We start from the raw sequence: 67,049 nt of genomic DNA, 5'->3' as shown, positions 1-67,049 counted from the left end.
GCCGCGGGCTGCGGCCATCCCGGCCCGGCGGAGGCTGGGGCTGAGGGGGTGCCCTGGACGGCCTGCGGCTCGGAGGGCGCGGGGCGCAGGGGCGCACGGACGGCGCGGGCGGCCTCGGTGCGCGGCGCTGGGCTCCGAGGCGGCGGCGCGAGGGGCCCAGGCGCTCCGAGCGGCTCCACGGCGCGCTCTCCCGCCGCCTCCGCCGCTCCCGCCGCGGACGGCTCGGCCGGCTCGGGGCCGGGGGCGGGGCCAGGGGCGGGGCCAGGGGCGGTGGCTCGGATTTCCCGGGACTGGGAGACGCCCCCGCCCAGTTCCGCCACGCCAGAGGGGGACCTGAACAACGCAGGTGGCAAGGGCGCAAGGACAGTAGCACCTCCTAGACGGCGATATCCCCTGGCCCCAGAGGCCCAGGCGGCGCAGCTTTGTAAAGCCCCTCCAAGGGCCTCCTGCTGAGATAAGAGCCACAGTGCCCCCATGCCAGTCCCTCGACCTTCAGCGTTCCCCACTCCACAGAGAACCGGTCTTACTACCAGACCCCTCCCCCCAGTCCTGCTCGGTCCCCTTCCGTAACGCCAAGCCCCAAGAAGTCTTCTCGCCAAGGGAGCCCCTCGGGGGATTTCCCCCGGGACAGCGTCCCTCCAGGTTAGCTATATCCCACTCCCACTTCAAGAACCCCGACGGCGCATCTTCCATAAATCCGAGACTTCTCCACACCCCACTAAGATCGGCCTCCGTGGAATTAAGAGCCACAGCACTCCCCCGAGGCGGTAATCATGGCCCACAACTTACCCCCTCACCTCACTGGGTATTGCGGGGCCCCCAGCCCCTTCCCAGGTCCTCATTCCAGAAAGCTAAAGAAGGTCCCCTCTGGGACCTAGTTTCCCCCTAAGATAGCAAATGAGACCCTAAGACCGACGACGGGCGATATCTGCTGTCCACAGAGCTCTCATCAAGTGGCAGTTCTCCCTAGTCTGGCCTCCGAGCCAGATCCCGCAGGGGGATATCTTCCCACCCCTGGCTCCCTGCGGCGCTCTCCTGGGCACCAAGGCCCAGCGTGGCCCAGCGAGCCCAAACCCACCCGGCACCCTCCCCGACGGCTCTGCGTTCCCAATGCGCCCCCTAGCGGTTCCAAAGGGCCCAGGGGGCGGGCTGGGGGCGGGGCTGATCCGCCACGGCCCCGCCCCACCCCGTCCTAGTTACGGTGAAACACCCGCCCCAGAGTCCCGCCCTCTGCCCCAGAGTCCCCGCCCCCTGCCCCAGCGCTCTGCTCCAGCTCTCTTGAGTCCCGGCGGCCGCCTGAGTTCTTGCAGCCGGGTGCTCTGGTTCTCACTCCCGCGGCCTGATTTCTTGGTGCCTCCTCGCTCTGACTCAGGCCGTCTGCATTCCCCTGATCACAGCTGCCTGGGATTTGTATGGCTATTAGGTCTTCCTAAGACCCCCACCCACATCCCAAGCCCCACCACACAGGCACCCCAGCCATGGGGGTGTGGGGCGCACTGGACGCGCGAGCGGGGTGCAGCCTGGATTCTGAATTTGTCCGGGAAGGAAAAAGGGTGAGTGTGCGTCAGAGCCGGAGCCCCGCACCTGCCCGATTCCAGTCCAGGATGCAAAGAACAGGGGTCTGTGCTTGCCTCTCCGTGCCTCGGTTTCCCCGTCTGTAACACTGGGTGTTAGCAGTAGATCCTGCAAGGGTTGCAGTAAGGATCGAATTGGTAAGTATGAGTAATCATGCCACTTGCTGAGCAATGTCCACGCGTCTGCCACTATTGGTGTCGTTAAGGACTCACTCTCAGCGACACACACACACACCCTGGCTGGGAGGGAAGGGTGAGGCACTGACCCCCAAACCTTATTCCAGGCAGGGTCACACCCAGCGCCATGCTCATTCTCATGCATACTCTCACACCCTTCTAGAACAGCGCCATCCCTACACATACACACACACACACAGTTCCCTGTAGAGAAACAGACACACGTGCTATTCACGCGCTTAGCAGCCCACTGGCCCTCAGAGCAACCCCAGCGGGACTCCACGTACGGAGTAGGATTGCTCCTGCACACACGTGTCCACTGGCTGATTGTTACACATACACACGCGCCTTCACACAAAACCCTCTGACAGTCACACGCAAGGCCGAGCATCGTGTGCCCACTCCACAGCCATGAATGCACAGGACTCGAGGAGACCCTGTTGTCATGCGTACTCAGGCGCACACGCACACACCGTGCCGGTCCGGGAAGCACAGCCCCTCTGCACACCCGTATCCAGACCAGGAGCCCACCCCCTCCCCGCCAGCCATCATTAAACTGTTACCAGCGGCCCCTTGGCCGCCTCCGCTCACTGCACACCGCCTGGACCCCCCTCCCTCCCCGCCTGGGCTGGAAGCCATGGGGGCAGGGGCCTACAGACACATGGGTTGCAGGACATACACATGTGCCCACCATGTGGACGCTCGTAAAATGGTTGCCCTGGTAACAGCAACTTGAAAGACCAGGTTCTTCCTCTGGGGTGGGCAGGGGGACAGGGGCAGGGTGGAGGGGCGTGACTGAGGGCGGGGGCCCCGGGGTGTAGGACTCATGCCCACCTTCCACCACCGCGGGGAGACTCGGTCACGCTCCCCACTTGGAAGGAGACCCCTGCACACTCATAGACACACACATTGACCCAAACACACGGAGGAGGCAGCCCCGGTCACACTCAGGCCCCCAGACCCCCTACCCTCCTCAAGGCCAGCCCCACGTGATCACACCAGACACAGGTGTGACCCCCTCTGACATCAATGCATGTCACCTCATACAACCCAGCACGCTGGCCACTCTCTGTCGCCAACCAGAGGCTTTGGCACCCCCTGGACAGGTGGTGACAGACAGACACTCTGTCACACTGGCTGACTCACACAGCAGCAGAAACTGGTGCACAGGTGACACGCCCCCCAACCTCCGTCAAGGGAGCTGCCTGCGCCGGGCTGCCTGGGAGGCCGAGGGGATTCAGGGGTTGGTTCTATTTGCAGGAAACACGGATATTTACAATGCTTTATTTTTAAACCTTGCTTGTTCCATACTGGGCTACTGTGAGGCGGGGTGGGTGGAACCCAGCCTTGAACCTCCCACGCTAAAAGTCAGCCCGTGGCTAGGGACTGTGGTCTCTCAGTGCACGGATTGGGGGTGGTGGTGAAGCTCAGTGAAGAGCAAGGGGCACTCAAAGGCATGTGACCTCTGGGACTGATTTGAGCTGGCTGGCCCCAAGGTCAAGGCTGAGGCAGGGGCAGCCACCTGCCCATCGCTACCTCCTCTCCCATGTTTACTGGGAAATTAGTTCTGCTCCTTTACTGACTCCTCCACAGCATATCTCCGCCAGGTAGCTCCAGGTGAGGCCTCCCCTTCCCCAGCGTCCTGTAAGCCCATGGGGCAGTTGTGAAACCTGAGGATCAGAGAGGTCAAGACATCAGCCCCAGGTCACACAGTAAGACAGTAGCTCAACTCTGGGGCTAGATGACTACCAAACATGTAATCACTGCTCCTCCAACCCTGTCCCTTCTGGTCAGAGGGCCCTCTGCACCCCCCACCCCTGCCCGATGGTCACTGCTTCCCAGGGGAGTGTTCTGTTCGTGGGTAGAGGCTGAGGCAGAGGGTTAGGGAGGCTGGTGGCCGTTGGCCAAGACGCAGAGACTTGGCTGGTGGAGAAGTTTCCATCTTAACTCCAGGAGCTGGTCCAGGCCCTGCAGGCCCATGGCTGCATTTCGGGGACCCCTCCAGGGACCAGCCCATGGCGGGTGAGGTGGACTGGTGCCTTCTGTGTTCTCTGTCCCTCCAGCCACCCCTCCAGTCAGAGCATCCTCACACACTGAGTGTTACTCCATCCCCCCCCAATATGCTGGTGGCTGAGCTCGCTGTGCCTCAGTTTTCCCATTTGTGAAATGGTTCCCGTGTTTCTTCAGCACAGGGTTGCTGACGCCCAGCCAAGAAGCTCCCTGAAACCAGGCTCTGCGGCTCTAGATTCATCAAAGTTATCCTCACTCTGAGCTGGACAATGCTGAGGGCAGAGAGAGGCCTTGGCTCCTACCGAGAACACAGCTGGACACCCACTCCTGGCCGGGGGTCAGAGCAAGGGCCCCAGGGACAAGGGAAGGAGCCAGCCGGACTGGCCAGGATGGGGACCCATGAGGCCTGTGGGCGGCAGGAAGGAGCAGGCTGATTCCAGGAGAGGATGATGGAAAAAGCAGGGCCGCCAGCTGTCCCTGCAGGGCCATTTGCAGCCCCAGGTCACAGGTCGAAGGCCCTGTCCCTGGGGGTCCCAGGTCGGCAACGCAGGAAAGCCATCAGGCCGGGGGGCGGGGCAGAGGGCTGGGGAGGCAAAGGGGGCTGGGTCTGGGGTTGGGAGACACCTGAGAGGTGGAGCCAAGGCTGAGATCACAGACAACCCCCTACACACACACACACACACACACACGAAAGCCACAAATGTGTGGACATTGAGTGTGTATACACACACACACAGGTACAATAGATACACATGCTCACAGATTCATAAATATGCACACCAAAACAAAGACACCCCCCCAAAGTCAGTCACACTCTGCAGATGTATGTACACACTCACTAATGCGCACACACACACTCAGATGTGCACGGCAGCCCCAGATGCTAAGGCTCACAGGTGCCCCACAGCACACACCTCCCAGCACCCTGGCCCTCGCCACCCGCCAGCCTGGCCCTGCCTCCTTGCGTCCTTGGCCCAGGCTGTCCTAATCCTGGTCTCGTGTCCTGAAGCCAGAAGATAAGGGGCAGCTGCAGCCCCAGATAAAGGAGGCGAAAGCCGCAAATCCGGGGCGGCCCAGCGGCAGCGGGCAAAGAGCCCGGGCCACACCTGCCCTGCGCTTCCTCCCCCATCCGACCAGCCAAGAGGGACAGAGAGAGGGCAGGGGAGACGGTGGAGGGAGAGAGAGACAGAGTGGAGGCAGGGCAACCATGGGGGCTGGCAACAACAGCAGAGAAATGGAGACAGATGCAGCGAAAGATGAAGAGAGAGAGAGAGATGGAGAGCCAATATGTGGGAAAAAGAGTGAGGCAGAGAAAGGTATGAGATAGACACACAGAGAGAAGGAAATACAGAAAGGGAAGCAAGAAAGGCTAAGCCAGAAACAGGAAGAATAAAAGGAAGGGACGGAAGCAGGGAGAGCCCCAGTGTCTGGGCAGAGTGCCAGCAGCACCTTCCCAGGCCCAGCTCCACCCCCTCCTGAGTGCCTCAGTCTCCCCACCTGCTCGGGGGCCCCAGGGCAACCTGCCTCCCTCCTGCTTCCTCAGATCAGCCAAGGTCAGGCATTTGTATGACTCAGGCCCAGTTCAGTGTTGCAGGGACATTTCTCGGTGTCCCCACACTCTCCAGGCTGGCACCTGGGAAGTCCTCAGCTCCTTGCCACAGCTTCAGTGAGGGTGGAACACCCCACGGGGCCCAGAGGAGGTATGCCCCCAGTGCCTCAGTTTCCCTAGCTATGAGATATACAATCACTCAGCAAGTGTTCAGGGAGCCCCTACTGTGTGCCAGGCCTGGTACATGCATGCTGAAGACACAGAGGAGCCGAGGCCGACCCGATGCCCACCAGTTCTGGACTTAGTTTAATGAGGGGAAGATCCTCAATGTCTCCTTTTTCTAGAGAAGATGACGCTGAGAACAGAAGAGTGAGTGGGGTGCCCAAGGTGACTGGGTGCAGGAATCTGTGTTACTGGGAGAGGGAACCACATATTTGAAGCCTGGGAGGTAAGACCAGCTCACGGGAGTTCTGGCATTAACTTGGTACTTGAGTTCAGGGAGTGAGGAAGTGAAGAGGCATGAAGCTGGGGAAGGCAGCAGGGGCTGGACTATGCAGAAACTTTGGGGCTCTAGTCTAGGACTAGGGAAGTAGGGAGCCAAGGCAGCATTGGGAGCAGGGGAGGGTCATGGTCAGAGCTTCGTTTTAGAAAGAGCTGTGGGAGGCTGGGCTATTGGGGGTAGGTTGGGAGATTGAGGCCTGGAAGGGGAGTTGCCGGGAAAGGGGACAGGCTAGAAAGAGACTCTGGAGAGAAAGCAGATTGGACATGGGGACTGACAGGCTGTGGCGGGAGGAGAGGCTGATGCCCAGGTCTCTGGCTAGGCAATGGGGCAGCCCCTGGACCCGGGACCTCTGCAAGCCATTGATTCAGGTAGAGTTGGGATGAATGTCTGTTTCCTCCACACAAGGTCAGAGACAGGAATAAAGGAGCTAATACATGAAAAGAGCTTAGAACAGAGCCCAATATACAGTAAGTGCTCAATAATTGTGCAGCTACTGGTAAATGATTAGTACTATGCCATTAAAATAATGCAATATTATAACAAAATAATAAGCAATTAATAATGTGTCACTTATATTAATACCCATATTATGGTTATTACAGATTCCCTGGCAGCTCAGCTGGTAAAGAATCCATCTTCGATGCAGGCGACCGTGGTTCAATTCCTGGGTCAAGAAGATATCCACCCCAGTATTCTTGGGCTTCCCTAATGGATCAGATAGTAAAGAATTCACCCGCAATGCGGGAGACACAGGTTTGATCCCTGGGTCAGGAAGATCCGCTGGAGAAGGAAACGGCAACCCACTCCAGTATTCTTGCCTGGAGAATCCCCATGAACAGGGGTGCCTGGCAGGCTACAGTCCATGGGGTTGCAAAGAGTTGGACATGACCGAGTGACTACTCAGAGCACAGCACATTGTTATTAATTGCCAGTCCACAATCTCCCTTTCTCTCCCTACAGGAAGGCTTTCTGGATCACCTTACACAGAGAAGGCTCGTTGTCACAGGGCAAAGCCAGGAAGCCCTAAGAAGGGTCTTCTTGAAGGCTGAGCCCCAGAGAGGGGAGTCGCATTCCTGAAGTCATTCTCTGTGGGCCTCAGTTCTCCACCTGAACAACTGTCTCCCCAGAGGGATCTGGATGCCTGTGGGTTGATCTCCGGGGAGTCGATGGTAGAACCTCAGAGGGCAATGGGGTGGGGACCTCAAGAAGAAGTGAGTTCCTGTCCCTGGAGGTTGGTAAGTGGGACAGAGTCTCCCAAGGACTGCAGTGGTTTCTTCCAGAGTCCCTGATTCCAAGTTTTATTTCCAGTTTGTCCTATAGAGGGCGGCAGAGGCCAGAGATGGAAGACAAGCTGCTCCCCCGCCCCCATCCCATTTTCCCCCAGGTCTTAGAAAAGCTGGTGTTGAGCCTGTTGCGGCCTCAGGCAAATCCTTTCCCTCCTCTGGCCTCAGTTAGTCCCTCTGTCACTCAAGGAATACAGTCTCTGTCTCATTTCCCTGTTCAAGGAAAGCTTTGTCAAGGTTAGCGGTAAAATGCACGGGCGGCCAAGAAATTGGTTATTGACATCCTGCACTGTGTTCACATAATTCAAGACAAATAATAGTGATAAAGAAATAGCAACGTTGGATCCCTGAGTCAGGAAGATCCCCTGGAGGAGGGCATGGCCACCTACTCCAGTATTCTTGCCTGGAGAATCCCATGGACAGAGGAGCCTGGCAGGCTACGGTCCATAGGGTTGCAAAGCATTGGACACGACTGAAGTAGCACACAGTAGCAACAATAGTGAAAGTGAAAGTGAAGTTGCTCAGTCATGTCCAACTCTTTGCGACCCCGTGGACTGTAGCCCACCAGGCTCCTCCGTCCATGGGATTCTCCAGGCAAGAATACTGGAGTGGGTTGCCATTGCCTTCTCCAGGGGATCTTCCCTGACCCAGGGATCGAACCCAGGGATTAAACCCAGGTCTCCTGCATTGCAGGCAGACGCTTTAACCTCTGAGCCACCAGGGAAGCCCAGGTATTCTTTAATGTTTATTGACTGTTATTTATTGAATCTATAATTTCTAAAACAGCTATTTTTATCAGCCCCATTTTTCTGATGAGGAGACTGAGGCACAAATGTTCCCAGTTGGTCAGTAGAAGTGCTGGGATTCCAAAGTGGCAGGCTGAGTCCACAGCCCAGAGGTGCCTGTGCTGCACCAAGGCTCTTCCAGGAACAGGGAGCTTTAGGAGAGTGCAACAGGGAATGGTGAGGACTGTGGAAAATGGGGACTAGATTCTGCTCTCCTTGGGCTGTTTGTTCTCCCACTTCCCTGGGATAAAATCTCCAAGTCCTCCCCAAAGCCTAGAGGGCCCTGCATGGCCTTCACCTCCTCCCTCTCTCTCCCTTGCTCACGCAACTCCAACCAGAGGGCTCAGTTTGTCCAACATACCAGGCAGGGTCCTGCCTCAGGGCCTTTGTACTGGCTTTTCCCTCAACCTGGAGCACTTTTCCTTCTGATATTCCTGTCTCTCACTCATGTCTTGCAAAAACACTAAAATGTCCCCTCAGTGAAAAAGCTTTCCTTGACCATTCTATTAAGAACTGCAACCATCAGAAATGTCTTTCCCACTTCCTCTTCCCTGCTTCATTACCGTCCAATATGCAATATACCTTACTTATGTATTATGTTGATTGTCTTCACCACTGCTATCTAAGCTCCTAAGCATAAGGATTTTTTGGTCTGTTATTCACTGCTGTTTCGCTGGCGTCCAGGATAGCATGTAACACATAGGCATTCAACGAGTTACTCGTTTAATGAACGCCCCAAAAAAAGTAGCAGTGTTTTAAAATTCCATCAGCAAAACAAAATAGTTCTGTAAGCCGATTGGGGCCCGTGGGAAGCCAGTTTGAGAGCCCCAAGAGACTCATTGAACACTTCCGTTTCCCGAAAAAGTATCAAAGGTAGAAAAGGGACCCGAGGCCGCAGCCCCTCCTAGGTTCCGCCCCATTACGTCGACGCGCGTACAATTGCGTCACTTGGAGCGACCTGAGCATGCGCGCTTCACCAGCAAGACCGGGAAAGACACACAGGCGACCCGGAAGGCCTTTCCGCGGCACTCCAAAGCGGGCGTGAGGGGGGCCGATGGCGGAGAGAGCGGCAGAAGTCTCAGCAGCGAGTGATGGTGGTGGCGACCTAGGAACCGTCGAGCCGGAACGGGGAGTGGCGCCCATCAAACCTCAGTGAGTCGCTGGGTCAGACGCGGCCTGAGCAGTGCTTGCCGGGAGCTGGGGCAGCGGCCCAGCATTGGAAGCTCGCCGGCTCTCCTGTTTCGGCCTTCCGTCCGCTCGCAGGGTCACGAGCACCTGAGATCACGCACGTTGGGAACTGTCACATGCGCGAAGGGACACCACGGTGCATGCTGGGGTGGGCGGGGTCTGGGGCGGAGACCGCAGTGCATGCTGGGGACTGTAGGCCTAGTGTATGGCGGGAATGGCGCAAGTGCACTGTTGGCCAGTCGCCGCACTTACAGGTAGGAACTTGACTTGTGTCTGAAGCGAGTGCCGCGGGGCATGCTGAGTCTTGGGGTCGGGGAGGGGGTGGTGGTGGCTGAAAGGCATGCTGGGAAATGTGGCGGCAGCGGACCCGTTGCAGAGCACGCTGGGACGTGTAGTTTCTTCTAGCCTAAGGTAGCCAGGGATGTTCACATCGGATGTTTGTACTTCATTCAGTTCTCCAGTCTGGGCACTGGGGACCCAGAAACAAAACAGATCCTCCCTGCGGCCTTGAAGTGTTTCTCGGCTGCCAGCTGGCTAGTTCTAAGTAGGGAGTATCCCATCAACAGAAGCATGTAAACAGGGGCAAGTGTTCTCAGCCCCTTTCCGTAGCGTACATGAATCTGAGCTCAAGGCAAGATACTTCTTTCACAAGCCCTCCTTTCTCCTGCCTCTCTGCTGGCAGATACCTCACCACCAAGGAGCAGTTCCACGAATTCCTGGAAGCCAAAGGGCGGGAGAAGCCCAGCCAGGATTCCGAGGCTGTAGACCCTGCTGGCAATGACCTGGCTGAACCTGAGGCCAAGCGGATCCGACTGGAGGACGGGCAGACAGAGGACGGGCAGGCAGAGGAGGCAGCTGAAACTGGGGAGCAGTTTCAGGCTCAGAAGAGGGCCCGGGGCCAGAATAAGTGCCGGCCTCACGTGAAGCCCACTCACTATGATAAGAACAAGCTCTGCCCTTCTCTGGTCCAGGTGTGCGTCCCAGATGCCTTGAGTGTGAGCCTGTCTGCCCCCCGTTCAGTCTTCATGACGTTATGATGTACCGTTATTGTTCCCGTCTTCCAGGTGAAGAAACTGAGGCTTGGTGAGGTTTCTGCCTTGTCTGAGGACACACAGCCAGGAGGGGAGGGATCTGAGTTTCAGACCTAGGCTGCCCGACTGCCTTCATCAGCGTCTCTCCGTCCTCCCTCATTGCCTCTGTTTCCTTGCAGGAATCAGCTGCTAAGTGTTTCTATGGCGACCGCTGCCGCTTCCTGCATGATGTGGGCCACTACCTGGAGACCAAGCCTGCTGACCTTGGCCCCAGCTGTGTGCTCTTCGAAACCTTCGGCAGGTGCCCCTATGGCGTGACCTGCCGCTTTGCCGGGGCGCATCTGGGGCCTGAGGGCCAGAATCTGGTGAGGGAGGGGTTGGTCCAGGCCCCGCCCGTCCGCAATGGCCTGGACAAGGCCCTGCAGCAGCAGTTGCGAAAAAGGAAGATCCACTTCAAGCGTGCAGAGCAGGCTCTGCGCCAGCTGAGCAGGGGCCCGCTGCCAGGCCCCACCCCTGAAGCCACTGTCCCCGAGGGCAGGGAGGCCGAGGGTGCCCCAGGGCAGGATAACTGTGACGGCCAGCTGGCCCCCCAGGAACCGGACACCGTTGGCCCTCCCAGTGACCCTTTAAGGACCTGCGGACCCCTGACAGATGAAGATGTAGTCAGGTTGAGGCCCCGTGAGAAGCGGCGGGTATGTGTCATGGGCCCCCTGTGAGGACACTAGCAGTGTCCGGGGCAGACAGAGCTGGACACTCACTCCCAGCTCCAGAGGGTCTGGGCTCTAACAGAGGGGGCAATGGAAAAGGCTTCCTAGAAGGGAGGGCATTGGGACTGGGGCTTTGACGGTTGAGTAGAAGCTCTCTAGCAGAGAAAAGCATGGAGGAAAGAACTTTCCTCATGGAGGGATTCGGTGACCTGTGTAGAGGCGTGGAGGTAAAAAGGAGCCAGACTCACTGGGGCAGGATAAAGCCTATGGGAAGGCTTGAGGCTTGAGAAGCCTCGAAAGTCAGATTCGTGGGTAGAGATGTGCTTTTTTTCCCTTTCAGCTGGACATCAGTGGCAAACTGTACCTGGCCCCACTCACCACGGTAGGACCCACAGCAGGGTGGGCAGGTGCTGGCAATGTGCTCATCACAGCAGCACCCACTGCTCCCCCTGCCCTGGGGGCTTGGGTCCATGTCTGGGGTCCTAGCCTGCCATGCCCTTACGTGTGCCTTCCACTGTCTCCAGTGTGGCAACCTGCCCTTCCGCCGGATCTGTAAGCACTTCGGGGCGGATGTGACCTGCGGGGAGATGGCTGTGTGCACCAACCTGCTGCAGGGCCAGACGTCTGAGTGGGCCCTGCTCAAACGCCACCCTTGCGAGGATATCTTTGGCATCCAGGTTGGTGGCGCCCCGAGGAAGGGAAGGAGGAGAGGCTCTTGGCTGTCACATGTCAGAGCCAGGTTCAGGGTCAGGCTCTCCTGGATCACCTCCCAGACCCCCTGCCTCAGCTACTGGCCACGTGCCAGTCTGACGCACCTGGAGGAGCTGATAGCCTTGGCACGGGGCCAGGCAGGATGGCCCCTCACTCCCTGCCCACCCACCCGGCCACAGCTTGAGGGTGCCTTTCCTGACACCATGACCAAATGTGCCGAGCTGCTGAACCGCACCATCGAAGTGGATTTCGTGGACATCAATGTCGGCTGCCCCATTGACCTCGTGTTCAAGAAGGTACCCAACATTCAGCTGAGTGGGTGAGGGTGGAGTCCCTGGGAATCTGGGGGGGCCTCTGGGCCTTGCTTTCTGCATCCGGACAAGGAAGGCAGTGGTAGGGTGGGAGCTGGCATCAGGCCCAGCCTGGGTCCAGCCTTCCTGAACTCTACCCACCTGTCTCTCCCAGGGCGGGGGCTGTGCCCTCATGAACCGCTTGGCCAAGTTCCAGCAGATTGTCCGTGGCATGAACCAGGTACTGCCCAAGATGACCACCCACAGCCCTCACCGCCTGACCCCAGGCCCTGCTGCCGACCACTCCTGTTCCCACAGGTGCTGGACGTGCCGCTGACCGTGAAGCTGCGCACGGGCGTCCAGGAACGTGTGAATCTGGCCCACCGGCTGTTGCCCGATCTGCGGGACTGGGGGGCGGCTCTGGTCACGGTGGGTCTCGGGGCAGAGCGGGCATCGGGGCCCCAAGGCACTTCCCTTTCTAACTACCCCTCCCTCCTGTCTCCTCTCTCCTGGTCTCTGGCTCGCCCTCTGTCTCTTGTCTCCATCTGTCCATCTTTCTGTCTCTCTCTCTCTCAGTCCGTCTCTCCTGGGATCTCTGGGTCTCTTTCTCTCTCTCTCTCTGGTCCTCCGCTTCCCTGGCCCCTCCTTCCCTCCCCACACGGCCGCCTCCCCTCCAGCTCCATGGCCGCTCGAGGGAGCAGCGCTACACCAAGCTGGCCGACTGGCAGTACATCGAGCAGTGTGTGGCAGCAGCCAGCCCCATGCCCCTTTTCGGTGGGTCCCCACAGGTCACACACCCAGGCCCGCCCCTCACCTGGGCCCCTCCCTGTCCAGATGGGGGGCTCCCGGGCTGGCGAGAACTCCTCATGCCCTGGCACCCCTGCCCAGCGTGGCTCCCTGAGACTCCGGCTTCTGTCCCTCAGGGAATGGAGACATCTTGTCCTACGAGGATGCCAACCGAGCCCTGCAGACTGGTGTTGCAGGGGTCATGATCGCGCGGTGCGTGTGCCTTGGGGCGCAGCTGTGGCCTTACTGTTATAGCTTGGAACTCTCAAGATTTTTTTTTTTGTAATTTGGCTGGGTCGGGTCTTAGCTGCAGCATGTGGGACCTTTGATCTTTATTATGGGATGTGGGATTTTTAGTTAGTGCATGTGGGGTGTAGTTCCCTGACTAGGGATGAAACCCAGACCCCCTGCATTGGGAGCGTGGAGTCTTAGCCACTGGACCACCAGCGAAGTCCCAGAATTCTCTGGCTTTGAGTATCATGTGAGCGTGTGGCTGGGAGGCCGGGGACTGTGGTTTTGGGAGCCGGGGTTTCCCCAGCGGCCCACTGACCGCCGCCCGCTGCCTGCCCCCAGTGGCGCCCTGCTCAAGCCGTGGCTGTTCACGGAGATCAAGGAGCAGAGGCACTGGGACATCTCATCGTCTGAGCGCCTGGACATCCTGCGGGACTTCACGCACTATGGCCTGGAGCACTGGGGCTCAGACACACAGGGCGTGGAGAAGACGCGCCGCTTCCTCCTCGAGTGGCTCTCCTTCCTGTGCAGGTGGGATGGGGCGGTGGGGCGGGCCAGGCGCAGTGCTGTGGGGAGCCCCCGCCCAACCCCTTTCCCCCCGCCCCCACAGGTACGTGCCCGTGGGCCTGCTGGAGCGGCTCCCGCAGCGGATCAACGAGCGGCCACCCTACTACCTGGGGCGCGACTACCTGGAAACGCTCATGGCCAGCCAGAAGGCAGCTGACTGGATTCGCATCAGGTGCCCGGGAACTGAGGCCCTGAGGGGCAGGGGGATAGATGACCTGGTGGGTCTGGGGTGAGCTGGATTGAGGGCTGCCCCGTGCCAGGCCTGACTCCGGCCGCCTGCCTCCCTCCCCACAGTGAGATGCTGCTGGGACCCGTCCCGCCCAACTTCGTCTTCCTGCCCAAGCACAAGGCCAATGCCTACAAGTAGCCATAGGGACAGGAGGGGCATCTGAGTACCCAGAGGGCCCCCTAAAGCGTGAGAAGTCAATAAATTTTATTCTTCTAAAACCCAGGCCTTTCTGTGACCCTGATGCTGCCCTTGGCCCCCTGCCATCCCCACCCCCACATCCCCCTCACCCCTTCACTCATTCACCAGTCCTGTGCTGGCCACTGTTGGTGCCCAAAAGGCCTTGACAACAAAGAAGCCATCAGAGCCCATGAGATGGGGCCTCAGCCTACCTGAGTGTGGATCAGGGTGGGCTGCCTGGAGGAAGGGGCCTCAGAGCTGACTGGCAAGCCATGCTGGCAGAGGTGGAAGGCAGCAGACCGCACCCAAGATCCACCATACCCTCTGTGACGCCCGTCTCTGGCTCTCTTGGTTTCCTGGTCCACCCCTGCCCACTCCCCACCCCGCCATTACCCGGAACCCTGACCAGTGGGCGGGCCGCAGCCTGGAACCCGCTGCCCGGAGTAACCAGACAAACAGAACCCCACAGGACTCTGAGCCTGTTCTCTGGGCGGGCCACCTGTGCTCCCCACCTGCTGCCCTCCTGGCCCGCCTGGGTCAGGCCCCCGCCTCCCTATGCAGAACCCGAAACCCTTCTACGCACCCACAGCTCCCCAAGAAGGCTTCAGCCCCCAGGGCCTGGATGCCACTGATGGGCTGGGCAACCAGCCCACTCCCGCCTGCACAGAGCCCCCGTCCGCTGTGGGTAAGAGTCGGTGGGGGGCGGGCGCGGCCATGGGGGCAGGGACTGGGGCTCTGTCCGCCAGCCTCAGGACCCCACCCGCCTGCCTGCTTTCGTCCACAGGTTCCTCCAACCTGTACCACCCCCCAACCCCGGAGAAGGAGGTGTTCCCAACCCCTCCAGCAGGTACTGGCCTCCCGCCAACCCTTGAGGACTGGGGAGTGGGCAGGGCCATCCCGTCCCCACCCCTAACCCTAGATGGCTTCCCACTCCAAAGCAAGGCCAGTGTCCCTCATCCCCTCGAGGGGGCCCTGACAGTAGGGCAGCCCTATGACTCTTGTCCCCCAGTCAGGTTCCCCAAAGCCAGGTCTATGTCTCCTGTCCCCCACCCCCTCGATGAGCCCCCAAAGTACGTCCTGGGTCCCCAGACTGGCAAATAAACCCCCAGAGGCAAAACCTATGTCCTCGTCCCCCAAATGGACCCCAGGGTTGGTCCGTGTCCTGTGTCCCCTTGACGTGTCCCCCAGGCAGGTCCCAGGACTGCCCCTCTGAGGGCCACCCTCCTGGCCACAGGTTTCCAGATGGCACCCTGCGGGTGCTTCTTTGACCCCCGCATCTACCGAATCGAGTGGGCTGCCACTGACTTCGGCCAGTCGTCCCTGTACAAGCTGGTGGCCGTGGGCGATGGGGGGCCAGCCGGGGCCTCCACCTCGCCAGGCACTTACCTCCTGGAGCCCCAGCATTACCTCAAGGCCCCAGTGCCACCCCTACCGCCCCCACCATACCCCCACTACCAGCCACCGCCCCCTGGGGGCCCCCAGTACCTCCTGCCATATTTCCCGCCTGAGGGGCCGGGGCCCGAGACCGTGGGCTTCATGGGGGACAGGGGGCCACCCGCCTTTGTGGAGCTGCCCCTGCCCTTGATCAAGGAGGGCCTGGCGCCCCCACCGCCCCCCAAGGAGAGCAAGCTGCCCCCGCTGCTCATCACGCTGCCCGCCGAGACCACACTGCCCCCGGGCACCTACAGCCACCTCAAGGGCCACCTGAGCCAACTGCACGGGCCCGGGGAGCCCTTGACCTTCCCAGTCAAGGAGCCGCCCCCCAGCCCACTGTACCCACCGGTCCCCACCGAACCCAAGGCGGCCGATGCTGAGGTGGCCCCACTGGGCACGGGTGAGGCCAGGACCCCCGAGGTGGCCCGGGCCTTTACGCTGCCCGAGAAGGTGCTGCTGGAGGATGCGATGAAGCTCTTCGACTGTCTGCCGGGCGGCGCCGAGCCCGAAGGGGCCCCATGCAAGCCCCTGGGGCCTGGGCCAGCCCTGCCCGACAGTGGGGGCGGCGGCGACGACTCCTCTGGTGACATCCGCTCGCTGCACCTGCCGGACGAGCTGCTGTCCTTCGACTACAGCGTGCCCGAGATCCTGGACACTGTCTCCAACGTGGACTACTTCTTCAACTTTAAGGCACTGGACGAGGAGCCGCTGCCCCGTCCAGGGCCCCCTGCCGCCAACACTGCAGCCTCTGCCCCCAGGGCCGAGCCCCCTGGCAAGAGGAAGGCAGGCAGTTCCACCACCAAGAAGGGGCGGCAGGGTAGCAGGGGCAAGCAGGCCACGGGTCCCACGACTGCTGCCTCGTCAGGGCCCCGGCAGGACCTGGGAGCTACCCCCCATTAAAGCGGATTTGACCTTTCAGAGCTGTGTCCGCCCAGTGTCATCAGGGCCGTCCCTACACCCTCCCTCTTGTACAGTGGGCCCCAGGCCACGGTGTGAGGCCCTGCAGGACCCGAGGGTGCTGCACTTACAGAGCAGAGTTGGGGAGCCCTAGATTCAGATTTGGGGTTCTAAATCTGGCCATAGAGAACCCAAGTCAGCCGGCACTCTGGAGAGGTGGGAACTGCCTGACTCCTACACTGCAAGAATTTCACTTCTGTGTTTGACTGGGAAAGTCGGGGCTGCCCAGAGATGAGCAGGAACTAGGCTGGAGACACACAGCAAATGCGGGAGTTAGGGAGCGGCCTGCATATCGCCGACCATCCCTCTGAAGCACTACTGGTGGGAGCGGGGGAAGGCCTTAGAGAGGCTTGCGGGCTGGACTCAGCCTCCACCGATCTGGCAGGGCAAGTGTTGTCGCCAGTGGTGAAGGGGCGGGCCCCCACCCATGTTCATGTAGACAGCTGGGGTGCGGAGGTAGGTGCTGGTTAGAGGTGAAGCACCTGAGGTCTGAGAGTGGGGGCTGGGCAGGGATGCGGGAGATGGTGCCCACCTGGGGCATGCAGAGTGCACCTGCAGCCCAGGTGAAGGCTGAGGCTCTGGTGGGCGTGCCTGTTCCAAGATGGGCAGGGGGCTGTGTCCCCTCATTGGACCCAGCTGTGCGTGGCAGGCACAGGGAGCCTGGAATTTCAGTTCTCACACCTGTTCCCTCCTGCCTGGGCTCCTCCCGCTGCATCCACATGGCTCCCAGCCCTGTGGGTCCCAGGTCAGGCTCTCTTCAGCCCTTCCCACAGGAGAGTCTGGAGCAGCTGCTGTCCATATCCTCCCCTGAAATACTCAAGGTGACCCTGAAGGGGGTGACGTGCAAGGAGGTAAGGAGAGTTGGGGGCTTCCCTGGTGGCTCAGTGGTAAATAATCTACCTGTCAACGCAGAAAACAAGCATTTGACCCTGGGTCGGCAAGATCCCCTAGAGACGGAAATGGCAACCCACTCCTGTATCCTTGTCTGGAGAATCCCATGAACAGAGGAGGGTGGCGGGCTACAGTCCACGGGGTTCCAAAAGAGTCAGACATGACTTAGCAAGAAAACAACAAGGAGAGATGGAGCACACCTCTGGAGTGGGCCAGCCCCGCCTGCTTCCCTCCCCTGCAAGTTCAGGGCTGGGTCTCAGGGGCTTTCACTCTTGGACTCTGCTGGGAAGCTGGGGGGCTTGACTGGGCTCCAGGAGATGTCCGGGGTGGGGGATCCCATGTGCTGGCACCACATCTCGAGCCTCCAGGGCTTGTCTCCCTGAAGCCTGTCCCAAGGCTCAGGGAGGCAGGGGCAGCCCTAAGTCTGCACCTGCACTTACCTGACTCTTCTCTGAATGGGACATGGGCCTCACTTCCCCTCACCTCCCTTGGAGCCCTCCTTCATGCAGCCGTGCTAACGGGTGTTTTTGAGACATATGAAGTGCCCACAATGACGGGGAGCCCCTGGCAAGCAAGGTGGATGTGAGAGGAGGAGCTTGGTTTTCTGTAAGATTAATGTGGACTGAGGATCCTGAAGCATGGCATCCCATCTCGTGACCCCCCCATCAGGCCTGAAGGGTGGATGTGGCAGAGCAACTCAGCCCCCGATGGTGGGACAAAATGACTGGCTTGAACCTGGGCCCATGTCAGTGAAAATGCTGAGTCCTAACCACTGGACTGCAAGGGAAATCCCCCTATTAGGCAATTTAAATGACCAGGGCATGGAGGGGGTGCTTCCCTGGGAGTCCAGTGGTTAAGACTCCAAGCTTCCACTGCAGGGGGCATGGATTTGATCCCTGGTCAGGTGACTATTAGGGCTTCCCTGTTAAGTCAGCTGGTAAAGAATCTGTAATGCAGGAGACCCCGGTTAGATTGCTTGGTCAGGAAAATGACCTGGAGAGAGAATAGGCTACCCACTCCAGTATTCATGGGCTTCCCTGGTGGTTCAGACAGTAAAGAATCTGCCTGCAATGCGGGAGACCTGGAGTTGATCCCTGGGTTGAGAAGATCCCCTGGAGGAGGGCATGGCAACCCACTCCAGTATTGTTGCCTGGAGAATCCCATGGACAGAGGAGCCTGGCGGGCTGCAGTCCGTGGGGTGGCAAAGAGTCAGACACGACTGAGCTACTAAGCACAGCACACACCACGGGGAACTGTGGATAAGATCCCACGTGCCTCCAGCCATGGCCCAAAACAAACAGAAAGCAAGTAAATGACCATGGGATGTGTTCTTTTAACCTAAGAGTGATCAGAAAAGTTACAGAGAAAATTTTCAGTAGAATGAGATGGTGTCCCACACCACCTGGAGCTGAAGGATGGGTGGGAGAGGGAAGCCCGCTGAATGGAGGGACAGATTAATCCCAACATACGTATACATCTACGTGTACATTGCATATACACGTGTACACATGCCCATATATGTATCCACATGGTTGTAGGTGTGTACTTGTAGACAGGCGTGTATTATTCACATGTATGCACACATGTATTCATAAATGTACATGTGTGCAGTTGTGTGTGCATTATACATATACACTTGTGTGACATATCACCCACATATATATGCACGTGTTTACACGAATGTGTGTCAGACATGTACACACGTATGTATTGCAGATATACACCACATACATGTATGCGATGTCCACACATATAATATCCACACAATATCCACACATATACAGTATGCACGCACACACATGCACACTATCTACATACATACATGTGTATGCCTTACCCATGCTATATACATGTGTGTACACCTGTCTGCATATATATATGCACACCATCTGTATCTATATGTATGCCTAACACATGTACTGGAGAAGGCAATAGTACTCCAGTGCTATTGCCTGGAAAATCCCAGGGACAGAGGAGCCTGGTAGGCTACAGTCCATGGGGTCGCAAAGAGTCGGACATGACTGAGCGACTTCACTTTCAATTTTCACTTTCATGCACTGGAGAAGGAAATGGCAACCCACTCCAGTGTTCTTGCCTGGAGAATCCCAGGGACGAGGGAGCCTGGTGGGCTGCCGTTTAGGGGGCTGCACAGAGTTGGACACGACTGAAGTGACTTAGCAGCAGCAGCAGGGTTTATCAACAGAGATGGACCCTCGGGTCTCATCCTTCTCTAACAGAACTTATCGTGTCTGATATATCTCAGGGGCTTGCAGATGAGCGTACCACATGCCTTGGTGAGCTCATTTCTCCAAGCTCCTGTTCACTAGTTTTTTGATTTTTTTTTTTTGCCATGCTGAATGGCTTGCGGGATCTTAGTTCCCAAACCAGCGATCAAACCCCTGCAGCGTGAAGTCACAACCACTGGACCAGCAGGGAAGTCCCCACCAAGCTCCTCTTCATTAGGACTTGGGCTGTCCTCCTTATCCTTATATCCTTACACATGTAGGTGCTATAGTTAAGAGGGACTCTGATGCCAGGATGTCCAGGGAGGCTGATGGATGTAGAAAAACCACAAAACGCGAGTGATACACGCTGCCACTGGCTATATTCACAAACCCTTTACAACAACTCTTCCCTCTCCCTAGCATTCCCACCCTCCACGGGTGCTCAGCACCTGCCCCAGAGACATGCACAAGACTTCCTGCATCTTCGGTACAGTCTGACCCAGAAGCCATTGACCTCGAGGCCCTGCTCGTTGTGCAGCAGCTGGGGGATCATGTAAGCCAGCCACACGAACAGCAGGGTGGCCACCGTGAGCAGGACAATGGTGACCTCTGGCGGGAAGATGGACAGTGGGAAGGCCCCGTAGACATAGACGCTGAAGGTGGTCTCCAGGTGACAGTAGCTGCGAGGGGTGGGCGGGCCGAGTCTGTGGGGCACTGTCTTCAGGGGCCCTGCCCTTCACTCCAGCAAGCTTTTTTGTTTTGGCAGCTCTGCTCAGCCTGTGGGACCTTAATTCTCCAACCAGGGATTGAACCCAGGCCCTCGGCTGTGAAAGCACGGAACCCTAACCACTGGACTGCCAGGGAATTCCCCCAGCAAACATTTTAAAACCCACAGGAATGACAGCTGGGACTGGAATGGTGACTCAGGACACTGAGTTCCATTCATATCCACTTCTCTTTCCTCTGATCTGTCATCCTCTTTGTATTTTGCAGAGGTCACATTTTTCCCCAGGGCCCCTGTGGTCCCCTGCTCTGGGAACAAGGAGTCTCCCCTCCATGCCCAGGTTATCTTGGGGGTGGGGCAGAAGAGGCCAAGAAACTGTTCATCACACAGTGGGGGTGTGACGGGGGCCACAGCATCCCTGAAGTGGGATGGAGGGAAGGGCACCCAGGAAAGGGGACCCAGGAGGTGAGTAGCCAGGGAGACTGCAGGAGGCAGGTGGGGGGAGGGGAGGGGCTGAGGCTCCCAGGCAGGCCCCTTCCCCCCACTGGGTGCCCCCAGGGTCTCCCCAGCCTTCCACCTTTGATGTCCCAGAGGTGGTCTGGTCTGGGGCCCCTAGGGAAGGCGGGGTTCCCCTAAGTTTTTGAGGGTGGCTTTTGTGTCCATCTGGAGGGGAAACGTGATGGGGGAAAGAATGCCGCCCACGTTCCCCCCTCCCAGTGGGAGATGCTGACGACTTGATCCAGCACAAGTGGGTGGCGAATATTAATAATATCCAGCTCTTAGGGCAGGGGTGGGGGGCTTGGGAGGCCAGGCGCATAACCTGTGTCAATTTCCGTGGCGTTAATACTCTGGCCAGTGCTGATTTCAAGTTACCAATGGGAAGTCCGCCCGCTTGCAGACTCCCTGAATATCTAAGGGTTAGTGCTTGGGAGCCTGTCTGTGCCCACCAGTGAGACATACCCATGGGGGTGACTCTGATTCCCCAGGGTAGGGATAGGGGTGCTGCTGGGCATTGTTATTCCCCTTAGGGCCTGGTGTGGTCTCTGAATAAAGATTTACTTAAGCGAGTGAACAAATGCCATCCACGACTTAAAGTGTCACTCTTCCCGGGGATGGTCTGAGCTGTTGCAGGATTCAGGTTTATCCAGGACCTGCCTAAGGGTGGCAGAAAGTGGGCCCCACACACGTGTGGGACCTGCCCTAGAAGCGCCAGCTGTCTCCCCAGAGGCCCCTGGTGCACGGAGGCTCCCCCCACCCACTCACCTGTAGGATGGATCCACGATAGAAAGGAAGAAGATGTAGATGCCGTTTCTTTGGTCAAAAACAACCTTGTTCTCTGTAGGGCCTCCCAAGATCTGATACGGGACGTCAGGCCATCTCAAGGGTTCATGGTAGTCAGGGTCGTGGCAGCTCATGTAATTCTGGGGAGGAGGACAAAGGCATGCTCGCTGGCCCTGGGGGTCGGGGAGGACTGTGGGAGTCCTCCGACACACCCCACAGCACACTGCCATCCGCCAGCGTCTGTGGCTGTGAGTCCAGGGCCAGGTGCCTGCTGGGCAGGCCAGCCAATTTGTAAGTGTGGCTCCTTCCTGCCCTCCTCCTTGCTGGCCTGCCCAAGCTTGAGGCGGACTGCAGGTATAATAATTCCTCTCCCCAGGGTCCCTTGCAGCTCTGAGTCTGGGTGTGAGTCTGATACATGTGCTTTTGGTGTTTGTTATGAGCTGGGTTGAATTCCTCCCCAAATCATATGGGGAAGTCCTAACCCTCAGGGCCTTGGGTAGTATCCTTATTTGGAGACGAGGTCTTTTTAAAAATTAATTTTACTTATATATTAATTTTTGGCTATGCTGGGTCTTCGTTGCTGCTCTGGCTTATCTCTAGTTGCGGAGAGCAGGGGCTACTCTTTAGTCGCGGTACAAGGGCTTCTCATTGCAGTGGCCTCTCTCGTTGTGAAGCTTGGGCTCTAGAGCACACAGGCTTCAGCAGTCCCAGCACGTGGGCTCAGCAGTTGCAGCTCCTGGGCTTTAGAGCACAGGCTTAGGAGCTGTGGAACACATGGGCAGAGCAGCTAAACCCTGACGTGGCAACCACTGGTTCCATGTGCCCTGGAACCCACGCCCTGTAACAAAAGACGCCATTTGTAGTGAGAAGCCCATGCACTGAATGTTTGAATCCCAACCCCATTCATTATGTTGATGCAACATCTCCCAGTGGAATAGTATTTGGAGGTGGGGCATTGGAAAGAGATTTGATGAGGTCCTGAGGGTAAGGCCCCTATAAAGGGATTATTTCTTTTGTAAGAATTGACACCAGAGAACTAGAGCAAGGTCTCAAAGAGATACTTGCACTCCTGAGTTCACAGCAGCACCATTCACAATAGCCAAAAGGTGGAAGCAAACCAAATGTCCACGGACAGATGATGGATAAACAAAGTGCGGTTCATACACACTGATGGAATATTACAGGAGTTTCTGACACCCTCTACAACATGGATGAACTGTGAGGACGTGATGCTCAGTGAAATAAGCCAGACACAAAAGGACAAATACCATCTGATCCCACCCATGTGAGACCCCCTAGAGGAGTCAGATCCTTAGAGACAGGAAGTAGATACGGGGGTCAGGTGCCAGGGGGAGGGGACGGGAGTCAGTGTTTCATGGGGACTGAGTTTCAGTTGGGGAAGAAAGAGAAAGTTCTGGAGATGATGGTGGGGATAGTTTCAGGACAATGTGAATGTGCTTAATGCCACTGAGCTGTGCACTTAAAAATATTTAAAATGGTCAATTTTATGTTATGTAGAAGTAAGTAAGTGTTAGTCGCTCAGTCATGGACTGCAGCCCACCTGGCTCCTCTGTCCATGGATGTTTGACCACAATTAAAAAAATTTTTTTTAATTATTTAAAAATTTTATTTGGCTGTGCCTGCTGTTGGGGCTTCCCTGGTGGTGCTAGTGGTAAAGAACCCAGCTGCCAACGCTAGAAACACGGGTTGATCCCTGGGTGGGGAAGATCCCCTGGAGGATGGCATGGCAACCCACTCTACTAAGGTATGAAGGATCTGGTGACATGACCAGGAATTGAACCCTAGCCCCCTGCATTGGGACCTTGTAATCTTAACCACTGGACTACCAGGGAAGTGCCCAACAATTAAGAAAAAAATTTAAAAATCTTTTGAGAGTAAAAGGGAAAAAGAAAAAAAGCTGGATCACATAAAAACTATGTGAAATCTAATAAGGGGGACAGCTGCTTAGCCTAAAGACTCATTATTATGATTATTATTATTATAGCTGGCTGCACCCCATGGTTTGGCTAAGTAGCTACATAACTGCCCATCTAATGATCATGCTGGAAATGCAGGCATTGTGGCTCTATCTTGATATAAAAACCCCTGGGGTTCTACAAAATCGCCCACCAGGGCTGATAGGAAAAAAGCAACAGGGCAGTCTCTTAAATGAATGTGTGCCACTTTGAATGAGAGGGCTAATAAAAAACAATGCAAACACCAGCACAGTCAGAAAATAATAAATAAAGCCGTGTGTGTGGCTTGTACTTTTTAAAGAAATGGTCAGAGAGGTGGTGCTTGGGTAACATCGTGAATGCACAAAACACTCAAGTTGTGAGTTGTACTTTTTACATTAAAAAAAAATTCATTATAGGTTATGTGAATTTTACCTTGATTAAAAAAAACACACACAATGTCACCAACCAAATAAATTCTCAAACTCACTGGACGGAATGGGGTGTGAAGAAGGGTGAAGCTGCTGGCTCTGAAAACAAATACAAATTTAAGGAGCCGGAGTTGGCGCTGGAACCGGCTTCGGACGCGGGTAGCGCGCGCGCCCTGCTGGTGGCGTGGCAGCATTGCGCTGTGTTCGCGCCCTTGGCGTTGAGAAGCGGGTGGATGGCGCTGGAAACTACTGCGCACCACAAGCTCCCCTTCCGCACCCAGGAGCAAATCGACGTGTTCCTATCACTGTCACCAGAACCCTATTTGTCAGTCGTGTACCAACGTGCGTAATAGAAACAATCTCTGAGCAGAACCGTAAATATTGGGCATTTGGATGGTTCCAGAGTTTTGTACATCAGCAGCAGTGTGCTCCATGAACGCCTTGGTCCTAGCATCTCTGATTGTCTGGTCATTCCCTTGGTAGAGATTTCCAAAGGGTTTGTGCATCTTACATTACCAGCATCCAACACCCCAGCTATTCAGGGACTAAATGTCTGTGTTAACCAACTAGAGGTCATCTGTTGAATCAGACCCCCAAAGGTGATGAATTAGGAGGCGGGGCCTTTGGGAGGCAGCAGGTCATAGTGGTGGAGTACTCCTGAAGGAGATTTTGTCATTCAGTTGCTAAGTCGTGTCCCATTCTTTGGGACCCCATGGACTGCAGCAAGTCAGGTTCCTCTGTCATTCATTATCTTCTGGACTTTGCTCAAATGCATGTCCATTGAGTGGTGATGCTGTCTAATCATCTCATCCTCTGTCACCTCCTCCTTTTGCCTTCAATCTTTCCCAACATCAGGGTCTTTTCCAATGAGTTGGCTCTTTGCATCAGGTGGCCAAAGGATCGGAGCTTCAGCAACAGTCCTTCCAATGTATATTCAGGGTTCATTTCCTTTGGGATTGACTGGTTTGATCTCCTTGCTGTCCAAGGGACTCTCAAGAGTCTTCTCCTACACTACAGTTTGAAAGCACCACTTCTTTGGCCCTCAGCCTTCCATATGGTCCAACTGTCACATTTGTACATGATTACTGGAAAGACCATAGCTTTGACTATACTGACCTTTGTCGGCAAAGTTATGTCTCTGCTTTTTAATACGCTAAGTTTGTCACAGCTTTACTTCCAGTGAGTAAGTACCTTTTTAATTTCACCACTGCAATCACTGTATTAGTGATTTTGGAGCCCAAGAAAATAAGATCTGTCACTGCTTTCACTTCTTCCCCTTCTATTTGCCATGAAGTGATGGGACCAGATGCCATGATCTTAGTGTTTTGAATGTTGCGTTTCAAGCCAGCTTTTTCACTCTCTGCTTTCACCCTCATCAAGAGGCTCTTTAGTTTCTCTCCACTTTCTGCCATCAGAGTGGTATCATCTGCTTATCTGGTGTTGTTGATATTTCTCCCAGCAATTTTGATTCCAGCTTACATGGAACAACAGACTGGTTCCAAATAGGAAAAGGAGTACGTCAAGGCTGTATATTGTCACCCTGCTTATTTAACTTCTATGCAGAGTACATCATGAGAAACGCTGGGCTGGAGGAAGCACAAGCTGGAATCAAGATTGCCGGGAGAAATCTCAATAACCTCAGATATGCAGATGACACCACCCTTATGGCAGAAAGTGAATAGGAACTAAAAAGCCCTCTTGAGGAAAGTGAAAGAGGAGAGTGAAAAAGTTGGCTTAAAGCTCAACATTCAGAAAACTAAGATCATGGCATCTGGTCCCATCACTTCATGGCAAATAGATGGGGAAACAGTGAAAACAGTGTCAGATTTTATTTTGGGGGGCTCCAAAATCACTGCAGATGGTGATTGCAGCCATGAAATTAAAAGACGCTTACTCCTTGGAAGGAAAGTTATGGCCAACCTAGACAGCATATTGAAAAGCAGAGACATTACTTTGCCAACAAAGGTCCATCTAGTCAAGGCTATGGTTTTTCCAGTAGTCATGTACAGATGTGAGAGTTGGACTGTGAAGAAACCTGAGTGCCAAAGAATTGATGCTTTTGAACTGTGGTGTTGAAGAAGACTCTTGAGAGACCCTTGGACTGCAAGGAGATCCAACCAGTCCATTCTAAAGGAGATCAGTCCTGGGTGTTCTTTGGAAGGAATGATGCTAAAGCTGAAACTCCAGTACTTTGGCCACCTCATGAGAAGAGTTGACTCATTGGAAAAGACTCTGATGTTGGGAGGGATTGGGGGCAGGAGGAAAAGGGGACGACAGAGGATGAGATGGCTGGATGGCATCACTGACTCGATGGACGTGAGTTTGAGTAAACTCCGGGAGTTGGTGATGGACAGGGAGGCCTGGAGTGCTGCAATTCATGGGGTCGCAAAGAGTCAGACACGACTGAGTGACTGAACTGTAATTCATCCAGCCTGACATTTCGTATGATGTACTCTGCATTTAAGTTAAATAGGTGGGGTGACAATATACAGCCTTGTGGTACTCCTTTCCCAACTTTGAACCAGTCAGTTGTTCTGTGTCCTTATAAAGGGACGTGGGCCTGGAGCAGGAAATGGCAACCCACTCCAGTATTCTTTCCTGGAGAATCCCAGGCCCAGAGGAGCCCTGGGGGAGGGTGGGGGGTGGGGGCGGCATCGGGGCCACAGTCCATGTGGTTGCAGAGTCAGACAGGACTGAACACGCACCTGGGCGCAAAGGCATCTGGAAGAGCTCCCCCACCCCTTCTGCTCTGTGAGGACACAGACCCCAAATCTTCTGGTGGCTTGATGCTGAATTTCAGCCTCCAAGACCCGTGAGAAACCCTTGCTGCTGTTAAAAGCCCCTGGGGTCTCTGGTGTTTGGTTAGCAGCTGCCTGAACAGGTCGAGCTGGCTCCCAGCACACACTGTGCATGACCGGACGTCGCCTTCCCAGGCCTGCCCTGGGACTGCTCAAGAGAGCAGGCCTTACCTCGCGGTCCCAGGAGAAGGATGCTGTATCGCTGGCCATCTCGGTGATGGTGGTCCAGTTCTGCGGCTGGGCACTGCAGCCTGCCATGCCGGCTGTCAGAGAGTACGTGTAGGTGAATAGCCCGTTCATCTCCAGCAGGACATACTCGGCCTCCACCACCTCCTGGAACTTGCCTTCGCGCCACCTGGGACAAGGCACGCACAGGCGAGGCTGCGGGAGGCCGGGGGCCCGGCTATGCCAGGCTGGTGAAACCATCTCGTCTGGGGGTGGATGCCTTCTCCCACCACCACCCCCAAGCTGACGCCTCTGGGACATTCAACCCTGATTCCCAGTGGCAGGTAGGGACAGCGGGTGCTGACCTGGTGAGGGTAGGGTTGGGGAGTGGGTGTCAGTTTAATTCTGGCACCTGCAGATGTTCTAGGGTGATGAATTAGAGTTGTTCTAAATCCTTAATTTTGAGGGAATTCCCTGATGGTCCAGTGGTCAGGGCTCTGAGCTCCCATGCTGGGGACCCAGGTTTGAGTCCTGGTTGGGGAACTAAGATCCTGCAAGCTGTGCAGCCAAGCCTCGTGCCCCACCCCCCACCCCCAATTCTTATTTTTGAATGCACATTTGTCTCCTGCCAGGCTGGGGCTTACACCCTCCTCTGATGAAAAAGTATGAGTGTTAATTGCCTCAATCATGTCCGACTTTTTTCAAACCTATGTACTGTAGCCCGCCAGGCTCCTCTATCCATGGAATTCTCCAGGCAAGAATCCTGGAGTGGGTTGCCATGCCCTCCTCCAGGAGATCTTCCCGACCCAGGGATCGAACCCGAGCCTATGCAGTGGAAGCACTGGAATATGGAGTCTCAACCCCTGGACCGCCAAAGAAGTCCCACCAGAGATGCTCTAAAGAACCTAAATGTCTCCACGTGTTTGAGGTTCCCACCAGCATTCAGTTCAGTTCAGTTCAGTCGCTCAGTCATGTCCGACCCTTTGCGACCCCCTGAACCGTAGCACGCCAGGCCTCCCTGTCCATCACCAACTCCCATCATTCAGTTGTCAACAATTTAGTCCAGTGATCCTGTGTGAGGGGGGAGTTGGGGGCAGGTTGGGGATGGGATCAGATGAAAGAAGACAGGATCCATGGAAGGGGCCAGAGTGAGTGCACCTGAAAGGTGCCCCCCCAAATTCCTATGGGAAGTCCTAACCCCCTCAATGTGACTATATTTGGAGTTGGAAGCTTTAATGAGGCGATTGAGATGGAGCAAGGTCCTAAGAGTGGGCCCTGGTGCCATGGGAAGAAGTTGAGACACTGCAAGACACCTTGATCTTGGACTTCCAGCCTCCAGGACTGTGAGAAAGTCAGTGCCCATGTGTGCCCCGACCCCCATGCCCATCACCCAGTCCAGTCCCTGGTGTGTTTTGTTAAAGCCACCGAGTTAAGACGGGGAAGGGGAAAGTTGTGCAAGCTGGGAGCTGCGGAGGAAAAAAGACAGGGTGAGGATGCAGCCTGGGCAGAGGGGTGGGGAGGATGGTGGGGGCCTGGGGGGCGGTCTCACAGCTCCACCACTGGCTTCCACGGGGTGTCATAGTAGGCGAGGAGGGGGCAGCCCAGCTTCTCATAGGGGTAATACACCTCCAGGTCTTCCTTGGCCTGCTGCCCCTGGAAGTTGGGGTCGTAGGCTTCCCTGTGGGCAACAGGACACAGACATGGGCGAGCTCCCCCAGGCGCCCAGATGTCCAGCCACCCACCGCCCCGCTTCCTCTCTGCAGGTGGGGCCGGTCACCACGGCCGTGGAGGGGTGTCTGAGCAGGGGACTCACAGCCACTGTCAGCATGACCCTTGGGATGCCCCTGTGGGTGGTGGTCGACCTTCTAGGTCCTCTGAGCTCTGCTGTGGCACTTGATTGTGGGCAGACACATTTCGGGATGTTTCTGTGAGCTTGTTCTCTGGGGCTGAGAAAGCAGTGCTTGCCCTAATGTGGTTGCAGCCGGAGGGCCTGAGTGGAACAAAGAAGGGCCTCCCCCAGCAAGGAGGAAGTCTGCCTGCAGATGGCCTTGGACTAGAACGACAACTTGTGGCAGAGTTGCCAGCCCCTCAGCCTCCCCCGAACCTCCAATCAGGGAACCAAGTCCTTAAAGTGAATCTCTGCCTGTCACTCTGTGTGTGTCTCTATCTTGCTCTGTGTGTCTACCTCACACACACATCCTGTGGCTTCTCTCTCTCCCTGGAGACCTTGATTCATACACTCTCGTGCCCCGAGGAGGTCTGGCTGCAGCCTCGTTGGTCAGTAAGCCCAGGAACATCAGTTTGTTAATAGCTTTTGTGTGTGCGTGTGTGGGGAGCGGTTTGATTATTATTATTATTTTTGACTCTGCTGGGTCTTTGTTGCTGCTTGGGCTCTTCTCTAGCTGCAGCGAGCGGGGGCTGCTCTAGCTGCGGGGCACGGGCCTCTCACTGCAGTGGCTTCTCTTATTGTGAAGCACAGGCTCTAGGGCACGGGCTTCAGGAATTGCGGCACGTGGGCTCAGTAGTTGTGGCTCCTGGACGCTAGAGCACAGGCTCAGTAGCTGTATCATGGGCTTAGTTGCTCTGAGGCATGTAGGCTCTTCCAGGATCAGGGATCGAATCTGTATGTCCTACGTTAGCAGGCAGTTTCTTTAGCAACAAGGGAAGCCCTGACAGCACCAGTTTTGACCTCAGCTTTGAGACTTTGGATGGGGGATGGACTCTTGGCTTGTATTGCTGTGGGGAGAGCCAGGTCATATAAGACACACCAGTATCTTCCTATGCCAGGGGGATTGGGCAGTGGGCACCAGTGTGGAATTGGCTCTCTGTGCCACCCTGCATAGAGGGTTCACCATGGCCAGCACCCCCATTCCCCGCCTTGGCTAACTGTCTGACCAACTCCGCTAGTTGGGGCGAGCAAGTGGCTGGGCTCCACGAGCTGGTGGCAGGCTGGGGAGGGGTCTGAGGCTGGCTCAGCAGGTGGCAGAGCCTGGGCAGACCTGGGCCAGGGACCCTGCCACATCACACTGGTTCCCCCGCAGGCCCAGCCCCCTCCCCTGCCTGTCTCCTCACCCCCTTGGATTCCTTGCTGGCCAGATATCAATTGGCATGGTATCAATTTTAAATGATTATTTTTCCCTTTTCTTTAAATTATTTTTTCTTTTCCATTATGATTTAAGAATGATTCTTGGGACCTCCCTGGTGGTCCAGAGATAAAGACTCTGAGCTTCCACTGCGGGGGCATGGATTTGATCCCTGATCAGGGAACTCAGATCCTGCATGCTGCTGCAAACGGCCCAAAATTTAATTAATTAAAAAAATTTATTCATTGGCCTTTGGCATATGCACACCAAATGGTCATGGGTGTGACTGTGTGTTGGGGGCGGCGCTCACCTCTCAATGATGTAGCTATAGTTGTCCTGAAGAGCCACAGGGTCGAGGACTCCGTGGTAACATGCTGAAAGTTCACTGTGGGCAACAAAAGATGGTGAGATGCCGCCTGACCCCGTGCAAGACCGAAAAATCGTTCCCTTTGGCACACAGATCGCCCCCGTTGGTTGGATGGGGCTCTCTAAGAAGCTCCAGGCTCATCTAGCATCTTCCCTGCCTGGTCTAGACTCAGCCATTTCGCCAAGGAGCCCTAATTCCTTGGGTTGGAGAACGATGTTAAACTCGAAAATCTGGGAGCTGGGTGTCCTGACTTTTGAGATGATCCTTTCCCTTTTTATCTTTGTTCTGTTACCATCTGCGCATATATCCTTAAGCAACATGGTATCAGCAGGGGGATTGGTTCTAGGATCTACCACAAATAACAAAATCCCAGGATGCCCAAGTCCCATAGTGGGGGCCTCTGTATGCGAGAGTTCTACACCCGCCAGTTCCACAGCCGAAGATTCAGTTAACCTAGAAGGTAAACACAATCCATCCACAGTTGGTTAAATCTGCGGATGAGGGACCCGCAGATACAGGGGTCGACTGTAGTTTATTTTTGCCTGATTTTATTTTCTTTTTTCCATGCTGCGTGCCTTGTGGGATCTTAGTTCTCCAACCAGGGATCGAACCCTCGTTCTCCACAGTGGTGCAGAGTCCTAACAGGACCTCCAGAGAATTCCCCTGATTCTGGATTTTTTTTTTTTTTTTTAAAGAATAGAATCATGCTCTGCGTTCTTTTCAGTCTTTTGATTCCATGCCCATGTCTGTATGATCCATCCAGGTAACCCTGTCTCGTGCCTTTTCACTGCTGTGACATTCCGTTGTATCAAAACCTCTGCACTTGATTTATCCATCCTCCTGTTAATGGCCATTTGAGTAGGCTTGCTTCCAGCTTGGAGCTATTAAGAATAATGCTGCTGAGAACATTCTGGAACCTGGGTCAGTGTAAATGTGCATGAGTGGGATTGCTGGTGGAAAGATATACATGCTAAAGCAGCTGAAAAAATACCACCAGCTGTGTCTGGAAGCTCCTGAAGCTGCCAGGGGGTCCCCCCACTTAAGTTCTACTGCTACCATCCAGGCTTTGTCAGTTTTGCCACTGTGCTGGTGAATAACCCTCTCTAATGTGTATCACTTTCGTTTTCATTTTCCTATTGAGGTTGACAACCTTTCTTGCGCTTTTTATGTATTGATCAGCCTTTCCCCCCACCCTTTATTTAGGAGTGCCTGCGCAAGCCTCTTGCCCATATTTTTCTCTTCGTTTGTCATTTCTTTTTTCTTTTTTTTTGATTCATAGGAATTCTTTATAAATCCTGGATACAAGTCTTTTGTTCATTACACATGTGGCAAATACTGTTCTGACACTCTTTAAGGGCAGAAGCTTTGAAAAGATTGTTTTAAAATGCTTTTGTGTACATATGTTCTAAATACATCATTGACTGATTCAATAAAGTGTTTCCATTTTGGGGGGAAAATGTGGTAAAATTATCCCTTGAGTTTATTCGTGCCCTTCTGCGGTGAAGTGCTGAGGCTGGCTCTTGCTAGCCATAAAATCCTCAGGAATTTTGTGGGGCAGTAGAGACATGTCGGTAGCAATCGGTGGGCTCACTGGGAGCATTTATACTGTAAAAACTGCAAAAGCTACCAAACCAGACTTCCCACCTACGCAGAACCCGCTGTTGCCCGTTCACCAGCACACCACCGCCCGAGGGAAAACTATGGTGATCTGACCAGTCTTCAGGGTTCTTTCTTTCTTTTTAAAATTTCACGCTGGTGATTTTTGTTTTTTAAAATATAAGCCAGTAATTTAAATTATTTGTGTATTTTTGGCTGCACCGGATTTCCCTATTGCTGGCTGCGAGTGGACTTTCTCTAGCTGTGGTGAGCAGGGACCACCCTCTAGTTGCAGTGCCTGGGCTTGTCACCACGGTGGCTTCTCTTGTTGCGGAGCAGGGCTTCTAGAACTCGCAGGCTTCAGCAGCTGTGGCTCCTGGGCTCTAGGTCACAGCCTCAGTAGCTGCGGTACACGGGGTTAGTTGCTCCTTGGCGTGTGGGATGCTCATGGATCAGGGATTGAACCTGTCTTTCCTGCACTGGCAGGAGGATTCTTTACCACTTAGCCACCACCGAAGCTCCCTTTTCTTCTTCTTCTTTTCTTTTTTTTTGGCAATTTCATGCTGGTGATTGTTCTTTTTTTAATGTAAATTATTAATTTTTAAGAGAAAACTTTAACCCCAAAGTTGCATATTAATACTACACACAAACTGAGACATATGTGACTTTTAGCACGGTGTGTACATCCTTACATAAACTCAAATATTTACACAGTTAAAACAATTTCCATTTAACATGTGAACTTTCTGAAATACATAAAAGCATTAATACTTTCCTTGTGTCTCATGGCTGCATTCCCTGCAGTAACCGGAGGCAAAGTTCCCCCAAATGTTCAGCAGGTTATTAAACACAAAAACTCAGCAATTGTAATCAAAATGAAGGACTCAGGGATTAAAAGGGAGAAAGAGAATGAGCAAAGGCTGAAGGAGCAGAAAGAACAGTTGAATATCACCCAAGTCCGTGGAGGGGAGGGGCAGCCACCTGCGGGAAACTCAAAGTTAACCTATTAGGATTCATATTGAGCTGTTCCTTATGGAAATGTTAAATATATACAAAAGTAGACAGCAGCGTCACCCACCTTTAGCAATTGTGAAGCAATGGTGACTGTCTCATACCGTCCCTAAGCCCCACTTTCCTCTCCCCGCCCCTCACTTCCACCCTCCCAACACACTCACTTCTGAATGACGATCTTCTTCTCCAGGTCACACCCCACTGAAATGAGCGCCGTCTGCAGGTGGGGAGACACGGGGCAGGGGAGAGGAAAGGGGTATATGGGGATGCTGACCCAAGTCAGTGAGGACGCCCGTAGCCTGACCCCAGTGAAAGCCCACGAGGGGTCGCACTCAACCCAACAGGGACTGGAGACCCTGAGCTTGGATGGAGATGCGGTGACCAGGTGCCTGGGACTCACGGAGTCAATCCCTAAGAACCTGCACCAGATATGGGGTGCCACTAAGATCCCCCATTTGATAACTCCCAGCTGGTACACCTGCTCTGAGGATGGTGAGTCCTAAGGCACAGCCCTGGGGAGGATGAAGGGGAGTGGCAGCCACCTTGGCATCCATTTACAGATCCTGAGTGTGAGCTCAGCCAGCCCCTTGGGGAAAGCTAGTGAAGGCCTGCTGCCATTAGTCTGAACCCTTAAGACAAAGAATATGAGATGGCAGAAGTTTGGGTCATACCAGTGGCTTAAGGTCCACACATGAAATTTCTTTGTTGGCGATGTCCAGCGTGATGGTAGATGTTGTGGGTCTCTTTATGCTACAAGGCAGTGGGAGTGTGTGCAACTGTAAAAAGCATCACTGACCCATCCATTCATTTTTCTATTCATCCATCTATCCATCTGTCCACCCATTTGTCTATCCATTTATTCACCCATCCACCCATCCATCCACCCATCCACCCATCCATCCATCCACCCACCCACCCACTCATCCATCCATTTCTCCATTCACTCACTTTTTTCATCCATTCAGTCCAGAATACTGACCAAGAACCATGGGCTCAGACATGGTGGCACCCACCTCTCTCTAGTTTCTACCTCTTCTTGAGTCAGTTTTTTAAAGTGATATATAATAGCTTACTGAAAAGAACACCTGAGCCCCAATTTTATTATCACCTTGCTGCATATAATTTTTTCACATCATTCTTTTAACAGCTTCTGTATCCACACTTTTTTCTAAAACCCCAAACTCCTAATCCATCCCTCCTTCCCGACCAGCCTCCCCCACTCAGCAGCAAGTCTGTTCTCTGTGTCTGAGTCTGTTTCTGTTTTGTAGATAGGGTCATCTGTGCCATATTTTAGATTCCACAGGTAAGTCATATCATATGCTATTTGTCTTTCTCTAAAGAGTTTTTATTCTTGCTTTACCGCCCTTGGACTAGAGGAGCTTGAATCTTGGTCCTGCTTTCCCCAGCTCCTGCTAAGGGAACTCTACAGAGACCCTGGGGCCACCTGCCACTACCATCCAGGTGATGACATACCTGGAGGTGAAGTTGGGGTCGGCTCTGCCCCAGTGGTGCTGTTGCTTCAGGGAAATGTTCTGTGGAACCAAGAGAGAAAATGCAAAATGCAGCTGCCACTGTGGGACAGCCCCAGGGTGGTCCTGGAATGGGGTTCAGGAGGAGGGCAGGACCAGGTGGGGGATGGAGGGGTGTAAAGGAGTTGGGAGGAGCAGCCTGGGAGCCATCCAGCCCATCTCTGGTTCTAATTTCCTGCTAGAAGCTCATGGAAATGGCCCCTCTTCCCAAGCTCCTTCATTCCCTTGCTGCCTCTGTCCTGGGGACCCACAGTGGGGTGTGAATCAGTTTCCCCTCCTATTTAACTGTGATGTGACAAGGTCTGGTGCAAAGAGTTTGTTGTGGTCTGGGTTCAAGTCAAGACTTCCTGGTGTGACCCTGGCTGTGGCCTGAAGGTCACCCAGACCCCTATTTAAGTCAAGCCCCTCCCTGCGGCCCATTTTGCCTCCTGATGCCTCCTCCCATCCCTCCTCTGGGGGACTGTCACCTGCCTAGGTGGGGAAAAGGCAGGGGCTTTATACTCTGCAGCACCTTATCTGAGTGTTTGTAAGGGAGGGATGACGGACGGAGGTCAGACCTTGAGGGACATCATCAGGTGACCCTTGGCATCTGCAGGTCAAGGCCGAGCCCCTCAGCCTGAAGATCCGGGTTTGGTGGGGGTGGGGGGAAGGGTACGCGGGGTGGGTGCGGGACAAAGAGCTCACCAGTCTGTGCTTGGTGTTGCTGTCGTAGGTGTAGCCGTCCTCATAGATGACCGCCTGCAGCCCCAGGGAGTGGGGGTTGCTCACTATTACCTGGGGTGGGGCGGGGCGGGGGTGGGGGGAGGGTTGGAACGGGAGGGGAGACGCCCACGCTGTACCGGCGCTGACAGGAGCGGATGGGCGCCGCTTGGGGGCGCAACCACCGGTGACCCCAGTGCCCCTTCGGACTGAAGACCCAGCTTGCTCCGCAAATACTACTGCAGGTTCCATCCCCAAATATGCCCCCCTTGTCATACACACCCCCTAACTGTGGCTCTGAGGCCCTCTGTGAGGACAGCCTGGGGCTGAAGTGCCGCAAGACCCAGACTGGTCCCTCGGGCGCGGAGAGGCTCGTCCTGTGCAGGGGCGGGGCTTGAGGGGTTCGGGGGAGAGAGCAGGGCGAGACCCGGCGGCCAGGACGGCTCCTCTCTCGGGCCCTGGTCCCAGCTGACTGGACGTCCCCTGGAGTCTTACGCTGGTCCACTCCCCTGTTTTCAGCTTGATTGCTTGCAGCCAAGGGTCCGGGTTTGGACACCTGGGTTTCAGGTCCAGGGATGCCCGCTTTTTCTCAGGCATGCCCTGTAGGCAGGAAAGCCAGTGCTGGCTGAGCTGGGCAGAAACGGCGTTTTTGGAAAGGGTCCGGGGCAGCTCCAAAGGGGGTTGGAGGACCGGCATAGCAGTACATAGAAAGGAGGCAGGGTGGACAGAGGGACAGCCACAGCCAGACACCTGGATGCTGGTGTCTGGAGGAAGAGGAGAAGTCTCTGGGGGCTTCATGAGCCACTGTCTCTCTGAGAGGATGCTAGGGAATTTCCAGAGCCTGGGAACTGTGGGCACGAGACATGAGGCCAAGGATGGCAGATGTTAAGAGACACTTGTCAAACAGATAAAGTGTCCTTACTAGTGGGACAGGTAACGTGCCTGGCCGGGGTATCATTAGGGCCGTCAACTCCAACTGGCTGTTCATGTCAATGGTGTACATTTTGTTTTCAAATTCTCCCTGCAGAAGTTCCACCTAGTTAGAAATAAATGTTTAAAAAGAAGGAAAGAAAAAAAAAAAAGAATCCATCAATCTTTGGATCAGTTAAATCAAGCCTCTGTTCCCCAAAATACAGAGCAGGTGGGGGGTCCCTAGGGATGGACCCTTTCAGCCTGGGCTGTCACTCAAGCCACTCCCCACTAGACCCTGCACCCCCAGAAGACCCTGGAGGTCTCCCTAGTCACAGCCCTTTTTCTCTCCAGAAGTAGCCTGCCCCGCTCCCCGCCTGACTTCTGCAGTAATCGCTTACTTGTGTTTCTTCCTAGAATGATTTTTATGTCTTTATTTATTTTAACTGGAGGATAATTACTTTACAATATTGTGATGGTTTTTGCCATACATCAGTATGTATCGGCCATAGGTATACATGTGTCCCCTCCATCCTGAACCTCCTTCCCACCTCCCTCCCCATTTCCTAGAATGATTGCCGAGTGCACATCCCCAGGGCTTCCCTAGGTGCTCAGTGGTAAAGAAGCCACCTGCTAATGCAGGAGACATGAGACTCGGGTTCGATCCCCAGGTTGGGAAGATCCCGTGGAGTACGTAGGGAATGGCAACCAGCTCCAGTATTCTTGCCTGGAGAATCCCAGGACCAGAAGAGCCTGGTGGGCTACAGTTTAGGTGGTCACAAAGAGCTGGACACCACAGCACAGCACAGTGCATTCCCAGATGATGTAACTTAGTTTTTCTGTTTGTAAACATTGTCCTTTTCAGTCTCTTTCAACCTAGTTTTCCCTCCCTTCCTTTCTTTTTCATTTCTTTCCTAGGCATCTTTAAAAAAGAAAAAAAAATGTATCTAGCAGCGCTGGGTGTTAGTTGTGGCACATGTGATCTTCGATCTCACTTGCTGCACAGGGGATCTTGAGTTGTAGCATGTGGGATCTAGTTCCCTGACCAGGGATTGAACCCAGAGCCCCTGCATTGGGAGGGTGGGGTCTTAGCCACAGGACCACCATGAAAGTCCCTCTATGCCACTGAACTGTAGACTTCCCATCGTCTGGATTTTCCCTGGTGAGGTTGAACACCCGTTCCTCCATGCTCTGCCTTTTCTGGCAGATTGGCAGCTGGAACCATCGGATGAGGGCAGAACTGAGATGGGAGAGCCAGTGGGTGATCCATCTTCTGTCGGTGGCACCTAACGGCCGACTGTCTCTCTTTTCCAACATTGAGCATCAGCGCAGGGCAATATTCTGTCATTTTGTTTTCATATATTCACCAAAATAATTTTATGAGGAGACCCACAGGGGAAAGCCCTGTGCTATTTGCTGACTCAGGAGAAGGTGTGGAGAAGGAGAGAAATTGCATCTTGTCTTTTTTTAACCTGGTTTTTGTGTTGGCTGCCTGGTGTCCTAGGAAGAGAACCAACAAGTCGCTTCTGGTTCCAGACCTGGGGTTGATAAGGGATGACACGGTTAACTGAAATGTTCTGTCCTGGCAACAGGACTCATCGCTGCCCATGTGCATCCTGGTCCCCTGGTGAGGGTAGTGGTGGTGAAGGTGGAGGTTCCTCCAACGCTCAGTGGCTGTCTCACCATCCAGACTCTGTTCTTTAAAAGTGAATCAATGACTTCCCTGGTGGTCCAGTGGTAAAGAATCCAGCTGCCAACTGCAGGGAACATGGGTTCTATCCCTGGTTCACGAAGATCCCACCTGCTGAGGGAGCAACTAAGACTGCGTGGCACAATTACCGAAGCCTGTGCTGCACAGCCCGGTGCTCAACAAGACAGGCAACTGCAGTGAGAAGAGAGCAACTAGAGAGTAGCCCCAGTAGCACCATCATAAAAGGATATTTTGGACAAAGTGTGCTTGACTAGGCTTCCCTGGTGGCTTCAGTGGTAAAGAATCTGCCTGCCCATGTAGGAAACATGGGTGTGATCCCTGATCCAGGAAGATCCCACCGGCCGCTGAGCAACTAAGCCTGTGCACCACAGTTATTAAGCCTGTGCTCTAAAGCCCGGAAGCTGCAACTGCTGAGCCCACGTGCTTCAGCTCCTGAACCCCAAGTGCCCTAGAGCCTGTGCTCTGCAACAAGAGAAGCCACAACAGTAAGCCTGAGCACTGCAGTCGGAGTGACATCCCCGCTCGCCGTAACTAGAGAAAAGCCCGAGCAGTTAAGAAGACCCAGCACAGTCAAAAATAAATAAATACTTTTTTTTAATGGCATTTTTTCCCCCTCATTCCACTGATTGCTGTGGATCCAAAGGCCCTTTGGAAATGGACGGTCTAGTATCTTTCTGGAAATTGACCTTCTCCCCACCCCAAGTCACCACCACGTACTTTGCAGATGCCAGCCTGGAGTTGAGGATCCACGAGAAGGGCTTGGATATTCAGGAGGCACTTCTGGAAATCAAAAGCTGGAAAGAGCATGTCAGGAAGCGGGGTCAGTATTTCCAGCATCCCCACGTCAGTGAACATCAGGACCGCCTCTTGGGACCAGATGTTTTGGTCTGCAAACTAAGAGAAGGGTAACTTCTGAGAGCAGCTCATTCTCATTCTTTTTTGAGGATTTAACTTTTTCCTTATGATTCATATTTACAGAACGTAGGCCAAAAACAAAATTCTAAGAAACCCCATGGTCTCTGCTGCAGTCCGTGAGGTCATAAAGAGTCAGACACGACTGAGCGACTAAGCAAGAAACCAAAAAGACCAAGCAAAGTCTTAGATACCCTTTGTTGAGAAACCGACTTTTCAGGTGTCAAATTAATTAAAATTCATGTTATATTATTGCTATTAAATGACTAACTGCTATTTTAATAACTAGAGCAATTTCTTTATAAAAAGGATCAGATGTTTGAGAACAAGACTGTTAGTCCTTAACAACTGAGTAACATCGGGATTTTACCCACTTTGATCAGAGAACTTGACTGGATTCCCAGGCTGCCATAATATAAATTATTCTCTCGAGTTAAAACTGCCAGTTCATTTTCATCTAGGGAAAGCCAGACAAGACAGAACAAAAATTGAAACAGGGGTTGTTTCCATGGACAGAAGTATAAACATATTAAATATTAAAGTTTAAAAAATTACCCCAAGTCCCATCATACAGACCAGGGGTCAGCAAGTTTCTTCTGTAAAGGACCAGATGGAAAGAATGCTCTGCTTTGCTGGTCATGTGATGTCTGTTACAAGTATTTGGCCCTGGGAAAGCAGCTTATGGACACTTTGTAAATGGATAGGCAGGACTATGTGCCAATAAAACTTTATTTAAAACCCATGGTGGGTCATGGGCCATGGTATGCTGACCCTTGACATAGGTACCACTGTTAGCATTTTAGTAAACATGCTTTTCAGTAGCTTTATATACTTAGGGATCACATTCTGGGACCCTTTAAGCTGCTTTGTATTTCTTTTTTTTTTATAGCACAAGTTGAGTATTTTTTACTCTATGTATTTATTCTTAATTGAAGTAGAGTTGAAATGTATTTTTATTTCCTTCCATACACATGAGTGTAGTTGACCCTTTGGCATTCTGTTACTTAGATGAATCATAACTTTATGTAACCAATGCTCCACTGATGAGCACAGGTTGTTTCTGATCTTTGGCAGATATAAAGTTCTGAGGAACACAAGATATTCTTTCTAGAACAGGTAATAATCGTGTTTTGTTTGTTTTGGCAAGGAGGGATCCGGTGGTGGGCGTGGGGTGGTGTGTGTCAAGAGTGAATAAGTCAGGTCTGAAGGGCTTCTAGAAAGCTACCCGGGGGTTGGGCACATACTGGCAGCAACGCTGTGGATGGTGATGTTGGCTTTGACAATGGAATTATACAAGATGCGTTGTCCTTCTCGCACCTGGACAGATTCAACCAGCTGACCTAGGAGACAACAGGGTAAATCCAGAGACCTGTGTGCTTGTTGGCAAGAGGGTCCCCTGCCGACCACACAGCCCCTTGATTCTTGACTCAAAGGAAAATGCAGCCACGAGATGCAACGCTGAAAAATATTGCATGGAAGACATTAGGTTTAAGAAAATGTGACCTCCCCACCCTGCCTAAATCTCGATATAAGAGCTCTTAGGGATGGACTGCATACCAGATGAACTTTAGGATGCCTCTTACTGTACAGGTAACATGTAATCAGGCAAAACTTTCTTTCTGGAGTGGGTGCCCCCTGCATGGCCAGGCCAGCCCTAGGCCCTTTTCTTGCATTAGAAGGAAACAGCGATATTCAGATGGCCTAACTGGTACTGGGGAGCATGCTGTGATCGAAGGTGCTCTGGCAGCCACAGCTGTGCCCAGAGGTCCTTGACAGCACCTTCTAGGGGGCTGCCTTTTGCTTCTTTCCTGGGACTCATGTGTCCTAGGCCTCAAAACAAGATCTGCAGTTCTTGGATGTGGCCCCTCTGCCCTCGGGGTCTGGTGACTTTCAGAACCTGCTTACAGGGCCTAAATGTCCTAGGTGGCAGAAAGTGGGGGTTGGGGGTTGCAATGAAGATGACAAGGTAAGAATCAGCTTGTCATGGTCCACTAAAGTCAAGGGAGAGGAAAAAACAGCCCCTTGCACTGGCCACGCCCCAAGCCTGGGCCTTGCTCACCTGAGTTTCGGGAAACTAGCAGGTTCTTCTCAGACCAAAAGATTAGGATGCCTCTCTGGCCTGGGGCGATGAGGATGTCAAGGGTCCTGTCATAGTCAAAGGGCAGCCCAAAGCTGCGGTCCAAGGGATGGTCAGAGTAGCTGAACATGGCCTGAAAGAAAAAGACTCAATCTTGAGCGAGAAAAGAAATCACCACGGGGACTTCCCCTGGCGGTCCAGTGGTTAAGACCCTGTGCCCACAGATTGTATCCAGAGCCTGATTCCTCGGCCACCATTACATTCTTAGGATTTCCAGAGTCTGGGAGGGTCTGTTATTCATGACGGGACCTGGCAGTGTGTGCAGGTGCTTGAGGGGACTCTGGATGGGGGGATGGCCCCACCGTGTGATTAGAGGGAGGGCCTCTTAGCTACCAGGTGGCAGCCCAGCCTCTGGGAACTTCCTGATCCCTGGGCCTCCCCCAGGTTTCAGAGTCACACACTTTGTTCAGGAATTTTGCAGCAGGGGTACCAACTGTACTTTAATCTTTGCCTGACTTAATAGTTTTTCTTCAACTGCACTTTGCATGAACTGATTCCTCTTCTTAGTCTTATCCTAAATGATACCTGTGAGGTCATGGTTTCCATGTCCCGATTTTCTGAACCCATGTGAAAATAATCATTAAAAAAAAGGGGTGACATGAGGCATGTAAATGGCCTTGGGTGCCACCAGTGACACAGGCACCATGTCTTATATTCCTACTAAAGTATTGCTGAGTGCATGGCTGAATGAGATAATGAAGGTGGGTGGTGGGCGTGTGGGTGGGTAGAAGGGTAGATGGATGAGTAAGTAGATGGATGGATGCGAGAGTGGATGGATGAATGGATGGGTGCATGGATGGATGGATAAGCAGGTTAACGGATGGTGGAGGGACAGATAAGTGTTTTGTTGGGTGAGTAGGTGGGGAGGTAGGTGGATGGATAAATAGATAAATGGAAGGATGAATGGATGGAAGAGTAGGTGGGCAGATAAGTGGATGGGTAGGGGGATGGATTAATAGGTAAATGGGAGAATGGGTAGAAAGGTGGATGGATGTGTAGATAGGTGGATGAGTAGGTGGATGGATACATGGATGGACAGGTGAATCAAAAGCTAGATGGATTTCAGATATGAAAATCTAAGTGTATGAGTTTTGACAAAAACCTGTTTTGGGGTAAAGGTCACCAAAGTGGTACTTCCCAGTCCAAATGGTACTTACCATCTGTTTGTCAACAAGAAGCAGCCCAACCTGTGACAGAGAGTGAAAGGAGAGGATCCCCCCGAAGGTCCCGACTAGCTCTGCCTGTGAGACAAACAGAATACTGCATGTAAACAAGATCATCAGTGTGCTTCCTTTATAACTTAACTCTAGGTTAGCTGGTAAGCTAAAAGGAAGGAAAGTCTTTTTTATTATGATTTTTAAAATTATGATCTGTTTCCCCTCTGCAGCATTGAGAGAATCAATTCTTAGGCAGATTGATAAGAAGTCCAGGGTCCTCAAGGAGGAGAAAGGGGTCTGGAAGGACAAACTTTTTTTCCCTCTACATTCCTTCAGTCCACAACCAGTGAAGTTGCTCAGTTGTGTCCAACTCTTTGCGATCCCATGGACTGTAGCCTACCAGGCTTCTCCATCCATAGAATTTTCCAGGCAAGACTACTGGAGTAGGTTGCCATTTTCTTCTCCAGGGGATCCTCCACCCAGGGGTCAAACCCAGGATTCCCCCATTGCAGGCAGATGCTTTACCATCTGAGCTAGTCTTAGTCAATTACACAATTCAGTTTCAACTCTGTACTAGGGATTGTACAACAATAATGTATCTGGCTGGAGGAAAGTTTCTCCTTCCTGAAAACCTTCGGACTAATCCTGATATCTTAGAATGTATACCATGGGAGTGGGTCTGGTAGGATCTTTCTATTGTTAAATTCTAATCTTGTTATCCTAAAATGTAAATTGTGGGAGTGGGTCTGGCAAAATTTTCACAAACTTGAGACATTCTTTTGATTCATTGTAATAACTAATTAAAAGGTATATAACTCCATTGCTAACACTAGCAAGGGGGTACTCTTTCTGCCCCCTTCTGATGTCTGTGTCAGAAGCTTTCTCTATCCCTTTTATACTTTAATAAAACTCTATTACACAAAAGCTCTGAGTGATCAAGCCTTGTCTCTGGCCCCAGATTGAATTCTTCTCTTCTGGAGGCCAAGAATCCCGGCGTCTTTCATGGCTCAGCAACCTTTCAGCATCCTGGGCAGAGCTTTGAATGAAGACAGCTTAGTGTGGGGTGCTTGAGGAAGTGGGGTGACCCAGACTCTGAGATGCCTGCCTAAATCCCTCACTCCTGCCTCAGTTCCTCTTTCCTGATCTTTGGCTGGGCAGCAAAGTGCCCATTGGCAGGCATGCTGGAGCATGAGGCCAGGACCCCAACCTATGGACAGTGGGACAAGTTGCCATGGCAACCCACCTGGCTCCCCCACCCCTCTCAGGACATCTTTCAGGTAAGAGAGAAAGACTGCCATCTTATTTAAGCCTCTGTTGCTTGGCTGTGTTTGGGTGTGTGTGGGGGGCAGTGGGCGGGGTGGTATTTCTATTACATACAGTGCTATGGACCAAATGGTGTCCTCCTCCAGTTCATAGGTTAAAACCCCAACCCCCTGTCTTAGTCTGTTCAGGCTGCTACAACAAAATATCAGAGACTAGGTGGCTTATAACAACAGAAAGGCTGGAAGTCCAAGATCAAGGGACCAGCATGGTCAAGTGAGGGCGTTTTCCTGGGTTGCAGACTTCTTGGTGTGTCCTCATATGCAGGAACGGGGTGAGCTGGCTTTCTGGGGCCTTTTTAAAAAATTTTTATATTTTGGCTGATCTGGGTCTTTCTTACAGCACACAGGCTTTCTCTAGTTGCAGAGCACTGGCTGTAGAGCTCAAAGGCTCAGTGGTTGCAGCATACAGGCTTAGTTGCCCCATGAAATGTGGGATCTTCGTTCCCCAGCCAAGGATTGAACCTGTGTTCCCTGCACTGGAAGGTAGATCCTTAACCACTGGACCACAGGGAAGCCCTTCTGGAGTCTTTCATAAGGGTACTAATTCCATCCATGAGGGCTCCACTCTCATGACCTAAGCACCTCCCAAAGGCTTCTAATACAGATCACATCAGGCATTAGGATTTCAGCCTATGAACTGGGGCGAAGGGAGGGTGGGACACAAACATTCACAGAACCTCCAAAATGATAGTATTTGGAGGTAGGGTCTTTGGGTAGTGATTAAATCTAGATGAGGTCAGGGTGGGATTAGTGCCCTGATGAAAAAAGACACCATGAAATTAAAAGATGCTTGCTCCTTGGAAGGAAAGCTACGACAAACCTAGACAGCACACTAAAAAGCAGAGACATCACTTTGCTGACAAAGGTCCATATAGTCAAAGCTGTGGTTTTTCCAGTAGTCATGTATAGATGTGAGAGTTGGACAGTAAAGAAGGCTGAGCACCAACAAATTGATGCTTTCGAACTGTGGTGCTGGAGAAGACTCCTGAGAGTCCCTTGGACGGCAAGGAGCCCATGTCTTCTACACTGCCAGGTGGATTCTTCACCACTGAGCCACCAGGGAAGCCCCTGTTTGTTCATTTTCTTACCACATTGAACATACATGTCTTTCCTGGGCGTACTTCTGAAATCTGTATCCTCGGGAGTTTGAGAAATAGATGTTGGCCTGAGATATCTGATCTCCATGCAAATAAGCAAAAACCGAGTTACTTATATCCTGGAAGAACACACACATAAAGCAGTTACTTTAAAAGGAGATAAAAGGTGGAATGGGGTGGCAGCTGGGGAGATGTTCTTTAAGTAGGTAGATAAATTCTGGAGGTCTAATGCACAGTATAGTGATCACAGACAACAATACTAGATGAGAAACTTCAAAGTTGCTAAGAAACCAGATCTTGGTTATTCCCATCATAAAAAAGAATGATAATTTCATGACATGATATGGTGGTAATCATACCGGAATATGTAAATGTAGCAAATCAACACATTGTATACCTTAAATTTACACAGGGTGGTATGTCAATTGCATCCCAATTTAAAAAGGCGGTGGGTGGAGAGAAAAAATAGGGGGAAAAAAAGGGACTTCCTGGGCAGTCCAGTGGTTAAGACACCGCTCTTCCACCACAGGGGGTGAGGGTTTGCTCCCTGGTTGGGGAACTAAGATCCTGCAAGTGACAAAAAGATGAGTTTTTTAAAAAAAATTAAAAGGGAGCGGGGAGATAGATGCCAATGATCACATTCCTGTGCATTTCTCCCAGAGAAATGGAAACTTGGTGTCCATACCAAAAAGCTACACGAACGTTTCTAGTGATTTTATTTATAAAAGCCAAAAAGTGGAAACAACCCAATTCCGGTACATCCACACCATGGAAAATTACTCAGCAGTGGAAAGGAACAGACTAGTGACATATATGCAACAAATGGGATGAGTCTCCTGAGAATTTTGCTGAGAAAAGCTAGTCTCCAAAGGTTTCATATTGTATGACCTCATTTATAGAACATTCTTGAAATGATACAATTAGAGAGATGGAGAACATTAGTGTTTGCCAGGGGCTAGGGCAGGGTAATGGCACCCCACTCCAGTTCTCTTGCCTGGAAAATCCCATGGATGGAGGAGCCTGGTAGGCTTCAGTCCATGGTGTCACTAAGAGTCAGACATGACTGAGTGACTTCACTTTCTCTTTTCACTTTCATGCATTGGAGAAGGAACTGGCAACCCATTCCAGTGTTCTTGCCTGGAGAATCCCAGGGACGGGGGAGCCTGGTGGGCTGCCGTCTATGGGGTCGCACAGAGTCGGACATGACTGAAGCGACTTAGCAGCAGGGCAGGGTAGGGAGGTATGGAGAGCTTTGGGGCCATGGAACAGTTCAATATTTTATTTTATTATTACTGTTATTGTTTTTACTTTTCGGCTGTGCCATGCAGCTTTCGGCACTTTAGTTTCCCAACCAGGAATTGAACCTGCGCCCCCTGCAGTGGAAGAACACAGTCTTGACCACTGGACCACCAGGGAAGCCCCCAGTTCAGTATTTTGATGGCAGTAGCAGTTCTCTGACTTGACACAGTTGTACCCATATCGATTTCCTGTTTGTATCACTGTAGTTAGTTATGTAAGATGTAACCACTTGGGGAAACCAGCTGAAGGATACATGGGACTCTGTATAATTTCTTCAACTTCTTGTACACCTATAATTATTTCAAAATAACACATTGAAAAAAAAAAGATGAATATATTCAGTGTGCCAGCCAGATGAGCCCCTCCCATCTCTCAGGTCCTCTTCTGAACCCAGTGAGATAACAGAGCCTGAGTCCATCACACTCCCAGCCCTCAAGGCTCACACTGTCCTTATTTCCATTCCTAATTATCTCTGCTCACAGCAGAGGAGAAAATGAGATAATGACACGTGGTACTCACCATGCAGAATGAATTTCCACCGTAACAACAGTTGTCACCAGACACATGTGAAACAGGGTGTTGTATGCCTGAAAGTAAAGGGAACTGAGATGTTCTCTGAGTTCCCTGAAGGTTCCGAGAGAGAAGGTTAGAGCGGGGCTTCCCACTCTCCCCACTGACATCTGCGGCCGGACTTCTCGGTTAGGCGGCTCCTGGACACTGTGGAATGTTTCGCAGCATCCTGCTTCTGTTGTTGTTCAGTTGCTAAGTTGTGTCCAGCTCTTTCTGACCCCATGGACTGCAGCACACCGGGCTCCTTTGTCTTCCACTGGAGTTTGCTGGAGTTTCCTCAAAGTCATGTCCATTGAGTCAGTGATGCTATCTAACCATCTCATCCTCTGCTGCCCCTTTCTCCTTTTGCCTTCAATCTCTCCCAGCATCAGGGTCTTTTCCAATGAGTCAACTCTTCACATCAGATGACCAGAGTATTGGAGATTCAGCTTCCTGCTTCTACTGACTTATTTAGCTTACTAAATCACTTATATAGTGACTTATTTGACCAGTGTCACTCTCCCTAGTCTTTTTTTTAAGATTTTTTTTTGATGTGGATCATTTTTTAAAGTCTTGATTGAATTTGTTACAATATTCTTCTGTTTTATGTTTTTTGGCCATGCAGCATGTAGGATCTTAGCTTTCCAACCAGGGATCAAATCCCCATCCCCTCTACTGGAAATTGAAGTCAACCACTGAACCACTAGGGAAGTCCCTTTCCTCCAGTCTAAACAACTAAATATGTCTCCTGACATTGCCAAGTGTCATCTGGGGGTAAGAGGTAAACTGTCCCCCAAAATAGCAGGAAGGGCACCTTTCTCTGAGCAAGGCATTCTTTGTTTCTGAAGGAGAAGCTTCAGTTCCAAAGGAAATACACATGTGGCCAAAAGCATATGAAAAGACGCTCAGCATCACCAGTCCTTAGGGAAATGCCAAGCAAAACCACAGTGAGACCCCCACCTCACTCCCATTAGGGCAGCTACCATGACAGAATCGGAAGACAAGTGTCGGTGACAAAGGCCAAGAACTTGGAACCCCTGTGCACTGCTGGTGGGAATGCAAAATGGTGTGGCCAGTGTGGAGGGTCCTCAAAAATGGGGAAATATGCGCCAGCAATTCCACTTCCAGGTACATACCTTCCTCCGAATTAAAAGCAGTATATACATGGTCAAACCAGCATTATTCACAATAACTAAAACATGGAAGCAGCTTGAGTGTTTGTTGACAGACAAATGGATTAAAAAAAAAATGGGCCTAAGGACTTCCCTGGTGGTCCAGTGGCTAAGACTCTGCATTCCCAATGCAGGGGGCCCAGGTTCGATCCCACATGTGGCAACTAAGACCTGGTGCAGCCAAATAAATAAATTAAAAAAAAAAAAAGAGTAGGCCAGCTGATGTCTTGGAGGCAGATGTGTGTTTGTGTTGAATGTGACCCTTCGATGAGATGAAGCCGCCTGGCTTCACTTGGGTTATACATTCTCTGTGGGCCATTTATGTTGTGTTTGCATGGCACCTCTGCCACCGGGCTTGAAACCTTCTAGCTGTCAATCACTAACCATCATCAATTAGTCACTTCCTGGAGGGACAGCCTGAAACACAGTGATGAGACACATAAGCCAGAGACCAGGGCAAGGTGTGGCTCTTCTCCTGTGCTTCTCTTTCCCTCCAGTGGGGAGCGGGGTGCTGTGATTGACTCTCCACCCAGAGCTTAGCAAGCTACCCCGCAGGCACTGTGGTGATGGACTGCGGGGCTCCGTCTTGTTGGAGGGAGCGGGGATCATAATCTTTCACCACCAGGAATACAAGCGGAGCAGAAGGATAACAGATTGCAAGATGGCAGTATACCACGCCAGTGGTTCTCCACTAAGGGAATTTCAACCCCCAGGAGACACTGGGTGATATCTGGGGACGTGCTTGTTGTCAGGACTCAGTTGGAGGGGGGGTCCTGGCGTCCAGTGGGTGGGGGCACAGTTGCTTCCCCCTACCCCACCCAGAGAATGCCGCATCTCTAGTGTCAGCAGGGCCGGGCCTGAGAAACCGAGTACTGACCCGTTTCTCACCAACGGGGGCACCTGTCCTCATTCCCTGGAAGGGACAGGCCATCCCTGTCTGTCCTTCCTCTTCTCTAGAAAGTACCATCTCCCTTTTATTCACTGGACCCTGTCTCCTTGCCTCCTCCACCAGGGTTCTCGCTTTCTCTGTCCTTAAAGCCTGGGCTTCTCCACTGTTTCCTGTCCTGAAGGTGACATTTGTGGGACTGTATATGCACCCCACTCAGGCATCTGGGACCCATCCTCTGCCTTCCCCGGTCCTCCCTGATCTCCTCACCATCACAACTCCTGCTGAATCCTCTTACTGTTCCAGTCAGTAAGAGCAGATTTTTGTGGCTTGTCACCACAATCCCCAATGGAAACACTCAGTCCCCAATCCATGGGATCGGGGCTTAGCCCAACTCTTACTGAATCACAAAGGATCACGTAGGGAATTCCCTGGCAGTCAAGTGGTTAGCACTGGCCACTTTCACTGCCTGGGGCTCAGTTCAATCCCTGCTCTGGTAACTAAGATCCCTCAAGCTGTGCAGCATGGCCAAAAAAAAAAGAAAAAAAGGACTGTGTAATGTCCAGGGACCGATGTCCAAGTAGCAGCATTGTCTGTAACTTCCGAAACTTTTCTTTGATGTTGGCCAAGTGCAAACAAAGTTTTTAAAAAATACAAAATATAGGGACTACCCTGGTGGTCCATGGTTAAGAATCTGCCTTTCAATGCAGAGGACGTGGTTTTGATCCCGGATTGGGGGACTAGATTCCACTTGCTGCAGAGCAACTAAGCCTGTGCACCATAACTACAGAGAAGCCTTATACACTGCAACTAAGATCCCAAGCTTGGCCACTGAGAGCCAATGCAGCTAAATAAATATTTTAAAAATTACAAAATATGCATACCTGTAGATGCAGTCCAGAAGTTGGCTTCATAATCATAAACATAGACTTTCTGATTCACTACTAACAGCAATACCGAACCAGCAAAATGTGCTGACGTCACTTCCGGTGTGCCAACCTAAGAATATGATATATACCATGATATCAGTATGTGCAGCTTTTCAAACATCGAATTCAGAAAGCACTACTTCTAAACAGGCATCCCAGGAACGTTTAGGTCAGCAAGAGTTGTTTGGGGTCCTAGATACTGGGAACTATGCATCCTGGGGATCAGCTGAGAATGGAACTGGGGGATTGGTATTAGTGTTGGGTGTCCCTGGGAGTACCCAAATTCACTCCATCTCCTCCCATATTAAAACCTTCTCTGCGGGGACTTCGCTGCCGGCCCATGATTAAGAATCTGCCTGCCAATGCAGCAGACCCAGGTTTGATTCCTCGTTGGGGAAGCTAAGATCTCACATGCCATGGGGCAACTAAGCCTGTGGGCCACAACTAGAGAACCTGCTTGCTGCAGCTAGAGAGAGGCCCACGTGCTGCAATGAAAGATCCCATCTGCTGCAAGCAAGACTCGATGTATTGTTCTATGTCTATATCTCCATTGCTGCCTTGTAAACAGGTTCATCAGTACTATCTTTCTAAATTCCATAAGCAGGCATTAATATACAATATTTGTCTTTCTCTTTCTGACTTACTTCACTTTGTATAATGGGGGTCTAGGTTTTTCCACCTCATTAGGACTGACTTGAATGTGTTCTTTTTTTTTTAATAGCCGAGTAATATTCCATTGTATATATGTACCACAATGGCAGTTCCTTTAAAAACTAGGAATAGAACTACCATAGGACCCAACAATCCCACTAGTGGGCATATACCCTGAGAAAAGCATAACTGAAAGAGACACATGCACCTCAATGTTCGTTGCAACACTTTTTACGATAGCTAGGACACGGAAGCATCCTAGATGTCCATTAACAGATGAATGGTTACAGAAATTATGGTACATAAATAAATATTTTTTAAAAGACCTTTTCTGAGGATAAAGCCTAATGCATCAATAATGAATGATAAATATAACTGATCAATGTGTCCCTTATCAGAAAAACTGGGACTTACCATGCAGCTCAGCCCGTAAAGAATCTGCCTGCAATGCAGGAGACTCTGGTTCATTTCTGGGTCAGGAAGATCTGCTGGAGAAGGGATAGGCTACCCACTCCAGTAATCTTGGACTTCCTTGGTGGCTCAGCTGGTAGAGACTTGGGTTCAATCCCTGGGTTGGGAAGATTCCCTGGAGAAGGGAACAGCTACCCACTCCAGTATTCTGGCCTGGAGAATTCCATGGACTGTATAGTCCATGGGGTCACAAAGAGTCAGACACGACTGAGCGACTTTCACTTAGCTATCAGAAAAACTGGTATTAATATTTTAACAGATGGTAGAACCTTCTGGAGTATAAGTGCCAACCATCAGATTTCTCAAGATAGTTACTGAGAGGGTACAGGTTTTTCTGTTTTGGTTGACAGTAATTTGGGGAGGTCCTAAAATCAGTGCATGTCATGTATCACAAAACCAATTATAAAGAGCTCTTGGAAGACATCAGATTCTATTTTAAGGGAAAAAAGAAGTATCTGTTTTGGTAGTAAGGGCAGAATAGAATCAACACTCCTTCCAGATTAGAAAGTACTCTCAATGCCTTTAAGTCCCCAAACTAACAAAACCAGAGTAGTATGCACACGGTGTTCCCAGCTATATCTAACCCTGTGTGTCTGCTCAGTCACTTCAGTTGTGCTGGACTCTCTGCAACCCCATGGACCAAAACCCGCCACGCTCCTCTTGTCTATGGGATTTCCCAGGCAAGAATACTAGGGTGGGGTGCCATTTTCTCCTTCAGCGGATCTTTTCCATCCAGGGATCGAACCTGTGTCTCTTGCATTAGCAGGCAGACTCTTTACCATTGTGTCACCAGGGATGCCCCTATATCTAACCCTAAGTATTTACTATTTCAAGCATCTCTCAGATGGTTCAACAACATAACTACCTGCATTGACGCAGGGATGGAAAACGGAATGAGACTACTCTCAAAGTTGTCCTTTGTGAGAAAAATTTGTCTTCTGAAATAAACAATAAAAGGTTTCAATTAGGAAAAATTCACCCAAGCAAAGGAAAAAAGACAATGTCAGGCATTTTTTAAAATGTTCCATTCAAATAAAATTCCTTTCTTAACAAGGAACCAGAGATTTATTTATCTATCTGTCTACCTACCATTATCTATCATTGTCTATTTAGCTATTGCTCATCTATTTATTTTTGCATGAGTAAACCTCTATAGCATGGCTACTTGACTTCTTGAAATAACATTAGTTGAAAAGTGTGACTGCATCAAAAATAAAATTATATGAAATGTACATTAAGTCCCGGCTTGTTTTGCTGAGGATGAACTTCAGGTTCGTCCTTTATTTCACTCTCATCCCACTAAAGTAAAGGCTTTCATGTCAGGAATGTGACAGAAAAAAAGAAACAGCATGTTCCCTTAGGCAGGTAACTTTTAAGAGGCCAAAGGCCATGCATGAACATGGTATATTGTTTCTTTACCCATATCTCTTTCTCTTGCACCCCTCTGGAAGAATTTTATGGTTTTAAACAGAGAGGAGTTACTGAGTTAATTCCTGTGTATTTTAAAGTTTCCGTTTCTACTGTGAATGGCACTGTTCATAACTGCCTTATATTAAGCCTCTGTGACAAGCTGTACTGTAATTATTTTAGTTATCTTTTCAACTCTTGCTCTCCAGTTGGACCCCAACTGTGGACTCCCTATAGGCTAGCATCTAGCAACAGAGGACTGAGCTGTCTTTTTTCTTAATGTTTGTGTAATCAAAGAACAAGGGTGAATGTAATAGTTTGATAAAAAGAAAGGAACGATATCTTACCCTAGATACAGGGCTAGGGTTTTCTTACAAGGATGCTTAATCAAGTGAGTTTTCCCAGATGAAAAATACAGGCGGTCCTAGAAAAAGAATCACAAAATTTTTATCCCTATCAATCCTAATAAACACCTGATGAAAACAGTTCCCTAGTGGGCAACATGGAACAGTTCCCTAGTGGGCAACTTCAAATTCAATAAAGACACTTAGCCCTCGTTCTGTCTGAAAGTGAAAGAAAGTGAAAATCGCTCAGTCCTGTGTTCTATCTACTTCATCTCAATTATTAATAGCTTTTTAGTGACATGGGAGAGGTTACTGCCTACTTCAAAAGGCAATAGTAAGGATTAGATAAAGTAATATTCTATGCCACCCACAACACTGACACCCAAGAAATACTAGGAAATACTCGTTCTGATCCAGCAATAAAAGTGAAGAATGAATGTTAACTATGGAGTCATCTGTGTGCATGGTCAGTTGCTTCAGTCATCTTTAGACTCTTTGCCACTACATGGACTGTGGCCCACCAGGCGCCTCTGTCCATGGGGATTCTCCAGGCAAGAATACAGGAGTAGGTTGCCATGCCCTCCTCCAGGAGACCTTCCCCACCCAGGGATCCAACCCGTGTCTCCTACATTACAGGCGGATTCTTTACCCACTTAGCCACCTGGGAAGCCCATGGAGCCACATAAGGTGTTAGTTGCTTAGTCGTGTCTGTTTGCAACTCATGGAATGTAGCCTGCCAAGCTCCTCTGTCCATGGAATTCTCCAGGGAAGAATACTGGAGTGGGTTGCCAGACACATACCCCTTTTATTTTCTCTTCGACAGGAAACACCTTTCCTGTCCTCAATGTGCGAATACTAGAGGTGAGACAAGAAAATACCTGTCAGTATTTACTCAGTATTCAGCATGACTCCTACCAGGTTTCCTCTGGGTTAATGGTGCAGTACCAGTTCTTGAAGCTTGTAGGATTATGGGAGCCCCTGGAGAATCTGATGAAACAGTGAGCCTTCCTCACCTGGAAAGAGACTTATTCATAGGCAAGAATGGAGACATAATTCCTCAGAGCTCATCACGGGTCATTTCCAGACTGACTCCAGATTAGGAATACTTACTCCTGGATTTTGAGGGGGTGGTTTCTGGCTAGGGGCATGGGAAGTTGTTGGTGGCTGGGAGAATGTTGGTCCAGTTTACAGCAGATAAAGTAAACTGGGACTTCCCTGGCGGTCCAGTGGTTAGAAGTCTGCCTGCCAGTGCAGAGGATGGGTTTGATCACTGGGTTGGGAAGATTCCACATGCCAGGGAGCAACTAAGCCCATGTACCACAGCTACTGAGCCCGTGCTCTGGAGTCTGTGCACATCAATGAAGAGTAGCTCCCACTCTCAGTAACGAGAGAAAACCCACTTGCAGCAACAAAGATCCAGCACAGCCAAAAATTAAATTAAAAAAAAAAAGATTCTGCCATCTACAGCAGGTTCTCAGTCTTGCATGTGAGTTAGAAGCACATGAAGGTCCTGATATTAGATTGCTGGGCTCCACTGCTGAGTCTCAGCAGATTCAAGGATCTGCTGTTCTAACAAATCCCCAGGTAATGCTGATGCTACTGTCTCAGGACTGCACTTTGAGAACCAGTGTGGGGAAATGGGAGGATTGGATGGTACCAATCTTTGCAGACTTTGAGACACATCCAGCTAGAAAGTCCTACTCCCCACTGCCCTATTAAGAGCAAGTGTGTCTTTTTAATTTTACTGCGTATGTTTTCACTTCTATAAAGTAAGGTTAAGGAATCACTCTGCTATGAAGTTTGTTGCAGTGATCAAATGGGAGTATGTACCAGAAATACACATTCTCTACTTCATCATTAAACAGGGCCCTCTGAATGTACAGCTTATTACTGGCAGGAGTTCCCCGAGGGTTGAAACTGGGCTTTAGCATCTGACCAGTGCCTGTGGCACCTCATGTATGATATTCGCTAATCTAACATTTACTGAAATGAAAACATTTTGAGCAAGGAGTGAATCAGAGAAACAGTCAATGCCCCATGGAGTTAATATCTTAGTGACAGCAACAAACAAGAAGAAATCAGTGTAACAGAAGTTAGTGATTTATAGAAGCAGCAGCTACAGGGGAGAAGTGCAGGGAAGTGAGGTCGCTCAGTCCTGTCTGACTTTTTTGCAACCCCATGGACTGTAGTTTACCAGGCTCCTCAGTTCATGGGATTTTCCAGGCAAGAATACTGGATTGGGTTGCCATTGCCTTCTCCAGGGGATCTTTATGACCCAGGGATCGAACCCAGGTCTCCCGCATTGTAGGCAGATGCTTTACCACCTGCGCCACCAGGGAAGTCTATAGGCGAGAGGGGGTCTTTAAATAAAGCAGTGTACTATTTAAGTCGGTATCTGAATGAAGAAGTCACGGAGAAAATCTGGAAGCAAAGCGTCCCAGGCAGAGGGAGAAGCAGGCGCCGAGTCTCCCCTGTTCCTCAAGGGACCGGTGGCTGGAAGCAGTGATTCAGAGGTGGGCAGGGGCGACATCAGTGGTTGTCACATCCCCAGAGGACCCTTGGTGATGCCTAGACACATTTGATTGACTGTCAAGTCTGGGGAACGAGGTACTATTGGCATTGAGTGGGTGGAGGCCAGGGACACTGCTTAACATCCTACAATGTACAAGACGGTCCCACCCCAGAGAGTGATCTGGACTTAGATGTCAGCAGCGCTGTTGAGGAACCCTGGGCCAGACCATGCGAGGAAATGAAAGCTGCACAAGGAAATTGGTTTTTATGTTGGGTGCCACAGGGAAGGGGAATTACAAGGTCAGATTCGTTTACAAACAACATCTTTGGCTGCCAGGCACAGCCCAGGGTAGTGGTGGCGGAGATGGCTTGAAGGCATCGGAATCAGGCTAAAGTCTTTAAGTGGCAATGGGAGGACTTGGTGATGGGCTGGAAGGCATGAGGTGGGAGAGAAAAGTGGGTATCAAGTAAACTGGGAATCCTCAATGAGCTTGGGGAGCGGAGCATCTTTCCTAGGTTGCGCCCAGAGATGAGTCTGCCCCATCCCCGACCCCTGGCAGTACCCCAGGCCCGGAAGGGCAGCCCCACCGGCACAGCGGCTGAGCTTTGACCAGCGGGCAGAACCGAAAGGTGGTCGCCACCACCAGCATTAACACCAGCATCTTGCTCCGGCGTCGCCTCCAATACGCAGACTCAACTGCCGCGGGGAGTCGTTTCACAGTCTGGGCATGCGCACCTTGCTCCCCAGGAAGCCCGAAGCCGACCTTCTCAACAAGCTCCTCCCCCAAATCTTGGGCATGCGCACACGGCCGCCCATAGGCAATCTACCTTTTCTGCACTCCCTAAGCGTCTCCCGGGAAACCCGAATCCATCAATCGCGACGCGTCCAGAGTCTGAGCATGCGCATATCACCCAAGTTCCTAAACCTGTTTGGACTGGGCTGCCCGACTCGTTCCCAAAGCTGCGCTTGCAGCCACGGTTTTCTCTTTTTAGGGGCCATCATTCGTGTCCACAGCCCTCCCCGCGATTCGAAGGAGCCTTGAACGCACTGGCTCAGGTCAGTTCAGTCGCTCAGTCGTGTCCGACTCTGCGAGTCGCCATGGACTGCAGCACGCCAGGCTTCCCTGTCCATCATCAACTCCCGGAGCTTGCCCAAACTCATGACCATCGAATCAGTGATGCCATCCAACCATCTCATCTTCTGTCGTCCCCTTCTCCTCCTGCCTTTCCCAGCATCAGGGTCTTTTTCAATGAGTCAGTTCTTCGCATCAGGTGGCCAAAGTATTCGAGCTTCAGCTTCAGCATCAGTCCTTCCAATGAATATTCAGGACTGACTTCCTTTAGGACTGACTGGTTTGATCTCCTTTGCAGTCCAAGGGACTCTCAAGAGTCTTCTCCAACACCACAGCTCAAACATGCTGGCTAAGAGATCGGAAAAGGTGGATGGGACGAGGTATCTTGAAAATTTCTAGCTCCGCGCCTTGTAGGCCCCGCCTCCACTCTTCCATGTCCCGCCCCCGCAGCCATCCGTTTCCGGCCACCCCTCCCGCGGGCACCCAGACACGCGCCGGTCGTCACGTGCGCCCCAGCCAGGCCCACGGAAATGACGCAAGTCTTACGCGCCGCCAGGATGGCCGGGCCATGGCGGGGGGCACAGGCTGTGTGCGGCTGTGGGGAGCTGCAAGGTGTTGGGCGCTTCGGAGGCCGCTACTGGCCGCCGCCGGGGGACGGGTCCCGACTGCGGCCAGAGCTTGGTTGCCCAGAGGCCAGAGGGCCTGCGACGCCTCGCCTCCCTGGGCGCTGTGGGGCCAAAGTCCCGCAGCCGCGGGCCACTGGCGGGGACTTTGGGAGGCGAATAACCGCAGCGGCGGCGGCGCCTTCTCGGGAAGCGAGGATGCCTCCGAGGGCGGCGCCGAGGACGGGGCCTCGGGCGTGGGAGGCAGCGCGGGCGGCGGGGAGGGCCCTGTCATAACGGCGCTGACGCCGATGATGATCCCGGACGTATTCCCGCACCTGCCGCTCATCGCCGTTACTCGCAACCCAGTGTTCCCGCGCTTTATCAAGATTGTTGAGGTAATGAGCGCCCCGCCGTAGGCCTCCGTTTCTCCATGTCTGCAAGCCGCGGGTTGGGCCGAGGGATCATTTACCACCTTCATACCCCAGCAACTTTTTCCAGGAGCGAAGCTTCTCCAAGGCCTGGAGTTCGAGTACTAGTCTTCCCAGCACTAGCTCCATGAACTTGAGCTAGATTCCTTCCCCTTTCAGATCCCTGCAGGAAAGTTGAATCCAGTGAGCTTAGGATTGTCCAATAGACTCCCAGTCATAGAAATTTGGTGCCGGCAAGGATCAGAACAGTCTTGCCGCTCAGTCACTTTTCTGCGGGTCTCGGTAGCTGTTTTGTGACACTCTTCCCCCAGGGCTATCTGCCTTCCTCATACCTTCATTATATGTTCATTGAGGTCATGGGCCAGGTGCGGTTGTAAGACTAAGGGACACGGCAGTGAGCAAAACGGACACACATTCCTGCTTTTGGAGCTTAGGTTCCAGCGGGAATGAGAGAGGCATAAATAAGAGTAGTAAGTTAATTCTGTATCGGGAGGTCATTAGTAGTACAGAAAATGATTGAGCGAGAAATTGTAGAGGAATTTTAGGAGGAAGGTGGCAGGAGGATGTTGTCAGGGATTTATTCATTCAGTAGAGTGTTCTTTGGGCTTCCAGGGTGCCTCGAACCAGTAAAGAATTCGCCTACACTGCAGGAGACGTGAGTTGAATCTCTGGGTAGGGAAGATCCCCCTGGAGGATCCATTCCAGTATTCTTGCCTGGAGTATCCCATGAACAGAGGAGCCTGTTGGGCTATAGTCCATAGGGTCCCAAAGAATTGGACAGGAGTGTTCTTGACTTGTTACCATGTAGCAGGCTGAGGATTTGGCAGAACAAGTTAGACACAGCCCTCTGTCTCAGGAACTTAATTCTGGTGGAAGAGACAGTAAGAGCCATGGCTTAGGGGTGGGGCAAGTGGACCGGGGTGATGTAATAGAAAGCAAGAGTGCAAGGAACTTGAGCTTTTTTTTTTTTTTTTAAATTTATTTTTTGGCTGTGCATGGTCTTCATCGCTGCACTCAGGTTTTCTCTAGTTGCAGCAAGTAGGGGCTACGTTTTGTTGCCTTTTGAGGGTCCCTCACTGCAGTGGCTTCTCTTGTTGCACAGCACAGGCTCTAGAGTGTGGGCTCAGTCGTTGCTCTCGGGCTTAGTTGCCCCACAGCATGTGGGATCTTCCCGGACCAGGGATTGAACCTGTGTTTCCTGCATCGGTAGGTGGATAATCACTGGACCATCTGGTAAGTCCAGACCTTGAGTTTTTAGAGTAGGAAGAACCTGAATGCCTGCTTTCTTCCCCACCCCCACCCCCATCTTTTCTTTCATGATGTGGAAACAAGTCTGTGGAGGAGGTTATCTGTTAACTGTCTAAGCAAGGTCATCCAATGAATCAGCCTTGTCTGCATTCACCCTCCTCCCCTCACACTCCCATCTTTGCTGCATAAATCTCAGGGATCCCTTGGAAAGCAGAGAGACAGCATTCAGTCAGCAAGCGAGGGACAGCATTCAGTCAGCAAGTGGGGGACAGAAAGACATCCCCACCCTGGAACTGCTGATTGCGTGCGTTTGAGCTGCCCTTCCAAGGGCGTTCTCTGATGTTAAATAGTGATTACTGGCAGACCCTAAGGCCAGACCTTGGGGGTTCATATCCTGGTCCCTCTGCCCCCAGCTTGATAGCCTTGGGCAAGCTGTTCTCTGGGCCTCCATTGCCTCATCTGTGAAATGGGCAATCCCTCACTTCTTAGAGCTGTGATGGGAGGTAAATGAAGTCACATGTAGGGGACTTAGAAACATACCTGGTGCTTCATACGCCTTCATAAGAAGTGGCTGCTGTTTCCTCCATGGTGTGCTTCTGACACCTCAGAGATGACCCTTGGTGGGTCTTTTTTTCATCCTTGTCTCCCACTGCCAGCTGTCCTCTACCCTCCAGGCCTCTGGGGCCAGGACTGTTTGGCAGGTATGGTCCCCTCAGCCTTGCAGTGTGGCACCTGCCTCCTATCCCCAGTGCCCAAGCAGGGATAAGATTCTTTCAAGAGACCCTGTCTGCCCACCTAGGGCTAAGCCAAGAGGGTTATAGGAGTCGATGCAGAGGGTATGAGGCCTGCTTGTGGAGCTCACATGGAGCGCTTCTACTACTGTGCTCAGTCACGCAGTCGCGTCACACCCTCTGCTGCCCCGTGGACTGCACTCTGCTGGGCTTCTCTGTCCATGGGATTTTCCAGGCAAGAATGTGCTTGCCTTTTTCTCCTCCAGTTCTATTGCTGTTACCTTGCAAATAAGGAAAAGTCCTGCCAAAGGGAGGGGACAGGTGTTAAGATGCAAGGGTCAGGGGACTTCCCTGGTGGTCCAGTGGTTAAGACTAGGTGCTTCCAATGCAGGGGGCACAGGTTTGATCCCTGGTCAGGAAACTATAATCCTGTGCTGCTGCCGCTGAATCGCTTCGGTTGTGTCTGACTCTGTGTGACCCCATAGACAGCAGCCCACCAGGCTCCCGTCCCTGGGATTCTCCAGGCAAGAACAGTGGAGGGGGTTGCCATTGCCTTCTCCAGTGCTTGCAAGTGAAGTTGCTCAGTCCTGTCCGACTCTTTGAGACCCCATGGACTGTAGCCTACCAGGCTCTTCCATCCATGGGATTTCCCAGGCAAGAGTACTGGAGTGGGTTGCCATTGCCTTCTCCGATAATCCTGTGCAGTGTGGTCAAAATAGAGACGCAGCAGTCAGCTGTTAACAGAGGAGAAACTGGGAACCTCCAGAGTGCTTCATAAGTAAATCTGAGCTTGTTAGCAAAGTTGGGATTACTCTTGATGGTGAAGTTGACCCTGTCTGTGGCTAACTTGCCCCAGTAGCGTCTCCTCATCAGTGGCCTCTGAGTATAGGCCAGTGACTCTTAAGTTTGGGTGGGTCAGGTACCCTCCTGATGGATGTCCTGGGCCTTTATCCTGGAAAGAATGCCTTTAGAGTGTCAGGAATCCCCATACCATGTGGTCATGGAGTGAGCTAGCACTGCTTCTTAAAGTCTGGTCCCTGAAACAGCAGCATCCCCTGGGAGCTCGCTTGAAATACAGAATCCCAGGCCCATTCCAGCCCCCAGCAGATAAGATACTTTAGAGGTTGGGGCCCAGCCGTCTGTTCTTAAAAAAAAAAAAAAAAAAAAGCCTCCAGGTGATTCTGATTCATGCCAAAGTTTAAGGGTCATTAAGTTGAGTTCAGGTCTGGCCTGGGACCTGAAGGGAATCGTTTGAGTCCTAAGGACATCTGTGCTCCTCCCCAGCAGCTGTTTCCTGGGAAACATGAACCCTCTATCTGCTAATAAAACAACATGAGAATGCACTGTGATTGAGGGGGGCGGGGTCGGATGATCAATATATGTGATATAGATGGGATTGGGATAACTGCCCATGAAAATTAGCCTGTGGAGTGTCGCAGTTGAGTTATGCACATTTACCGTTGTCCTGACAAGAGCAGAGGGTTTAGACTCTCAAGCCAAGGCATTTCCCCGCAGAACCAGCTTTGGGAAGGGGATGTGAAATCAGTTTCTTGGCTCTGGCTGTTCATCTCCTTTGAGTTTTCCTTTTAGCAAGAGGGAAAAAAACTAAGGAGTGCAGCTCGCCTGCACTGCCCCACTCCATTCTCCACTCCCGTCCTCTCTTTTGTTTTTGGTTCAGGAGTTCTTGGACCATGTAGGTTAGTCCTGGATCAGATCAATGCATCTCCAGAGTGTAACACTGAAAATGCTAGAGTTGCTGTCAAAATATCAGCCAGAAAAACCTACCGTGTTTCACTTTGGCATTGTTGTCATACTAGGTTAAAAATAAGAAGCTGGTTGAGCTGCTAAGAAGGAAAGTCCGCCTTGCCCAGCCATATGCCGGCGTCTTTCTAAAGAAAGACGACAAGTAAGTGTAATTTCCCCTTCACCCTTTTGTTGAGACCACCCTGGAGTGTAGCTCCCTACAGAGCCCGATCGGTAGAGTAGCCTAGACCTCTGGCCCTTGACCTGAAACAAACCTAGCAAAACCTACTTGAGACAAGACCAAGAGCTGATTATCCTTTTTTAGATAGGGCTAAGATTCCGCCCTGAGCCCTGAGCCTTGTGTGTAGTTCAGGTAGGGGGAAATTAACCTCAAGGACCCCCGGTGTCAGACCAGGGCAAGGCCACTTCAGAGCAGAGCTAGGTGGGCAGGTGTGGGGGCTCAGGACTCGTCCACCTCACTTCTGGGTAGGACTTAGTTCCACTTCGGAGTCAAAAGGCACTTTCTAGGCCAGCTCCAAAAGAGGCAGTATGGAACCAAAGGCCAGGTTCCATGTGTCCCTGTCTGCCTGTGTGCAGTGACCCTGCATCCCAGAGTGCCAGTGGGAGCCAGGAGGTCAAGGCCAGGATGGGTGTTTCTCTGCTCTTGAGAGAGCCAGAGCACCTGTGCCCATGTGCCCCGTGTCCCTCTCCCACAGCAATGAGTCCGACGTGGTTGAGAACCTGGATGAGATCTACCACACGGGGACGTTCGTGCAGATCCACGAAATGCAGGACCTGGGGGACAAGCTGCGCATGATCGTCATGGGACACCGGAGGTGCGGGGGCAGGACGGGAGGAGTGGCCACAGCTGGAGGTGGGTCCCCATCCCCAGTCTCAGGGCCCTTCTCTTAAAGCAGTACTCTGGGTGGTCAGGGAGAAGCCCTCTCTCACGCTTATTAGTCCACAAAGCACCACAAAACGGAAGCTGGCACGTTGCCATGTCTCCCATGTCTGGGTGTTGGCCCGCCATCCCCCTGGCGCCCAGGTCTGCAGCTCCATTCAACTTGGTAGGTTTCAGGGTTTTTTGGTTGGTTTGTTGGGGTTTTTCTTGACTGCCACATAGCATTCGGGATCTAGTTCCCCAATGAGGGATGGAACCCAGGCCCCCTGCAGAGGAATCACAGAGTGTTAACCACTGGACCGCCAGGGAAGCCCCAGGTTGTGGCTGTTCACTCACCAGAGTACCCCTCTCTCCACTCTGCTGAAGGGCTGCATACATCTGTAAGCCCGGTCTAACCCTCTGTATTATTATGGCTAATTAAGAAAAACCTATAAGATGAGCTAGATTGAAGCTGAAAGAAACAGACTAGTTGTTCACGTGTTCCAGGGAACATTGGTCTCCCAAGATGAGACTCTTGTCAAAGATGTCCTGTGATCCTGTGCGTGTGGGAGACCTTTTAGGGTCACTAGCCATTAGGCTGTAAGTGTTCGGAAAAGCCTCTTACTGAAGATGCTGGTGGGGGGGGGTGTTTGTTGACTTGAGAGCCCTCTGTCCTTTTTTCTTACAGTCTTTAAAAAAATATATTTATTTGGCTCTGCTGGCTCTACGTGGTAGCATGTGGGATCTAGTTCCCTGACCAGGGATCAAACCCAGGCCCCCTGCATCAGGAGTGCAGAGTCTTAGCCACTGGACACCAGGGAAGTCCCATGGAGCCCTTTTCTCTCCCACCCTGCAGAGCGCACCCGGGAAACAGCCTGGGCCAGCAGCACATCTGTGGACCATCCAGGTGGCTGCACTGATTCCCATGCCTGTCTTTGTGTTAGAGTCTGTTTTAGGAGAGAGCCTGCACCTTTGTCTCCTGGGAGGAGTCATGGCTGAGGAGAAACAGAATAAGGTGCAACCAGAATTAATAAAGACACGGGCAGCTCCTCACTGCCCTGCTCACCTGCAGGGTGCCTTGTAGAATGAGTCCTGCTGGCCTCTGAGGCCAGGTCGCCCAGGGCTCACCGAATCCCCACCGCCTTTTCTCTGTGCACCCTGGTGGTGTCTGCTGGGCGCTGAGTCCGCACCCTGGTAGTTCTCAGGCCTGCTCTTTAAGAGAGTGCTGTTAGCCTGCCGGGTAGAAAGGAGCCAGCACAGCAGTGGCACCCGGCCTGTTGTCTGCCGGGCCCTCAGGTGTGAGTGGAGCAGCAGGTGAGGGACCCACCTTGGGGAGCTCACCCCGAGTGGGGAGAACAGGTCACGAGCTGAATTCTGATGGTGGCAGGTGCTTTGTGGGGGAAACAAAAATGGAGGGCGGTGCTGGGTGATTGTGCAGGTGGGGCTGGCCTTCACGTTGAGAGGTCAGGGAGAGCCTCTTGCTGGAGGCGCCCTTGAACTTGAAAGGTGTGCAGGAGCCACTGGGGGGTGCGCTGGAGGCTGGAGGAGGGGCAGGCAGAGTCCTGGATGAACCCTGGAGGTGGGCTGCCACTGGCTTCCTCTTTCCCGGAGGGCAGTAGGTGTTCGAATGGATGGGTCGGCTGGAGGCCAAGGGTGGAGGTTCTTGGGTTCTGAGACGGCGGCGAGCCTCAGGCCTGGTGGCTGCAGGGGTCTGGGCCCAGCAGGCCCTTCAGCCATGGACACCGTGGAGGAGCGTGCAGGCAAGATCCCCCCACCCCACTTTGGTGGTGGCTTTACCCCCTCCTCCCGTCTTCAGGGTTCACATCAACCGACAGCTGGAGGTGGAGCCTGAGGAGCCCGAGGGCGAGAACAAGCAGAAGCTGCGCAAGAAGCCCAAGCGGGGCAAGAAAGAGGCAGAAGAGGACGGGGCCACCAAGCGGCCACTGGAGGTGGTGGTGGGGCCTGATCGCAGCCCCGCCGGGGAGGTGCTCATGGTGGAGGTGGAGAATGTGGCCCACGAGGACTTCCAGGTCACGGAGGAGGTGAAGGTGAGTGCGAGGGTGTCCGGGGGCAGAGGGCCGTGTTCCCCCGGGAGTCCTGGGAGGAGCCAGCTGCTGGCAGGTGGCAGGTGGGCTGGGGCCTCAGCTGCTGTGGAGGAACCGGCTCCAGCGCACAGAGGAGGGGCCTGGGGGCTGCAGCTCCCTCTGGTCTGGTGACCCATGCTCGGGGCTTCCCTGCTCACTAGGCGCTGACTGCGGAGATCGTGAAGACCATCAGGGACATCATCGCCTTGAACCCACTCTACAGGTTGGTCTTGTGTGCTCTCCTGGAGGGAGGCCTGGGCATGTCCTGCTTGAGGGGCGGGGCTCCTGAGGCAGCCTGGGTCGGGGGAGCAGCTTCTTGCTTCAGTTGTCGGCAGATGGGAGGGCGTGTCAGGAGGGTGGCTGCCGTGGCGGTCGGCGGCCTGGTGCAGCTCCCGGGTCCCTTGCAGGGAGTCAGTGCTGCAGATGATGCAGGCCGGCCACAGGGTGGTGGACAACCCCATCTACCTGAGCGACATGGGCGCAGCGCTGACGGGGGCCGAGTCCCATGAGCTGCAGGAAGTCCTGGAGGAGACCAATGTGAGTGCGGCCGGGGGCCTCCCCCACTGGCTGCTGCTCTTGGGCCCTGCTGTGGGGCGGTTTCACGTTAGCCGGCCTCCTTCCGTCTGCTTCCGACCCCTGGTCCTTGGTAATGGCCGCGCGGTGTCCTCCTGGGCAGTGCCCATAATTCAGTGGGTGGCGTGTTTGGGTTGTCCCCAGACTCGACATTAGAAGCAGTGCTTCTGCCAACGTCCTCGTCCCCACAGCCTGCAGGCCCGCAGGGTGTGGCTGGAGCCCTGGGTCTGAGGGTGCCGGCCTCTCGGATTTGAGGAGGCGTGGCCTGTCCACCCACCAGGGCTCATACTTCTTGTGCCCTGCTTCCCCTGCCCCCCAACCCTCGGCCCGCACACATGATCTTCCTTTTCTCGGTAGATTCCAAAGCGGCTGTATAAGGCCCTGTCCCTTCTCAAGAAGGAGTTTGAACTGAGCAAGCTGCAGCAGCGCCTGGGCCGGGAGGTGAGCAGAGGTTGCGAACCCATGGCAACATCACAATGGGGCCGGGAGCTGTGCGCAGAGTGAGAGGTCCCCTGACTGTCCAGGGAGCTCTGGGGGAAACCTAGAAATGGGGAGGCAGCCTGGGAAAGGTTGAAGGGACTTTCCCCATACTCGGCTGGTGGAGGCCTACCTCGGCTGCTCGGACTGTCTGTTTACATTTTCCAGACTTAGGTCACTTTCATCATTTAGTTTTTTAAAAAAATTTTTACTGGAGTATAATTGACTTACAGTGATGTATTAGTTTCTGCTATACACCAAAGTGAATTAGTTATGCAAATACTCTTATTTTAGATTCATTTCTGACACAGACCATCATATCACTTGATTCTGTGTTAGGTAAAAAAGTTGTATTACATCTTTCATTGGAAAAGCCATGAGGCAGCTGTCAATATGCAAAAGTGCAGGGCAGCGTGACCTGGGGCAGGTGCCAGTGTGGAGCCTGTGTCCTGCTGTGTCAGCTTTTAGAGGGTGACACCGCTTTGACGAGTGTGGTGGACATGCTGGCATCAGGTCTGGCTTTCCCTGGTTATAACCAGGATTGAAGGGCGGATCCCTTCCTCCCCTAGAAGTTGGGGTCACTTATCGTGAGACCCGTGTACAGGGGACTCCAGGTTGAAGGTGAGGGCCACTGGGGGCTGGGTGTCCCAGGTTTGTCTCCTGGGTCCTGAGGATGTGGCAGGCCCCCGGGCCTCAGCCCCCTCCTCTGGTCTGACAGTGGCCTGGGCCCCATAGGTGGAGGAGAAGATCAAGCAGACACACCGCAAGTACCTGCTGCAGGAGCAGCTGAAGATCATCAAGAAGGAGCTAGGCCTGGAGAAGGATGACAAGGATGCCATCGAGGAGAAGTTCCGTGAGCGGCTCAAGGAGCTCGTGGTCCCCAAGCACGTCATGGACGTGGTGGACGAGGAGCTGAGCAAGCTGGGCCTGCTGGACAACCATTCCTCCGAGTTCAAGTGAGCAAGTGCCGAGGGGCCTGGCGTGGGGGCCAGGATTTGACCCTGGAAGGCCAGGACGGTGGGGGGGCCCTCGGGCATGTTCCTGTCACCACACATGTTCAGTCCTCTCGTGTGGTCCCTGCAGGGGCCGGGTCTCTGTTGCCCTTGTTTCACAGATGAAGGAATTGCGGCTTGGAGAAGTTAAATCAGTGCCCCCGCCCCTGGGCTGGTGGATGGGGACGGATTTGAAGCCAGGGACGCTGGGCAGCAAGCCCGTGCCACCCGTCAGGACCAGGAGTTCCCAGGGCCAGTGCCCCGCGGCCAGCCCCTCCCCTGACCTGTCCCCTGGTCTCTTCTGGCAGCTTTGAGAGTCAGAAAACAAGTGTCTTCCTGGTCTTGCCTGGCTGTTCTCCTGTGCACGCTGGCTGGGGGTCAGGGTGGCTGCTAAGGGGTCAGGGCACCATGCGATGCTTCTGACTCTGCCTGGGTGCTGCTCCAAGACAGCTGTGTGGGACAGCTCCTCAGAGGGGCGGGCTTCCCGGGCTGCTATTTAGGCCCCTGTCTGATCAGGGTGTTTGGTGGGGTCTGGTCTCTTGCTCAGGGACCCTGGAACTCCCTGGTTTCCCCAGATGCCGCAGGCCTGTACACCAAAGACACTCCCAGCTCCTCTCCCTGGGGCAGCAGTACATTCCTCACGTTCACATCAGGGTGGACCACACACGTAGTGCCCCAGACAGCATCGACTTCCCTTCCGGTCTGGAGGCAGAGACCCTTCTGGTGTGATGAGAAGGATGGGTTCCTTCTGGAGGCCTCGGGGGAATTGTTTCTAGCCTCTTCCAGCTTCTTGGAAACATTCCTCACTCCCAGCCCATCCTTCAGAGTGTCTCTCCCACCTCTGCTTCTCTTGTCTGGCTCCTCCTCTGACTGCCCTTCCTGCCTGCTCCTCCTCAGGCCCCTTGAGGGGGGTTCCTCTGTCCCTGGGTCACAGCTCCAGGCCTCAGTTTCCCCACTTGTGCTGGGTCAGGTTGTCCTCATTGCTGGCCCCTCCTGAGCTGTGGGACTCTGAGCTGTCCCCATGCTCACTGAGCCTCTGGGCCAGGAGCTGCGCCCACACAGGCAGACCTCGGGACACTGCAGGCTTGGTTCACGGCAGGAAAGTGAGTCATGTGAATTTTGTTGGTTTCCCTGTTGAGTGTAAAAGTTATGTTTACCCCATACTGGGGTAGTTTAAGTTTGCAATTGCATTCTGTCTAAAAAAAAAGGAAAAAGTATGTTACGTGCTTTAATTAAGAAATACTTTATCACCTGCTGAGGCAGAGTTAGTACAGACCTTCACGGTATAAAACACACGGTGTCTGCCTGGAGCAGTAGGTGAGGCGGGCCGGCCTGTCAAGCGCACTCTGCAGTTCCAGTATTGGGTGCCTGGGTCGCAGTGCCTCGGTGTGCAGCTGGGGAGTCAGGTGGCGCGCAGGGCCCGCTCACCGGCCCTCACCTGTCCCATGGTAGCGTCACCCGCAACTACCTGGACTGGCTGACGTCCATCCCGTGGGGCAAGCACAGCAACGAGAACCTAGATCTGGCGCGGGCCCAGGCGGTGCTGGAGGAGGACCACTACGGCATGGAGGACGTCAAGAAGCGCATCCTGGTGAGGCCCCGCCCCCGCCCCGCCCCGCCCCCGCCCCGCCCCGTCAAGAAGCACGTCCTGGTGAGCCCCGCCCCGCCCCGCCCCCGCAGGGGCCGAGGGCCTCCTGCCTGGGACCCAGGGCGCCCCGTGCAGCTGGGGAGACCCGGAGGAGCCCCCTGTGAGTCTGGGCTCTGGGAGGGGCCTGCCTGTGGCAGGGCTGGAGTGGCGACAGCAGGGG

General features: G+C 52.8%; 4 protein-coding genes across 5 annotated transcripts in view; 3 read left to right on the top strand and 1 right to left on the bottom strand.

Moving 5' to 3' along the window:
* The first annotated feature begins 7,813 nt into the window (after window positions 1-7,813).
* Window positions 7,814-13,842, top strand: DUS3L (dihydrouridine synthase 3 like). 2 transcript variants are annotated; one of them, XM_040242058.1, is made up of 13 exons: window positions 7,845-9,032; window positions 9,751-10,039; window positions 10,279-10,791; window positions 11,147-11,188; window positions 11,331-11,483; window positions 11,697-11,813; window positions 11,983-12,048; window positions 12,126-12,236; window positions 12,485-12,581; window positions 12,731-12,806; window positions 13,167-13,355; window positions 13,435-13,563; window positions 13,686-13,842. In XM_040242058.1, the coding sequence occupies exons 1-13, from the start codon at window positions 8,935-8,937 to the stop codon at window positions 13,756-13,758; spliced, it is 1,953 nt and encodes a 650-aa protein (XP_040097992.1). In that variant the 5' UTR covers window positions 7,845-8,934; the 3' UTR covers window positions 13,759-13,842. The 2 variants fall into 2 exon arrangements, 1 of the variants encoding a protein (XP_040097992.1); XR_005721246.1 differs by having other exon boundaries at window positions 7,814-9,032; window positions 11,331-11,813; window positions 12,126-12,581.
* A 97-nt stretch (window positions 13,843-13,939) lies between these two features.
* Window positions 13,940-16,149, top strand: PRR22 (proline rich 22). The gene is made up of 3 exons (XM_040242059.1): window positions 13,940-14,482; window positions 14,582-14,644; window positions 15,032-16,149. Exons 1-3 carry the CDS (start codon window positions 14,353-14,355, stop codon window positions 16,129-16,131), a joined length of 1,293 nt encoding a protein of 430 aa, XP_040097993.1. The 5' UTR covers window positions 13,940-14,352; the 3' UTR covers window positions 16,132-16,149.
* Window positions 16,150-19,665: 3,516 nt separating this feature from the next.
* Window positions 19,666-55,145, bottom strand: CATSPERD (cation channel sperm associated auxiliary subunit delta). Its single transcript, XM_040242057.1, has 22 exons — window positions 54,996-55,145; window positions 52,697-52,751; window positions 51,900-51,976; window positions 51,011-51,083; window positions 48,979-49,093; window positions 46,007-46,074; window positions 44,194-44,307; window positions 41,770-41,853; window positions 40,535-40,685; window positions 39,720-39,815; window positions 38,850-38,932; window positions 38,281-38,457; window positions 35,866-35,979; window positions 34,929-35,018; window positions 34,189-34,247; window positions 33,387-33,465; window positions 32,880-32,932; window positions 30,052-30,126; window positions 28,208-28,336; window positions 26,665-26,848; window positions 21,292-21,449; window positions 19,666-19,984 (listed from the first exon to the last, which is right to left on the bottom strand). The coding sequence occupies exons 1-22, from the start codon at window positions 55,067-55,069 to the stop codon at window positions 19,747-19,749; spliced, it is 2,346 nt and encodes a 781-aa protein (XP_040097991.1). The 5' UTR covers window positions 55,070-55,145; the 3' UTR covers window positions 19,666-19,746.
* Window positions 55,146-56,033: 888 nt separating this feature from the next.
* LONP1 (lon peptidase 1, mitochondrial) overlaps window positions 56,034-67,049 on the top strand; it is an 18,676-nt gene continuing 7,660 nt past the window's right edge. The window contains exons 1-9 of the mRNA XM_040242043.1: window positions 56,034-56,480; window positions 60,310-60,398; window positions 60,952-61,071; window positions 62,932-63,163; window positions 63,361-63,422; window positions 63,607-63,736; window positions 64,130-64,213; window positions 64,985-65,205; window positions 66,694-66,832. Of these exons, the coding sequence (XP_040097977.1) occupies window positions 56,049-56,480; window positions 60,310-60,398; window positions 60,952-61,071; window positions 62,932-63,163; window positions 63,361-63,422; window positions 63,607-63,736; window positions 64,130-64,213; window positions 64,985-65,205; window positions 66,694-66,832 (1,509 nt within the window). The 5' untranslated portion in view covers window positions 56,034-56,048. The remainder of the gene's footprint in view (window positions 56,481-60,309; window positions 60,399-60,951; window positions 61,072-62,931; window positions 63,164-63,360; window positions 63,423-63,606; window positions 63,737-64,129; window positions 64,214-64,984; window positions 65,206-66,693; window positions 66,833-67,049) is intronic.

The sequence above is a fragment of the Oryx dammah genome, unplaced genomic scaffold, assembly GCF_014754425.2.
Source record: "Oryx dammah isolate SB20612 unplaced genomic scaffold, SCBI_Odam_1.1 HiC_scaffold_5, whole genome shotgun sequence".
In the NCBI taxonomy this organism is placed as follows: Eukaryota; Metazoa; Chordata; class Mammalia; order Artiodactyla; family Bovidae; genus Oryx; species Oryx dammah.
This window is presented reverse-complemented; position numbering and strand designations above follow the sequence as displayed.

Bases quoted from the DNA above. Each gene is read 5' to 3' on its own strand.
- DUS3L (XM_040242058.1), top strand. From the start codon at position 8,935: ATGGCGGAGAGAGCGGCAGAAGTCTCAGCAGCGAGTGATGGTGGTGGC. The intron at 12,049-12,125 runs GTACTGCCCAAG...CTGTTCCCACAG, and splicing joins TTGTCCGTGGCATGAACCAG to GTGCTGGACGTGCCGCTGAC. The intron at 13,356-13,434 runs GTGGGATGGGGC...CCGCCCCCACAG, and splicing joins TGGCTCTCCTTCCTGTGCAG to GTACGTGCCCGTGGGCCTGC.
- PRR22 (XM_040242059.1), top strand. From the start codon at position 14,353: ATGCAGAACCCGAAACCCTTCTACGCACCCACAGCTCCCCAAGAAGGC. The intron at 14,483-14,581 runs GTAAGAGTCGGT...TTTCGTCCACAG, and splicing joins AGAGCCCCCGTCCGCTGTGG to GTTCCTCCAACCTGTACCAC. The intron at 14,645-15,031 runs GTACTGGCCTCC...TCCTGGCCACAG, and splicing joins GTTCCCAACCCCTCCAGCAG to GTTTCCAGATGGCACCCTGC.
- CATSPERD (XM_040242057.1), bottom strand. From the start codon at position 55,069: ATGCTGGTGTTAATGCTGGTGGTGGCGACCACCTTTCGGTTCTGCCCG. The intron at 44,308-46,006 runs GTGAGTACCACG...GTGTTCTTCCAG, and splicing joins GTGGAAATTCATTCTGCATG to GATATAAGTAACTCGGTTTT. The intron at 26,849-28,207 runs GTGAGACCGCCC...GCCTTGTCCCAG, and splicing joins TGGAAGCCAGTGGTGGAGCT to GTGGCGCGAAGGCAAGTTCC.